At 41.2% G+C, this 72089-nt stretch overlaps 1 protein-coding gene across 1 annotated transcript; it reads right to left on the bottom strand.

The window, feature by feature from the left end:
* Window positions 1–30097: 30097 nt before the first annotated feature.
* KRT23 (keratin 23) lies at window positions 30098–46360 on the bottom strand. The gene is made up of 8 exons (XM_068979103.1): window positions 45965–46360; window positions 38279–38361; window positions 37490–37646; window positions 36088–36249; window positions 35878–36000; window positions 32652–32872; window positions 31788–31819; window positions 30098–30171 (listed from the first exon to the last, which is right to left on the bottom strand). The coding sequence occupies exons 1-8, from the start codon at window positions 46358–46360 to the stop codon at window positions 30098–30100; spliced, it is 1248 nt and encodes a 415-aa protein (XP_068835204.1).
* Between the last annotated feature and the right edge of the window lie 25729 nt (window positions 46361–72089).

Raw genomic sequence — 72089 nt, forward strand, 5'->3', positions numbered from 1 at the left:
TACAGAGGCCAGGTTCAGCTTCAAAATGAGGGGTGTGGAAGGGAGACAGAAAGCGGGGTTAGAGAGAGAGACGTTGAGAGAGAATAATCTTTTCCTAATGTCTATTTTTGGAAGGAGGGGTTATAAATAGGTTTGAGGGAAACTTGTCTATAAAGATCAACATGTTCTGAACGAAGTAGTTGGAAAAGCATGAAATGACCTTTTGAGAACTAGCTTCTGAAAGTGGAAAAATTAGTGTGTAAATGAGTCAGATCATTTATTCTTCAGCAATTATTTGCTGAATGCTTACTTGGTGATCAGACTCTGCTCTCAAGGAGCTTATGGTCTAGCAGAGGAAATACATGGATTTTAATAGTAATGTCAGTGGATAAGAAAGATGAGGAAATGTGCAATGTGACAGCGGAACACTTGGACCCAAGAGACCTTAAAGGTAAAGAACTGGATGAGTTTGGACAGTCTGCAGGCTCCAAAGTCCAGGTTTCAGATTAATTATAGACTTGGGTTGTCAGCGTGGAATAAGATAATAAATCCTCAGATAATCCTACTTGGTTATCAGTGAGTCAGGGGGAAGCAATCTCATTGTGAGGAACCCTGTTTAACTTGATATAGAGAAATGAAGGTAGCAAGCCACCATTATCACAACGAGATTCAGCAGTGACAATAACCAATGCAGATAGCATAGCTTTATTGCAGTTTTGCATTTTGTTCCTGTGATATGTTTCCTACCCTTCTAACCAGGGACTTTACACCTTTCTGGAGACTTACTAGATGTCAGTGGAGACTTGTTTCATCAATTTTTTTTTTTTCCAAGAATGATATGCTATTACTCAACTCTCCTGATGCAAGTAATATTTTTGACACCTTGTGTTCCACAATGGCCTCTTTGTTTGGTGTTTTCTACCTTTTTAAGCAATGAACAGGTAGAAAAAACCTGAAACAATTTCTTAATGTGTTTGACACATATGTTGAGTGATACTTAATAATTGCTACCCAGGGCAAAACGTAACAGAATTTTATGACCTAGTCTTCTGCTGATAGAGTGGACTGACTGGTAGCTACACACAGTTTCTCAAAATAAATGCATCTCTGTGAAATGAGCTGTCAAGAGGACTCCCGGTTTTGAAAGCCTAGAGTAATTAAGGAGCAATGCGTTACTTCTGAGGAACTGACATTTATGTTGACACATGATATTTCTGGGCAATTTGATCTGTACCAATAATTCACTTTGTTTCCTACTGCAGGACTCATTCTGTTCCTAAGTCATTTGAGGCTTTATTAAAAATTTACCCAGTAGCTTTTTAAAAGCATTTATTGTGGTGTGTGTTCAGTTATCATTTATGTTTGTTGAACATAATCAGTATGACATTTGACTAGAGTTCAGTCAGATCTCTAACCCAGATCTTTTTCCACTCCTAGATTACACTGACCTAATGCCTTAATACCGTCAAAATGGAAAACCGATATCCTAGAAGCAATGACCAACTAGTTGAAGAGTAAACATAAGAATCGATTATTCTGGCCTGCCACACACGTTAAAACCATGACCCGTAATCTGTTTTGTCACAATGATTATGATCACTTTGTCTCCATCATTTTGCATCTTGGTATTCCAGGAATTTTATCCAAAATTTTTATGTGGAAACTTGAATGAACTATTATTTTGGTAGAACTGTCAGAAAAATTTTAAAAGACTTTGTCCTTTTTATAGTTCTGTCAAAGTGGATTTAACAAGTAGTTCGTACATTATTTCAAAGCTTTGACGTTTTAAAATTTTACGGCAATATTTATAAACACGGGCCATAATCCTCAAAGTGAAACTGTCATCATTGAAATCTTCCTTTCTGGATAAACCAGCTTTTTTGATGAGGGAGGAATAAAGTCACTAGAAAAAAATGACTTCAAAACTGAAACTAACTCAAAAATATAAAGCCTGTTTTTCAAAAATCTTTCCAATACAAGTGACTTTGCCATAAAACAACTGATTGGTGATTGATTTTGAATTATTCTTCCATTTTTTCCTTATAAGCCTATTTGTCCAACATATCACCCTGATATCATTCATATTAATAACCGAAATGCAGTATATGTACATATACACATATTTCTATAATCCATATATATACACACATATATATGCATACACATGTTCACAACATTCTGGTGTAAAGGAAGTGTCAGATTTACATGTTTCTTGGAGAAAAAATGATTGATGACATTTCCCTATTTTCTTATTTACTGAGAAACGTGTACATTTAAAAAACAGACTCAGAAAAAGAATGAAAGTATCTTTGCTTCGGTATGGCTAAGAAAAAGCACCAGTCAAAACCATCCAAGATCACTTTTTCCTCTGCTGCACAGACCATCCTGAACATGCTGCCAGTATTATAGATACCAAGAATTGAAAGTACAGAATTTGGAGGTCTGGATTTGAATCCTGTCTCTGCTTCTTGTTTGCCATGTGAAGTGAGCAAGGTTCTTACCCTCTCTGAGCCTCACTTTCTTCACAGGAAGGTGGGGGGTGGGGATGGTACGCAGCACATATTGTCATGAGGCTTAAATGAGATGACCTTTCCCAAGTGCTCAGCCCAACACCTGACATGTGGGAGGCACTCAGTGAATTGTAGCTATCATAGAAGAAGTGCAAGAATTATAAGCTTGGTGATGGTGACACGGAAAGGGCCGCTAAGGCTTGCCAGTCAATAAATACTAGACTAATAGCATTGTGAAACTGATGTTGATTGATGTAGCTACTACTAGATAAGCTGAAGGACAGCCGTCTGGATGAAAATGTAATTGAGGAAGTATGGGCTATCTTTGAAATCTACACAGTAACCCAGAAGTACAAGGTCATAAGTAGGGAGAGCTGTGAATGATTTACTAATACATTGAGCACCAATACATCAGATATTCATAGGTGACTTAGATAATAGGTTCTGTGCTGTGCTCTCAGTATAGATAAGGTCCCGTCCTTACGTATTCTCCATTCCCGTGTATGTGTGTGTGTGTGTGTGTGTGTGTGTGCTGGTGTGGAGGGAACCAGAGAAGCAAGCTTCGTGTGGTGAGACCTTGAGAGATGAACTCAGCTATCAAGTTATTCCCTCCCTGTGGTTTCCAGGGCTGGCCTCATGTTCTCATCCCAAGTATAGTTTATAACCAAATGCAGAGGATGGATAAATGAAGTTCCAGCTAAGCTCCCAGAATGATGCTGTCCAATAGTGAGCCACATAAGTCTTAAAAATTTTCTAGGAGTCACATTTAAAAATGTGAAAAAAGGTGACTTCCCTGGTGGTCTAGTGGCTGAGACTCTGTGCTCCGTGTGGGACATGAATTTGATTCCTAGTAACATGCCGCATTGCAGCAACCAAAAAAAAAGTGTTAAAAAAAACCCAGGTGAAAGTCTTTTTATTATATATTATACTTAAGCCAATATATCTAAAACAGGCAATCAATATAAAAGTCTTAATGAGATATTGTACCTTTTTTGTGGGGGCTGTCTTTAAAATATGGTATCTACTTCACACAGTACATCTCTGTTTAGATGAGTCACAGGCCTGTGAGGTTAGTGGCTACCTTAGCGGATGGGACGATTCTAGAGCTCCCTTATTCAGAGTGTGGTCCTCAGTCTCATGCCATAGTGCCCCCCGATCCCTTGAAGAAAAGTGGAAGTGTTAGTTGCTCAGTCATGCCCGACTCTTTGTGACCCCATGGAAACTGCCACGCTCCTCTGTCCATGGGATTCTCCAGGCAAGAAAACTGGAGTGGGTTGCCATCCTGACCCAGGGACTGAACCCGAGTCTCTCACACTGCAGGCAGACTCTTTACTGTCTGAGCCACCAGGGAAGCCTCTGGGTCCCCTAACCACCTCCTTAATTCAGGATCTGCATTTTAACAAGGTCTTTGTGAACCAATGAAGTTTGAGATGTGCTGCCTAATGACTTGAAAAGTTTGTTGCTGGAGATCACACATTTCCTCTAATTACCCATCATAGATTAGGTAAATTAGCTTATCATAATCAACCAAAGGTAGGGTTCAGTGTAACTCTGAATCAGTGGCATCCAGTTAGGGCTTGCCCGGTGGCTCAGATGGTAAAGAATTTGCATGCAATGCGAGAGGCCTAGGTTCAATCCCTGGGTCGGGATGGTCCCCGGAGAAGGGAATGGCAACCCACTCGGGTATTCTTGCTTGGAGAATTCCAAGGACAGAGGAGCTTGGCAGTTTCCACAGGGTCATAAACAGTCAGACACAACTGAGAAACTTTCACTATGTTATATTTCAGCAAAGATGGAAGGAAAGGGAGGCCAAAGATGAGACAAGAATAATTTTTTATTCAATGATATAATGAGTGACAGCACTGTTCTCAGCAAACTTCTTCTTTTCTGGTACTTTTTGAGAGGGGGAAAGAAGGCAGGAGGGTGAGGGAGTCTTGAACTGAGTCTCTCGGTTCAAGAGTTTTTTGTTATGTCCCAGAGTCTCTTCATAGACAGATGGCCTTAGAAGGGCCCGGTGCTTGTTTTAACGCTCGGCTGTTCCAGTGTTGAAATTCTTAATAATTTTGAACCACTGCCCCACATTTTCATTTTGCACTGGGCCCTGAAAACTATGTAGCATGCAATACCTGGAGCAGTAAAAAGGGCAAGTGGATGAGGTAGGTTTTGGGAGGAGCTAATGTTCTCTTTCACTTTCCCATCACCCCAGTCTCTTTATAACCTAAGAAATAAAAAAGCGATATCCCAGGACTTAGCGGGATTTGGATTCAATAGTGCATTAGATAATGGTGTTCTGAAGTTGGATGTCAGTGAAGGACTAAGTGCTGTAAACATGTAACAAGACACCATTCACCATGGAACAAAGAGTAAATTTCTGAATCAACGTGTATAAGCAACCCCACCCTCCCAGCCATCCCCACCGGGGTTACTATCATCTACATTGTTTGCACAGAGCTTGGGTACACCTGGGGAGCGCCAGTGAGTCAGCTGGGCCTATTCATATGGGAAGTTTTATATGGATGAGGGTTAAATGTTAACTTGCTTTGGTTTTGTCAAAAATCTTCACAAAAGACAAAAGTGTATTGGTAACTCTAGTGCTCAGACCCAAAATCAAATGCTTTGAACCAACTCACAATTTTGGGATCTACATTATTTAGTTTTATACTCATCTGCTTGGTACAGTGTGTGGTGCCTTAACCTCAGTTTGCTTCCTGCTCTAACACATTGGTTTTTTCCTGGGCACTGGCTGGAAATGCAGCTTTGGGGCTATACCTCAGACCTACTGAATAATAACCTGCCTTTTCAAAAGAGCCTCAGGTAATTTGCCTGCATATGAAAGTCTGAGAGGGGCTGCAGTCATGTACTCGAAGCTGGCTAGCTTGGTTGGGATTGGGGGCAGGATATCTACACTTTCACAGGTACGTGAACTCAGTGCCTGAGTCTTCTTGGAGGGTGATGGGGAAGCAGTGTTCTCAAAGTGTGGTCCCCAGATGGGCAGCATCAGCATCACCTGGAAACCTGTTACAAATAGAGATTCTGAGACCCTACCTGATCCTCTGAGTTAGAGACCCTGGGGCCGGGGTCTTAATCCTCTAGGTGATTCTTTTAGGATGACTGCTAGAAAGTTATGGTAGTAGTGACATAGGAAGATGTTTCAGTTGGTTGTACATTTCAAATTTGAATGCTTTTATTTTGTTAAGCAGAGCCTAATGTTGAATCAGACATTTCATAAAAGCAAAAATTTTAACTTTGAAAGAAGCTGTGATGCTTTAATTCCATTAGTTAAATTTATTTTGTATTTTTGAGGGAGATTTGAACAAGATACAGAATAACGGTTGAAAAATAAATTGAATGAAATGACCTGGGATTAGTTAGTCCAGAGAAGTGAGTGGGTAGAGGAAGAGCAGTCAATCCCCGCTTTATTTCTGCAAATAGTGAGTGTCTTGTCCTAAGGGCTCCCCTGGAACAGGAAAAAGTCATTTGTCTCTTGCCTCAAAGCTGCGAGCAGGCTGTGTGTCCTTCGTTCAGAATCCCTTGAGACTCTTTTACAATAATAGGTCTGATGCTGTGATAGACAGTGGGGCTCAGAGATGACCAAGACACTCCACGATGCCGAGGAGGCTGCAGACTAGTTGGAAAGGCTAATTAATAAGTCAGTAATTGTAAATCAGTGTAAGTGTCAATGAAAAGTTTTGGGATATAGAAGAGAGATTCCCAAGTAAAACTGGCTGGAAAGGAATCACTGGATATTTCCTGGTGGTGGTCACACGCCAGTGCAGTGCCCAGCCAGCCAGGAAACTGGAGAGGACATGGGGAGGCCCAGTCCTGAAAATACAGTAATGAATGAGTCATGGGAAAATCACATGGTAGACATCTGAGAAAGAACTCATTTATTCAGCAGCCAAAATAGACACAAATTTCTGTTTATGGAGCTTCTTTCTAGCTAGAATTATATCTAGAGGGATTGTGTTGTAGCAATCAATTGTATTGATACATGCAATTATATCGTTATATCTAGATAAAAACATAAAAGTAAATTATAAGATAATGGTATATAATTCTGCTAGGAAGGTAGAGAAGTGGGCACTGTGGGTGTCTGGTGATATAAGAACACTGTGTCATCTTCCACTATAGGAATTTGAGTCTTTAATGTCTAAAGTTGCATAATCAAGAAATAGCAGTATAAGCATATTCCTTAGAAATACGCAGGTTAATACCAGAAATGGTTAAACAATTTTGGAGAGGAAGATTCAGGAATGGGGAGACCAAGGACTGCTATTGTTTAGCATAAGCCTTGTAGCATATTTGATGTTCCATTCATTCACTCGTTCATAAAATTTGTAAGTACTTTAAGTGTGTGTCAGGCTGTATTGTAGGTACTGAGAATACAGTAGTGAAAAAACATCAAAATTTCTGCTCTTATGGAATTTAAATTCAGAGGAGGGAGCCAGAGGTGAAGAGAGCATGTTAGAGGGTGATCCATGCTATGAAGACAAATGAAGGGGTCTGGGCTGGGGCTGTTGGTGGGGGGGATGCATTTGTAAACAGAGCAGTTAAGACTGGTTTCACTGGGAGTGATATCTGAATGCGGTGAGGGACCTTCAGGTGCAAAGGTCTGGAGGTATGAGTGGGTGTGGTAGTGGGTGGCCTGGCCCAGAGCTGGTGGTGAAGAATGGAAGGGAGGGTGGTAGGAAAGGAGGTCAGAAGTAAATGCCGATGTAGGGCGGATGGCTCTGTCTTGCAAAGACTCTGGCTTTTACTCTGTGTAATATGGGAAGTCATTGAACTATGTCTGTAGAGTGATTCCCTGTAATGTTAAAAAGAGATTTATAGACCATACATTATAAATACTGATTTTAAGTTAACAGAATAGACAACATACCACTTTTTCAAATGTGTATATATATTTTTATAATCATTATTTGAGTGGGAAAAGTAGTATCAGTGATAATATGCACACAGATACATGCAGCTTTGAATGTAACGAACTTAAAAGCTAAAGAATAAGCTAATAATGATTCAGAGTGAGACCCCTAACATCTCCCAAATGGGATAAGAATCTTAGGACTCTGGAAACCCAGGCAGAGTCTAATCAATGAGAGTTTCTTTTCATTCATGCATCCACCCAGTCCATCCATTCTTCCATCTCCCCCTCTGATCACTAGAAATTATGAGAGCTTAGTGTCATCCAGGTACAAATATGATTAAGCCTGTTCTCTCCTCGAGGATTCACAGTCCAAGCAGAGAGGCTGGCTTAGGGCTTGCAGGTGGATGTACAGAGAAGCACCTGGTGAAAGTGGAAAATAGGTGGGGACTGGAACAGATGACAGAATATTGCCCAACAGATGCCATCTGGCAGATGGTATTCTCATCACAGCAGAGTGTTGCTTAGTACTGAAGCAGCTTTCACATTCCTTAAAAAAAGTGCCATTCAAGCCTATTCATAGCCTTTGCTTTTATTCCATGACCACTAAACAATTTTCTGGTATATAATTTAGTTGGCACATTCATCATGAGACAAAGCTGCCGTGGATAATGGAAAAGCACCAATACCACTTCCACTGTAAGTGAATAGGAAACATGACTGAACCAAACTTGGATCTGTTTGCCCATAAAGCCAATCTATGGGCAGTGGGTTGTGGTGAAGGAAAGTGACCCTAATTCCCTGATGGTTTTCAGGAAAAGGTTTTCCAAAGACAGAGTGAGGGAGAGGGCTGTGGGGTACATGATCAACTTGTCATTTTTCTGACTGGTTGGTGGTGGTTTCTGACTGGGAATCAAAATCATCAATCTTCTGGTTCCAACCTGTCTGGGGTCTATTGTTTGTGGTCAATATGCTGTTAATTTCTTCCACTCAGTGGGGGTTTCATATCCACAAAATAGCGTAAATATCTGGCTCAGAATATGGCTCTATATTAGGAGAAACGAAAAGTCCTAGACTTTAGTGGTTAAATATTGTTTTGTCTCGCGTGATTGTTTTCCTTTGTTCCTGTGTTTTTTTCACTCTCTGTAACTCAGGAAAGGCTGAGGAGGCTAAAGTTTTTCTACAAACAAGAAACAGACAGACATAGGGGAGTCTGTCCCAGGTAGGCCCCATAGGGTCCTGCTGGGTTACAGGATCTCTTGGTAATGGGATTTATATGAGTTCATCCCCTTAGCACCTATCAACCTTGAGCAAACTGATAAAGTCAAATATCTGAACTGTGAAGTTTGAGGACTGGACCTTTGCCTACAAATGTGTGTTGAATGAGTAAGCCTATAAAGTGCAGTGACTTTGGAAAGCTCACTCGGAAATATTCTGTCCTTATCTGCTGTAAATAATACCTACAGCCACAAGCGTGTAACACTGACAGCCACATAAGGAAACACAGCACAGTAATAGCCTGTATTGTGTCCCACGAAATATATCTTAAGAAGGGGCTAAAACATCCCAAACTTCAGTATAGGGCTATGAAGGTGTATAGGGCTTAGGTGGTCTGGATACACTGTTAACACAGTAAGTATACAATTGATAGTTAATAAATGAATGAATGATTGAATGAGTATGAGGGAATCTAATTTATCTGGTATAAAGAGGAAGACGTTTCTCGGTATTTTTCTTCTTTTTAAAATCTTGGGTGCACTGGGTCTTCCCTGAAGCACTTGGGCTTCCCTTGTTGCGGTGCAAGGCTTCTTGTACAGGAGATTAGTTCTCTGATCACTGACTGAACCTGCATCCCCTGCATCGGCAGGCGGGTTTTTAACCGCTGGACTACCAGGGAAGTCCCTCTTTATAGTTTTCTTAGAAATCCTTCCTGTGTCTCTGTGTGTGTGTTTGGAGAAGGCAATGGCACCCCACTCCAGTACTCTTGCCTGGAAAATCCCATGGACAGAGGAGCCTGGGAGGCTGCAGTCCATGGGGTCGCTGAGGGTCGGACACGACGGAGCGACTTCACTTTCACTTTTCACTTTCATGCATTGGAGAAGGAAATGGCAACCCACTCCAGTGTTCTTGCCTGGAGAATCCCAGGGATGGGGGAGCCTGGTGGGCTGCCATCTGTGGGGTCGCACAGAGTCGGACACGACTGAAGTGACTTAGCAGCAGCAGCAGCAGCAGCAGCAGCTCTGTGTGTGTTGGTTGCTCAATTGTGTCTGACTCTTTGCGACCCCATAGACTGTAGCCCACCAGGCTTCTCTGTCCATGGGATTCTCCAGGCAAGAATACTGGAGTGGGTTGCTATTTCCTTCTCCAGGGGGTCTTCCCAACCCAGGGATTGAACCAGCATCTCATGTCTCTTGCATTAGCAGTTCTTTACTGCTAATACCACCTGGGAAGCCTGCTGCTGCAGCTGCTGCTGCTGCTGCTAAGTCGCTTCAGTCATGTCCGACTCTGTGCCACCCCATAGACGGCAGCCCATCAGGCTCCCCGTCCCTGGGATTCTCCAGGGAAGAACACTGGAGTGGGTTGCCATTTCCTTCTCCAATGCATGAAAGTGAAAAGTGAAAGTGAAGTCGCTCCGTCGTGTCTAACTCTTCATGTCTGCAGCCCACCAGGCTTCTCTGTCCATGGGATTTTCCAGGCAAGAGTACTGGAGTGGGATGCTATCACCTTCTCCAACCTGGGAAGCCTACTGAAAGGTTGTTGTTGACCCACGTCGGGATTCTTGGCCTCTGGAGGAGAAGAATTCAATCCAGGGCCAAAGATAAGGCTTGATCGCTCAGAGCTTTTGTGTAATCAAGTTTTATTAAAGTATAAAGAAGATAGAGAAAGCTTCAGACATAGGCATCAGAAGGGGGCAGAAAGAGTACCCCCCTGCTAGTCTTCAGCTGGATGTTATATAGTCATTCGCAGTCTGTTAATGAAAGAAAGTAGTGTCTTAAAACTCAGAATGGCACCAGGCCCCTCATCCATAAGATGTATTTTGGGATAATCTTGGCACCAGAGGATTCATCCCGGGCCATAAAACGATTGACTTGAATCTTGTAGAAGGGCAGATTACCATACAAATAGTTTCATTTACCTAGATTAGGGGAACAATGTCTGAGTATAACATACTGGTTATAGTAGGTTCTGAGCCTACTTGACAGACCAACTTGAAGACAGAGTTTGGGGTAAATGCATAGCACATTAACATAGCTTAAGACAAATATTTCCATAAGAAAAATGCATTGGTTAACTCGAGGTTTGAGAATAGTTAACTTCAGGTGAGACCAGGTATCATTATGGCAACACAGTATTTTAAGAGAAACCTTCTTATAAATTTGTAAAGAGAAGGAAAAAAATATCGCTAGTTTGTTTCCTCCTGCCTCTTAAGAGAGATAAAAATGTCTCACACTTGCAGCCTATTTCCTCCATTTGGAGACCCTTGGCCTTCCTGCCTGTTACCCTCTCACTACTATCTATTAAAATGTATTTTTCTATATTCTCTCTTCTACATAAGGAATTCGATTGCATGTTTCTGTAGGTAAATGAACATAGAAGAATCATTTCATGTCAGCTTTGTTCTGGGAGAGAATACAAGACCTGGAGTTAAGAGATGGAAGGTCTTATCTCTGTGTTACTGCGGCCAAGCTTCTTTACCTTCCAGGAAATAATATTGCTGAAGAGAATATGAATCAACTGGACTCTAAAGTCATAAGATTCCGGTTTAGGACTTTGAAAGAAGTACTGCGTTTATTTACCTCTTGCTCCCTCTGCTGGATAACTGGCTTTCTGTTGTGTTCTTATAACGAACAGTGTAACTTACTGTAGGATTTTCTTTTCTCTTTTTGTACTTGGAAATCTCCAAGCTTATATTGAATTATACCTAGACTCAAGAGAAATCCTTCGACCCCCATCCTTAAGCTGGACCTTGGAATCCCCTAGAGACTTGAGGCTGTAGGCCAAGGGTATCTTCCGGCTTTTACTATATTCAGTGTCGTGTCCTGGAGGCTGGCGTTGGCCACAGTTTCTTCAAACCTAACAACTCCGGGGACTTCCCTGGGGGTCCAGTGGTTAGGGGAACTTCCCTGGTGACTCAGTGGTAAAGAATCCACCTGCAATGCAGGAGACGCGGGTTCAATTCCTGGGTTGGGAAGATCCCCCGGAGAAGAAAATGGCAACCCACTCCAAAATTCTTGCCTTGGAAATCCTATGGACAGAAGAACAGTCTATGGAGTCACAAAGAGTCGGACACAACTTAGCGACTAAACAACCAGTGGTCAGGACTCCGAGTTTCCACTTCAGGGGCCCGGGTGTCCAATCCTTGGCTGCGGAACGAGGATCCTGCAAACTGTGCAGCAAGGCAACAAAACAAAACAAAACAAATCCAACAACGCAGAGGCCATGACTGTGTGTGTGTGTGTGTGTTTAACCTGGGGCCATTGCCCCGTGGACAGTACTGGTCCAGTTCAGGATATGGGCTCTCTACTTTCTCCAACTCGGTCCTTCAAATAAGTCTACCTGTATAACAGGGAAGGGTTAATTTTAAATTTACACTGGATCTGCTCCCAAGACTTTAACCCCATTTTGTGATTATAAACGTAGGCAACAGCCTGCCTCAGGGAGATAACCTGAGCCTCCCACCTGCGAAGGACTGTTAAGGAAATAAAGCTAACATATTTCCCGGCCTGAGGCTTGCCATTCCAGGGGTTATTTGTGAAGACTGAACAGTCTTTTTACTCTGTTTACTCACCTCCCCCCAATCTCTGATCCATAAAAGAACCTGGCAACCAGGCCCTGACAAGATGATTATTTTGAGGCGCTAGCCTGTCATCTTCTCGGTCACCTGGCTCCTGAATAAAGTCTCTTCCTTGCCTCAACCCCTCGCCTCTCAGATTTACTGGCCTGTCCTGTGGCAAGCATAGCAAGTTTGGATTTGGTAACACTTGGAATTTGCTTTCTAAGGTCCTGCTGAATTCTAAGACTGCTGTCTGACAGAGAATCAGGCAATGTGAGAACATGATGTTAAAATTTTTTTTTTCTCTGAAGCTCCTTTATTAGGATACTTGTATTAAAAAGAAAAAAAAAGCTAATTAAAAAAATGTTTATGTATCATGTGGAGCAGTTTTCTAAATTACCAAAACACTTTAAAATTCTAGCCTCTACTTTTCATTTTTTAGGGAAATTCAGAGAATGTGCTCAGGAAAATTGTGAGGCCAGAGGGTTTACATCCTGTACCCCCAGGCCCATCAAGAACGGAAGCCTGTCCCCACCTCCACACCTTCAGGCTTTCCTGTGTATCTTTGTCAGTGGTTGATGGGCTCATTGTGTTCAGGCTGTTTGTGCGTAAACACTGGAATACCTGCCATTTCGTAGGGTTTGACCTATTTTCAACAAAACCCTTGGTCAATATTTTATTTCAAGTAAGGAAATAAGTTCTTTTGCTCATTGTTAATGGAATTGGTGTTCAATGAGCTGTTGAAGAAGGCTGTAGTTTAGTTTTCATTTTTAGTGGGGAGACAGGCTTACAGGGACCTTAATTCCATTTTGGTAGTTGTCCTTTGCTACTGTACCTGTCATACAAATTACTGAGATCTCAAGGTGCTAGGAGTACGCCAAGGCTGTATATTGTCACCCTGCTTATCTGACTTATATGCAGAGTACGTCGTGAGAAACACTGGGCTGGAGGAAGCACAAGCTGGAATCAAGATTGCCGGGAGAAATATCAATAACTTCAGATATGCAGATGACACCACCCTTATGGCAGAAAGTGAAGAACTAAAAAGCCTCTTGATGAAAGTGAAAGTGGAGAGTGAAAAAGTTGGCTTAAAGCTCAACATTCAGAAAACGAAGATCATGGCATCCGGTCCCATCACTTCATGGGAAATAGATGGGGAAACAGTGGAAACAGTGGCTGACTTTAGTTTTCTGGGCTCCAAAATCACTGCAGATGGTGATTGCAGCCGTGAAATTAAAAGACACTTAATCCTTGGAAGGAAAGTTATGACTAACTTAGATAGCATATTCAAAAGCAGAGACATTACTTTGCTGACTAAGGTCCATCTGGTCAAGGCTATGGTTTTTCCTGTGGTCATGTATGGATGTGAGAGTCGGACTATAAAGAAAGCTGAAGTGAAGTCACTCAGTCGAGTCTGACTCTTTGCGACCCCACGGACTGTAGCCTACCACGCTCCTCTGTCCATGGGATTTTCCAGGCAAGAGTACTGGAGTAGGTTGCCATTTCCTTCTCCAGAGGATCTTCCCAACCCAGGGATTGAACCCGGGTCTCCTGCATTGTAGGTAGATGCTTTACCATCTGAGCCACGTGGAAGAATTGATGCTTTTGAACTGTGGTGTTGGAGAAGACTCTTGAGAGTCCCTTGGACTGCAAGGATATCCAACCAGTCCTTCCGAAAGGAGATCAATCCTTGGCGTTCATTGGAAGGACTGATGTTGAATCTGAAACTCCAATACTTTGGCCACCTGATGCAAAGAACTGACTCATTTGAAAAGACCCTGATGCTGGGAAAGACTGAGGGCAGGAGGAGAAGGGGAGGACAGAGGATAAGATGGTTGGATGACATCACCGACTCAATGGACATAGGTTTGGGAGAAGTCCGGGAGTTGGTGATGGACAGGAAGGCTTGGTGTGCTGCGGTTTATGGGGTCTCAAAGAGACGTGCATGACTGAGGGACTGAACTGAACTGAACAAGTTTCTATCCTGCCTTGGGCATGAATTGTGAAGGAATTTATTTACTTCCTCAAGAAGCTGTATGGATACAGATTTCAGCTCAACCTGAGAGCCCTGATCACGTAAAAGAATACGGAGTTCAGGCCTAAATTGGCTCTGTGGTCAGCAGGGGGCGCTCTTGCCCTTCATATCGCATCACTGCCGAAGCAACTCGATTTCCATCTAGGGAAACCTGTTTGTGAATCATCATTACTGCTCTTCCTATTCGGTTCAAATCGGCATTTTGCAAAGAGCAGCATTACTTCTCGGTGAGCAACAGTTGGCCAGTCGTCTCGAAAGGCATTTGGCAAATGTGACAATTTTAAAAGCAAAAAGCAAACTATATCCTTTATCTTGTTTTTAATTTTTTTTTGCCACAAGCATGAAAGACCTACAGGAAAAGCAAATCCGTTTCCATCTTTTATTTTTTAATTATTTATTGTTTTGGGTTTCGACGAGTCTTCGTCGCTGCGTGTGTGCTTTCTCTAGTTGCGGTGAGCGGGGTCTATTTTTTGTTGTGGTGTGTGGGCTTGTCGTTGGGATGGCTTCTCTTGTTTCGGAGCACAGGCTCTAGGTACACGGGCTTCAGCAGTCGCAGCATATAGGCTCAATAGTTGTGACTCATGGACCCTAGAAAGTGGGCTCAGTAGTTGTGGCCCGCGGGCTCGGCTGCTCTGCAGCAAGTGGAATCTTCCCAGACTAAGGATCTTGTCTCCTGCATTGGCAGGCGAGTTCTCATCCACTGCACCACCAGGGAAGTCCCTGTTTCCATCTTTTAAATTATTATGCTACACCAACTATCCGGTGTTCTTTAAATTGGCCGTGTTTGTGTGCAAAAGAGTCAAAGCCCCTCTCAGTTGTTTAATTGCTAAATTGTGTCCAACTCTTTGCCACCCCATGGACTGTATAGCCTGCCAGCCTCTTCTTTCCATGAGATTTCCCAGGCAAGAATACTGGAGTGGGTTGCTATTTCCTTTTCCAGGGGATCTTCCCAACCCAGGGATTGAACCTGGGTCTCCTGCGTTGCAGGCAGATTCTTTACCACTGAGTCATCAGGGAAGCCCCATAGTTAACAAGAAAATAGTCAGATCAGAATATCTATCTGGTTCCAGTCCTATTTGGAATTGAAATCTGGTTTCCCTTACACCATTCCTGCCAAACATAATTGCTCTCTGCTTTGTTTTCCCCGTCTCAAAGCAGTGACCCTGAAGAGCAGAGAGGATGGTAAAAGTCCGTGGAACTTTTTAAGTAGATAGCACAGCAGTTTAGAAACCAGTGCTGCTGGAATTGTGAACTTTTAATCTTTTCATTCATCACGTCATTTAATCCATATTTTAAAAGAAAGAAGCCACAGTATAAAATAACAGGCATTGACTGGCCTGAAATATCCCAGGAAAATCTGGTTTGAGATTTTTCTGGGAGTTGATCCAAGAACATGTTTCTTTTTGCCTTTTGATCTGTTGAAAGATAAACAAGATACTTGGATGCCTTGAAGACATAGATGCCAGTATGGAAATAATCCTTGACAAGTTGTCTTGCAAAGGGAGCCAGCACTTACAACAGGGGATAATTGCAAAGGCAGGAACTGGAAAAAAATATTTTTCTGCTGCTTAACTTCAAACCCATTTTTGTACTTGTTTTGTAAATGGATTTTGTCTCCTACAAGCCTGAGTGGGTTTGAGGGGAAGTGAGGTAGAACAGTTGCTGCCTGCAGCTCTAATTCCTCTTCCCCTCCTCCTAACTCCCCACCCCCTCCCAACTCCACTTCTGCTAGCTGAAGGTTACTTGCCCTGTCTGTGCCCTCAAAGAAACACTTAGCTGAGCATGCGTGTGCGAGCTAAGTCGCCTCATTCGTGGTCGACTCTTTCCGACCCTATGGACGGTAGCCCACCAGGCTTCGCTGTCCATGGGATTCTCCAGGCAGGGATACTGGAGTGGGTTGCCATGCCCTCCTGCAGGGGATCTTCCCAACCCAGAGACCAAACCTGCGTCTCTTGTGGCTCCTGCATTGTAGGCAAATTCTTTGCCACTGAGCTGACTGCAGAGGAGCGGAAATGAGAAGAGACCAAGAGAAGGAGAACCTGTGGAGGTGCTTTTTATATTGAGATGATTTTATATAAGTATATAAATGTCAGAGGTTACTTGCAGGCACCGAAACAAAGCTTGGGTGGGGGCAGGCAGGATGCAGATATCTGTGGGCCTCAAGTCTCCCCTGCTCTGGGACCCAGACAAGCACAGCGGTGCCTTCCAGACATCATTTGGATCCTTTCAGTGTAGCAGAGACCACCTAGAAGGGGTATTTCTAAAGGGGTATGGGAATAGGCCCTGAATTCTCCCCCATACATGTTCCTGGTGGGGGAGGGGAGGCAGATCTGATTCCAAGCACTACCAGGAAGATCCTGGAGAGTATTTGTGCATCAAAGCCCTGAACTTCCAGCCCTGAACTCCACTGTTCCCCCACTTCACGTGTTTCTGTTTCCCTCTCACCCAGCCTTTGAGTGTCTTGATACCTAAAGTGTCTCAAGCTGTGGTTTTAACCCTATGCCTGCTGTAAAAATGACCCTGATGCTGGGGAAAATTGAAGGCAAAAGGAGAAGAGGGCGGCAGAGGATGAGATGGTTGGATGGCGGCTCTGATCAATAGACATGAACGTGGGCAAACTCCAGGCGATGGTGAGGGACAGAGAGACATGGAGGGCAGCAGTCCATGGGGTCGCAAAGAGTGAGACACGACTTAGCAACTGGAAAACAACAACAAATGCTGTAAAAGTGGTTAGCAGGCCTGTGCTTGTCCCTGGGGGCTTATTTCTTCCTTCCGGTTCCTGTGACTGGGGGAGGGACATCTGCTATTAGAAGGTAGCCCCACTGTGGCCTCAGTCAGAACCTGATCCTGGTCACTCTACCCTCTGGTTGGCCCAGGGACAGTGTGGCTGGGGTGGAAGACAGCAGACTTGAGTGCTGTCACCTCCTCCCTTGGTTCATACTGGCCTCAGGTGCATCTACATGAGAGGTGGGGGCAGAGGAGGAAGATAGACGATAATTTGTCTTCTGTAGAGAGCTCTCTTCTAGAACCTTCTAACCACCTAACGTGGTAGAGGGAAGAAGAAAGGACAGAGTGAGAAATGAAATCACCCACATCCGCACAATAAGGTCTCTTGCCAGTGTTCCAGCCCTTTGTACATGTGGGAATGATTACAGATGCTACCTCCTTCCCCAGAGCTGCTCATCCAACCCTTAGCGCTGTAGCAAATGAAGTTCATAAGCTTTTAGCTGCCTATTGTCTTTGTGTGTATGTTAAATCTTTTCTTTGGAGAACAAAAAGGTCAATAAATTTAGATTTTCCATGGCTTCCCCAAATGCCTGGATGAATGTTTTCTTGGAATGCCCTTATTTGGTCTATCAGTTGATTATTGTTTTCAGAGGACATTAATGACAACTCAGGCGTGATGTCTACAAAGCCCCACATTAAGGCAGCTTGCATGGCAAACCTGCCATTCAGGTAATGACGGCTGTCCTCCGGAAAAATAGGCTGGGGCCTGGTGGGGGGAGGTCACATGGTAATACTGGATGCTTGGGAAGGATGTGAGGCCAATTGTAGGACTTGACTTGGTGGAACTGGGCAGAAGGGTCAGGGATGGCTTTATGAAGTTTTTGTTGAGTGTGGGAGAAAATTCCAAGAGGGTGGAAAAAGCTTTACTGAAGAGACTTGTTTTCTTTTTGTCTCTTAGCTTAAATCAAGTTCCTTATCATGAAACCAGCAAAGGTAGTAATTATAATGACTACCTACCATGATTACGGGTGCCAGGAATGGCAGTTGGGCAAAAGGACTGTTTTGTACATTTTAACTTCCTTCTCTGAAGTTCTGACTTTGCTACCTTCCTTGTTTTGTCTCCCTAATGGGGGTTGGCTCCGTAGTAGTCACATGTTAGGAACGTCATACATATTTCTTGATTGGTTCTTATTCCGATTCACGTGTGAGTTCTTGAAAACAGAGACAATAACATCAGTAACAATGAAAGCAACCAATCCAAGCTGGGTTAGTTTAGTGTGGAACAGGACATCATTTCACAGAGTTGTTGGTTTCCTTAAAACTTCAGACATCATTTAGTTCTCTGAATAAAAAAATGGTCCTTGCAGATTATTTAGGAAGAATGTTGTAAGTGGATATTCGTATGTAAATAGTGGCGTGCTTGTTATTGTCATATGTGCTATGCAATAGACAATACTGACAAGGCATTTTGCATCCTCATCAATGATTCTGGATAGTGGTGAGCCTTTTGGGTCTTGTGATAATACATTGACGCCAGAAATAGTTTGGGACAAGGTGATGGGTCTCCTTAAGCTTCCAGACTGTTCTGTTCTCTACCCTTGACTAGAACCAAGAGACATCTTCTTTCAAGCCCTCCCTTAGTGCTCCTGTAAGCTTCCCTCACTTTGAAAAGACGGTGCTAATGGGATTCTGATGGTGCTGCCTTTCCTGCATGACATCTATGGAGACAGCTTAGAGATAAGACTTTCAGTCTAGCGGATAGACTGACGTGGATTGAATGCATATCTATAATATTATGCCTCGAGGTGCGGTTGGTAAATCAGCAGCCTTAGCATCATCTGGGAGCTTGTAAAAATGCAGAATCTTAGGCCCTAACCTAGACCTACTAGAAACCCAGATCTGTATTTGTAATAAGAGTCCCATGTTATACATATGAATATTAAGATTTAAGAGGCACTGATATATATATATAATATATATCATTGTTTTATATATATATATATATATATATATATATATAAAACTTGGGATTAGATATTGACTCCCAAACTACTACTTCCTAGAGTGTTGGAAATCCTTACAGCATATTTTTGTGATGGGGGGACTCTGGATAAAATATTTCTAACAGATGACTCTTGAACATATTCTGACTATGGCCCAGCCGTCATGACCATCTTCTCTTTATCCTTCTCTTTTTTTCTCATTCTCTGAAAATATGGGGAGAGATATTTTTGGTAGAAAGTAGGAGTGAGTATAAGGTCAGACTAAGGGGTGAGGTTCTCTGGTTTTGGAACTTGCTAAGCTCCTCTCTGGTGTTGACTAGTAGGGTTTTAGGCAAGTTAAGAGAATACCTCTAGGGCACAGAGGAGAGAATGCTTCAAGATTTGGGTAATAGGAAGGGAGTTCTCAGGTCAAAGACTCTGTTCCTGCCTAGTCCTGGGTATTTCTAACTCCTGTGTATTATTTTAGTACCATGCCCATTCAGATTTCTTATCCCTGGAACTTCACCTTAGACAAAAACCATCAGCAAGAGTTCATCAAAGCATGTTGCCTCTGTCTAGATTTTCCATAGCTCTTTAACAGTAATTTTTGACTTTGTGCAACACAGTAGAAAGAATCTTGGGTACAAATGTTAGCTATGTGACCACAGGTCAATTAGTTCACTCCATTTGAGTCCCAGTTTCCTCAACTCTAAAATGAGGATAATAAAACCTTACCTGGTTGTGATAAGCGTTAAATGAGGCTATGGGTGCAAAACTCAGTCAAGAAGAGTTGTTACTGTTAAAATTTTTTAAAAATATATGTGTGTATGTATATGACATATATGAGTGTTGGGCATGCATCCTTTAAAGATTAGCATAAAGTGACTTGTAGTTTTTAATCTTGGTGGCTCAGTGGTGAAGAATCTGCCTGCCAGTGCAGGATTTCAATCCCTGGGTCAGAAAGATTCCCCTGGAGGAGGAAATGGCAACCCATTCCTGTATTTTTGCCTGGAAAATCCCATGGACAGAGGAACCTGGCAGGTACAGTCTATGGAGTCACAAAAGAGTTGGATACAACTTAGTGACTAAGTTTTTTAGATGGCTCCTAGTTTAAATTTCAAAGAGACCTTATGGTGAGCAGGATAGTCCATGTACTGGTGTGACTAACACATACACACATACGAACTTCTTTGGTTGAACCTGTGAGTATGGTTAGGTCATCAGATTGTGAAGTATGTCAGAGACAGTCTTCTTTTCCTTTTTTGCATGACCTCACTGCAAATATATTTTAGAAACCCTCTGATCCTCTTCAGGAAGACGGTGATGGGTAGATGTTGCAATAGAATAAATGAGATGCAGAGTGAGTCACACGCAGGAAAGATCCCAGGCATCTAGGAAGCTGGAAAACCAATGTTGTTATGATACACAAATAACCAACAAAACACTTCAGGGTACCTATCTATCTATCCAGCCAAAAATCTTAAAAGTATTTATTGATTAAAAGCCATCTACGAGTATAGTATTTAATGTTCAGCACTGTGAAAACAAAACATGCCTAGAATGAATGGACAATATTCTAGGGTCTTAATGACTTAAAAACTTAAACATTATAGCAACTTGATGATTGTGATCATCTTAATCTGTACAGGCCTTCATAGTTTCTTGGTGAAGGAGGACTTTGCTTACCTACACTGAAAACAGATCACCTTTCAGTGAAACTCTTGATCTATGTCATACCTACCAGGTATTTAGAGAGAAGTTGTTAATGTGCCTGGAATGAGGAACGTAAACACAGAGTTGAAAGGAACGGAAACTCAAAGATATGATGGAAAAGAATTTACTTGGGCATTCTCACATGCTCTTTTCCGGGTTGGACTTACACTGCTTGGTCCCCCATTTGTGAAGAGACACAGAGGGAAGCTGTGAAGATACTGGAGCATTGGCTTTACTCTGTCTCATCTTTGAAGAGTGAAGACTTTGGCTTTTTTGGAAAGCTCTGGTGCTTCACCTATGGCTATTGGACCAGGACTTCTGTAGAGATCCATCTCAATGTTAAAATGATTAAAAAGCTTGGTAGAAAGTTGGATGGGATGCTAATAGACTAGTTTCACTTATTTATTTGTATTAGACTTTTCGTTGTGTATTGAATTTCAGGTAGACAGAACAGGGACTCAGCTGTACGTGTACACGTATCCATTTTTCCCCAAACTCCCCTTCAATCCAGGCTGCCACATAACATTGCTAATGGACCAGCTTTAAGTCAGCTCTTGTCACTGAGCAAATAATAGACTCTTCTATTTTAAATACTTTGTTTTGTTTATCCCCTGCTGCATGAAAAACTACCCCAACATATACTGGCTTTAAACAACAGCTGTTCTATCTTTTCATAATTCCATGGGTCCCAACTTCAGATTTAGCATACTAAAATGGCTTGTCTTTGCTGTATGGTATCTGGGACCTCAGCTGGGTTGGCGTGAATGGCTGAGCACTAGCTGGAATGGCTTGATCTGAGTTATAGGTCTGGAGCTTCAGTTATGGCTGTTGATTCGTTTCTTCAGTTTTCCTTCGTGTGGCCTCTCCAGGAGGCTAGCTTAGACTTATTCAGTGTGATAGTTTTAGGGTAAATGAACTTTTTACACGGTAGGTGGCTTCCTAGAAAGAGCAGTCCAAGGGGTAAGGCTAATGTGCAAGCATTTATCAAACCTCTGCTTCATCATGCTTGCTGATGTTCCATTGGTCAAATCAAGTCATGGCCCAGGACAAAGTAAATATGGGAGAAATTACAGAAAGGCATGAGTCCCAGGACAGGGGGTGTGTGGGGTAGGGTGATGGTGGTGGTAGTATGGATTCCTTGGGGCCACCAATATCTACTGCATAATCAGAAATTAGTACCCATTTTCTAAAGTGAAAGGCTAGATAGGTGTATATGTAACCATAATCCTAAAAGATGATGCTGTGAAAGTGTTTCACTCTATATGCCAGCAAATTTGGAAAACTCAGCAGTGGCCACAGGACTGGAAAATGTCAATTTTCATTCCAATCCCAAAGAAAGGGCAATGCCAAAGAATGTTCAAACTACCACACAATTGCATTCATCTCACATGCTAGCAAAGTAATGCTTAAAATTCTCAAAGCTAGGGTTCAACAGTAGGTGATCTGAGAACTTCCAGATGTTCAAGCTAGTTTTAGAAAAGGCAGAGGAATCAGAGATCAAATTGTCAACATCCATTGGATCATAGAAAAAGCAAGAGAATTCCAGAAAAACATATACTTCTGTTTCATTGACTATGCTAAAGCCTTTGACTGTGTGGATCACAACAAAGTGTGGAAAATTCTTAAAGAGATGGGAATACCAGACCACCTTACCCACCTTCTGAGAAATCTGTATGCAGGTCCAGAAGCAACAGTTAGGACTGGACATGGAACAATGGACTGGTTCCAAATTGGTTAAAGAGTACGTCAAGGATGTATATTGTCATCCTGCTTATTTAACTTATATGCAGAGTACATCATGAGAAATGCCAGGCTGAATGAAACACAAGCTGGAATCAAGATTACTGGGAGAAATATCAATAACTTCAGATATGCAGATTATACCACCCTATGGCAGAAAGCAAAGAGGAACTAAAGAGCCTCTTGATGAAAGTAAAGGAGGAGGTTAAAAAGCTGGCTTAAAACTCAACATTCAAAAAATGAAGATCATAGCATCCAGTCCCATCAGTTCAGTTCAGTTCAGTCGCTCAGTCGTGTCCGACTCTTTGCGACCCCATGAATCGCAGCATGCCAGGCCTCCCTGCCCATCACCAACTCCTGGAGTTCACTCAGACTCACGTCCATCGAGTCCGTGATGCCATCCAGCCATCTCATCCTCGGTCGTCCCCTCTCCTCCTGCCCCCATCCCTCCCAGCATCAAAGTCTTTTCCAATGAGTCAACTCTTTGAATGAGGTGGCCAAAGTACTGGAGTTTCAGCTTTAGCATCATTCCTTCCAAAGAAATCCCAGGGCTGATCTCCTTCAGAATGGACTGTTTGGATCTCCCTGCAGTCCAAGGGACTCTCAAGAGTCTTCTCCAACACCACAGTTCAAAAGCATCAATTCTTCGGTGCTCAGCCTTCTTCACAGTCCAACTCTCACATCCATACATGACCACAGGAAAAACCATAGCCTTGACTAGACAGACCTTAGTCGGCAAAGTAATGTCTCTGCTTTTGAATATGCGGTCTAGGTTGGTCATAACTTTCCTTCCAAGGATTAAGCGTCTTTGAATTTCATGGCTGCAATCACCATCTGCAGTGATTTGGGAGCCCAGAAAAATAAAGTCTGACACTGGTTCCACTGTTTCCCCATCTATTTCCCATGAAGTGATGGGACCAGATGCCATGATCTTCGTTTTCTGAATGTTGAGCTTTAAGCCAACATTTTCACTCTCCTCTTTCACTTTCATCAAGAGGCTTTTTAGTTCCTCTTCACTTTCTGCCTTAAGGGTGGTGTCATCTGCATATCTGAAGTTATTGATATTTCTCCCGGCAATCTTGATTCCAGCTTGTGTTTCTTCCAGTCCAGCATTTCTCATGATGTACTCTGCATATAAGTTAAATAAGCAGGGTGACAATATCCAGCCTTGACGTACTCCTTTTCCTATTTGGAACCAGTCTGTTCCATCTTCAGTTCTAACTGTTGCTTCCTGACTTGCATACAGATTTCTCAAGAGGCAGGTCAGGTGGTCTGGTATTCCCATCCCTTTCAGAATTTTCCACAGTTTATTGTGATCCACACAGTCAAAGGCTTTGGCATAGTCAATAAAGCAGAAATAGATGTTTTTCTGGAACTCTCTTGCTTTTTTCATGATTCACCGAATGTTGGCAATTTGATCTCTGGTTCCTCTGCCTTTTCTAAAACCATCACTTCATGGCAAATAGATTGGGAAACAATGGAAACAGTGAGAGATTTTATTTTCTTGGGCTCCAAAATCACTGCAGGTGGTGACTACAGTGATTAATGAAATTAAAAGAAGCTTGCTTCTTGGAAGAAAATCTATGACCAACCTAGACAGCATATTAACAAGCAGAGATATTACTTTGCAAACAAAGGTCCATCTAGTCAGAGCTATGGTTTTTCCAGTAGTCATGTATGGATGTGAGTTGTGCCATAAAGAAAGCTGAGTGCTGAAGAACTGATGCTTTTGAACTGTGGTGTTGGAGAAGACTCTTGAGAGTCCCTTGGACTGCAAGGAGATCCAACCAGTCCATCCTAAAGGAAATCAGTCCTGAATATTCATTGAAAGGACTGATGCTGAAGTTGAAGCTCCAATACTTTGGCCACCTGATGCGAAGAACTGACTCATTTGAAAAGACCCTGATGCTGGGAAAGATTGAAGGCAGGAGGAGAAGGGGACAACAGAAGGTGAGATGGTTGGATGGCATCGCCGACTCGGTGGACATGAATTTGAGCAAGCTCTGGGAGTTGGTGATGGCCAGGGAAGTCTGGTGTGCTGCAGTCCATGGGGTCAACTGAGCAACTGAACTGAACTGAATAAGTAATTAATTCTCATGAGAGTATTAAAAAATTAGAAATATCGGAAACATACAAAGAAATACAAAAGCACTTGATGCTACTAAAGCAACAAGTTCTCAAACTTTGTTGTACATTGTACTTACCTGGAAATCTTTAAAATATATGGATATATTCTAACCTTCAAAAAACTTGATTTAACTGATCTATAAGTCATCTGGGCATTAGAATATTTTAATCTCCACAGTCGATCCTAAGGTGCAGCCAAGTTTGAGAACCTCTGTGCTAAAGTAACTTTCTCAGGTCCCTTTCTCTTACCTACCTTTTCCCACCATAATTTGTGATTCATCTTCTTGCTCTTGTCTCAGCTCTATGACCTTTCTACCAACAGAAAATTGCTACATTGCTTAATAATGAATTTTTATGAAGTTTAGTTTCCAATTTCACACATCATTAACAGAGTAGGTATATAAAAACATTAATGGAAAAATGAGCTTTTAGTCAAGGCATGCATTTGACTGGACTGAAAATATTAAATGGATCTATCCACTCAACCGTGTTATTATGGTACTACTGGAAAATACGTTGACATAAATATTCCAAAATAATACATGATACATCTGATACATCTCTAAATTAGCCAAGTATTTCTTTAATTGGATTTTGGGTAATGGAATAGCTGCTATTTACTTGAAGTGTTCCTGTAATGGAAACAATAGAATTTGTTACCAACTCTTTTATGTGGATTGGGTATGCGTGGGTCAAAACCAAATACAAATGAAAACTTCTCAGTTTGCAACTTGCCTGAACCTACAGACACTAATCAGTTTGTAATGGGTATTTTGCAATATTTTTGGACTTACTCAGACGTGTGAGAGAGGTTATTCTATGTTGCCTAGAGTCTAAACTTGTGCAACTGTCTCTTTACTCAGGAAAATGGTTTAGTTCCTCTCTACTTGCCTGAAAAATTTATATGTTGAAATCTTACCCCCCAAAGGTGGTGGTTTTAGAAGGTGAGGTCTTTGGGAGGCGTTTAGTTCATGAGGGTGGAGTCTCTGTGAATGGGATTAACACTGTGAGAAAAGAGACTCCACAGAGCTCCCAAGCCCCTTCCATCATGGGAGGATACAGGCTATGAACCAGGAAGTGAGCCTTGCACAGAATGCAACCCTGCTGGTGCCTTGGCCTTGGACATCCCAGCATCCAAAGCTGTGGGGAATAAATTCCTGTTGTTTTTATAAGCCACTCAATCTGTGGTATTCTGTTACAGCAGCCTGAATAGAGGAAGGCAAGAGCAATTCTTTATCAATAGGCTGACCAAGCACTCCAGTTTGCCTGGGACTAAGGGGTTTCCTGAACAAATCAGGATGAGTTGGTTCATCTTAATTGGTACAGAGAAAATGAATACTTTGGGAGTATTTTAGCTGCTTGATTGAAAATTATCCTTTTTTTTAAATTAAAAAACATTTATTTGTTTGGCTGTGTTGGGTCTTAGTTGCTGCAGGTGGAATCTGTTTGGCATCATGTGCGATCTTTCACTGGGGTGTGTGGACTCTAGTGGTGGCTTGCAGGGTCAGCAGTTGCAGAGCATGGACTCCAGAGCACGCGGGCTTTAGTAGCTGTGCCATTCAGCCGTAGTTGCTCAGCAGCATGTGGGGTCTTAGTTCTCTGACAGGGATCGAACCTGTGTCTCCTGCCTTGCAAGGAAGATTCTTAACCACTGGACCACCAGGGAAGTCCTGAAAAATTATTCTTATGTTCCAATTTATGACTACCAAATCTTATGTAAATGATAACAGTAAATGTAAGGTTAGTTGATTATTTTCTGGGGCTAGTGTTAAAACTTTACCTTCAGCTCGTCATGTTGCTTTTTAAATATTTCTTCAAAAGACTTTGTTAGCATTGCTAAATTTCACCTTGAGAAAATAAGTATATTTTATGTCTAATATCTAGATTAAAAAAAGAGATAATGTCTAAAATAGCAGAGTGAATTGAGGCTAAAGTAGAGAAAAAAATCAATTTTAAGATATGCCTTGAGACTATAGTACCTTATTAACATGAAGAAGTTCTCCTAGTAGAATGAAATAGAAAAAGAGGACTAATATAGTCTAATATGGATCTTTTCTTGCACCCCCCAAATCATCAAAATTTGCACAGAGAAGTATTGCACAAAATTCATTGAAGATATTATAAATTGGTTATTTTTGAAATTCTTGGAAGTAATCACACAGTAAAGATAAATTTATAGTTTTACCCCAGGGAATTAAGGTATTTCATTTAAACCAATGATACATTTTTGCAATCATGTGATTACCCTGGATTCCTTTTGCCTAATTTCAAATTGTTAAGGGTTGATTTTCTATTCTTTGGGTATTGAGAATCAGAAAATACCAATTACTGCCTTAAAGGGAAGACGAACTGGACATGGAACAACAGACTGGTTCCAAATAGGAAAAGGAGTATGTCAAGGCAGTATATTGTCACCCTGCTTATTTGACTTATATGCAGCGTACATCATGAGAAACGCTGGGCTGGAAGAAACACAAGCTGGAATCAAGATTGCCGGGAGAAATATCAATAACCTCAGATATGCAGATGACACCACCCTTATGGCAGAAAGTGAAGAGGAACTAAAAAGCCTCTTGATGGAAGTGAAAGAGGAGAGTGAAAATGTTGGCTTAAAGCTCAACATTCAGAAAACGAAGATCATGGCATCCGGTCCCATCACTTCATGGGAAATAGATGGGGAAACAGTGGAACCAGTGTCAGACTTTATTTTTCCGGGCTCCCAAATCACTGGAGATGGTGATTGCAGCCATGAAATTCAAAGAGGCTTACTCCTTGGAAGAAAAGTTATGACCAACCTAGACAGCATATTCAAAAGCAGAGACGTTACTTTGCCGACTAAGGTCTGTCTAGTCAAGGCTATGGTTTTTCCTGTGGTCATGTGTGGATGTGAGAGTTGGACCGTGAAGAAGGCTGAGTGACGAAGGATTGATGCTTTTGAACTGTGGTGTTGGATAAGACTCTTGAGAGTCACTTGGACTGCAAGGAGATCCAACCAGTCCATTCTGAAGGAGATCAGCCCTGGGATTTCTTTGGAAGGAATGATGCTAAAGCTGAAACTCCAGTACTTTGGCCACCGCATGCGAAGAGTTGACTCATTGGAAAAGACTCTGATGCTGGGAGGGATTGGGGGCAGGAGGAGAAGGGGACAACAGAGGATGAGATGGCTGGATGGCATCACGGACTTGATGGACGTGAGTCTGAGTGAACTCCAGGAGTTGGTGATGGGCAGGGAGGCCTGGCATGCTGCGATTCATGGGGTCGCAAAGAGTTGGACACGACTGAGAGACTGAACTGAGCTGAACTGAATCCAGTTTTAACACATGTCCAGGTCAGGAAAAATAAAAGGCAATCCTTTCCAAGGGAGTATTCAAACATAGAGACAAAAAGTATTCAGGGCATTGCCAATGTGTTAGATAAACATGGAACTAAATGTACTTTTAGGTTAATAACTAGATATGGAATCTAGAGGCTCAGATCTAGATCCAACTGCAATAGTTCAGTGAGTGTTTGGGTCCATGTCTTCATTGTCTGGGTCTCAGTTTATTTGTCTGTAAAGTGGGAGAGTTTGACTAGCCCAGGCCTGTATAGTGCTGTGCTTAGTCAGTCATGTCTGACTCTTTGTGATCCCATGGACTGTAGCCCATCAGGCTCTTCTGTCCATGGAGATTCTCCAGGCAAGAATACTGGAATAGGTTGCCATGCCCTCCTCCAGGAGATCTTCCCAACCCAGGGATCAAACCCAGGTTTCCTCCATTGCAGGCTGATTCTTTACCAGCTGAGTTTCCAGGGAAGGCTTCCCGGGTAGCTCAAATGGTAAAGCCCATGCCTATGGTCCAGAAAGTGAACAGGAACTAAAAAGCCTCTTGATGAACGTGAAAGAGGAGAGTGAAAACATTGGCTTAAAGCTCAACATTCAGAAAACTAAGATCATGGCATCTGGCCCCATCACTTCATGGGAAATAGATGGGGAAACAGTGGAAACAGTGTCAGACTTTATTTTTCTGGGCTCCCAAATCACTGCAGATGGTGACTGCAGCTATGAAATTAAAAGACGCTTACTCCTTGGAAGGAAAGTTATGACCAACCTGCTGCTGCTGCTGCTGCTAAGTTGCTTCAGTTGTGTCCGACTCTGTGCGACCCCATAGGTGGCAGCTAGATAGCATGTTAAAAAGCAGAGACATTACTTTGCTAGCAAAGGTCTGTCTAGTCAAGGCTATGGTTTTCCCAGTGGTCATGTATGGATGTGAGATTTGGACTGTGAAGAAAGCTGAGCGCCGAAGAATTGATGCTTTTGAACTGTGGTGTTGGAGAAGACTCTTGAGAGTCCCTTGGACTGCAAGGAGATCCTATCAGTCCATCCTAAAGGAGACCAGTCCTGGGTGTTCATTGGAAGGACTGATGCTGAGGCTGAAACTGCAATACTTTGGCCACCTGATGTGAAGAGCTGACTCATTGGAAAAGACTCTGATGCTGGGAGGGATTGGGGGCAGGAGGAGAAGGGGATGACAGAGGATGGGATGGCTGGATGGCATCACTGACTCGATGGACATGAGTTTGGGCAAACTCTGGGAGATGGTGATGGACAGGGAGGCCTGGCGTGCTGCGATTCATGGTGTTGCAAAGAGTCGGACACGACTGAGCGAATGAACTGAACTGAACTGATGGTCCATTGAATTGTTAATATCCTATTGTTTCATGTATGGCCTTCTGATGATATCTTAGTGAATATATAGGTTTCTGTCTTCCTTTTCTCCAGTGTTGTTCCTCTGTACCAGTCTTGGCCTAGCAGCTCACACAGCTAAAATCTGAGAAAAAGGCATCTTCTTCAGGGGCAGAGGTGCCTAGTCTGTCTTCTTTGGTCCTTACTACAGCTCAACATAATATCCTGGATCATAATGTTTGCAACTCAGATTTTGGATGAGTTGTTTCCCCTCTTAGGGTCTCAGTATCTATCTGTAATGACGATTTCTTTCCCCTGAATTTCCTTTTCTATTTTTAACTCTCTTTTAGGCATTGAAGTTGTTCATTCATTCATCTGTGAGATAGAATAATTTTTGGTCATCTCATTGAGGCCTTTCTGGGCATTCCTTTCTCTATCCCTGCCCCACTCCCACTTTCCTGCTGGAAAAGTCTAGAGATCTTGGAGAGCCTTGTGAACCACATCTTGTCCCTAGTTGCACGGCTGCAGGTAACAATTCTGGCCAGTGTTTGCTGCAAACACCTTCACAGCATTAAGGTCCCTGTCACTCTTTCATGGACAATGCTCTGAGGATCCATTTTCAGGATAAAGAGGTCTTGTCAAGACAAGACTGACCTTATCTTGAGGTTTTGTCTTGCCTTATGGTATTTTTTTAAAAAAGGACATGATGCAGCTGGTGTGGAGTTTTATTGGCTATAAAACATGTACAATGATGGGAATCTGACAACTGTAGTAGTAAAGGAGAGCTTTAAGCTCATGAACTCATACTTTAATTGAAAAAGTGCAGCAATATATGAAGATTGTTATGGTGAGATTGTTACAGAGAAAAAAATTTTCTGAGTTTGTTAACTCCAAGGAAACCTCTTAGAATTCACCTGGGCAAGGACTTTCCACTGAGGGGAAATAGTTTTTACAACAGGCAGAAATTTTTATTGGCTTCACTTGTACTTTCAGATCTCATTCACTTGAGAAAGAATTATTCTTCCATTGACGCTCTCCTGTGTGATGGCCTTGATCTTTGGAGCTGCAGATTTAAAAAAAAGCAAAAAGAGGTCACTGCCATGCTCTTCCCACTATCTGAACTGTACTCCTTTCCAGGCCCCTGTTCTCAGCACCCAAAGGCTTTCTAGAATGATTGCTAAGCAATATGGTGGACTCTAATGGAGTGAAAAAAGAGCTTACCGAGAAAGATTTTCCTCCCACCTTCTAGGAAATGAGGGTATCTGACCAGTGTCACTTTCTACAGGTCAAGACCTTCACCCCAAGTGTTCCTGATACAGAATCTAGTATTTGACCACAAGTGCTGGAGGGGTCCTTTCTGCTTATATGGGCTTTTGAGCACTTGCAGCATAGATTCTACGAACGTACAGAGCCTTATACGCCATTCTGGGGACCTCATTTTAATATCTAGAGAGTATGCCATATGAAAGATCATGAGAAGCCAGGAATGTTTATCATGGTCACTGTTTTCAAAGATAAGATTTATTTGAATAAGTGGTTTGTTGATGTATCAGTACACTGATTCTAGACCAGAGGGAAGAATTGAAACCAGTAATAGAGGTCCAGGGAGAACTTCGTTACAGTCAAGGTTCTCCAAAGTAGATTGTCCACCCTCTCCAGTAATGGGTTCCCTGTCCCTGGACGTGACTAAAGAGAGGCTGAAGGACCATGTGTTGGGATCTTGCAGAGGGATGGCAATGAAGCTACTATTCTGTGATGGTTACTTGGACTCTCAGTCCCCGAACCTTTAATGCCTTAGAGCATTTTATCATAAACTAATCAGAAAGTGCCACCTGTCCCAGACTGTGACTTCTGAAACTTTTCTGTGAGATGTTAATTGTAATCGGAGAAAATAGGGTTCCCCGGTCAAAGGAATTTGGGAACACTGTGCTAAACAAAATAAATTTTGTTGTGGTTTCTTTTTTTACTTTTTCTTCCCTGCAGCAGTATTTGTTCCATCTTCAATGCTGAAACATAGCCTGATTCTTCACCAAGAGGATAGTGGTACATAGTATTCCCAGCCATACTGGGCCACACAACACATCTTTTATAATACACAGTTAAAATCTCATGGGATGCTAGTGTTCAACAGAATGTAGTTTGGGAAATTATGGGACATCATTTTTTTCTTAATTTCCTAGGAATTTGGCCAGCAGACTCCATAAGTTCAGTCACTAAGTTGTGTCTGACTCTTTGCAATCCCGTGGTCTGCAGTGTGCCAGGCTCCCCTATCCTTCATTATCTCCTAAAGTTTGTTCAGATTCATGTCCATTGAGTCCATAATTTAATAGAGAGATAATAATATCACTGATTATTTTTATCTACTTTACTGCTGGCAAAGAGCTCATATATGTATATATATGTATATATATATATATATATATATATATATATATATATATATATATATATATATATATATATATATATATATATTGTTTAGGACAATATTGAGAGCTCACTTGGTTCAGCCATATCTAATTTAAGTTGATTCAATATTCCTGGCCATTTGGCAGTAAAGTAAAAACTGAACAAAGAACATTCAGTAGTACACGAGAGTATGATTACTGAAGGATGGATAAATGTGCTGATTCATTAAAAAAAAAAAGTAGATTCAGACAATGAAAGAGTATTTTTTACCTTTGATGTTTGACTTAGATTCTTCCATTGTCCTATAAAAGTGATAAAGGCTCATTTTAGTATTAGCAACAATCATAAGAACTTCTCAAGATGAACTAACTTCCTTTGCCTGCTGGTACATTCACGGTTCTTTAATGAGGATAATTGTTTGAGTTCTGTAGTTTCAAGGTCATGAGTTCATGGGAGAACCCTTCTGGACCCAAAAGGCAGTGAGTACTGCCTCCCACTAACCCTGGGGGCTGGAGAAATCTGCTGAGTCACCTCCATCCTTTCAGCCAGCTGCAGGCTTTGCCTCCCTCGGATCCTTTCCAGGGTCTGTGTCTGAAGTGTGAACCCCCTGGGCTTTTCAGACTGTTTTGGGTTTGGTCCAATAACATTTTATTTATGTACTAAAAAAATTCTAACCCTTTCTCTTGGGTTATAGAACATATGTGCCCTTTTGTGAACAGTTATACCAAAACTACTCAGAGATTCCAGATAAAATATCTGGACATCTCAATCTCTTATTCCTGAGTCTTTTCCTGCTGTTAGAGTCCTCAATCTTTTTTTCTTTTTTGAGTGAAAATTGGGTGCATTCCCACTGGGAAACACTGTAGCCAAACTTTCTTCATTGTTTGTTTCTAGAGATATAAAATATTAAGTGACGCTGTTGACTTCAAATTGTAGTGTCCTGGGAATAACAGTTGATGAATTCACACTTCCTACTTAACAGAATACAACCTGATCTAAGTACCTATAGAAGAAATTCAGCATAAGCCTTTCTTTCTCTACACAGATGATGGCTAACAGGACCATTAAAGTACATGAATGCACATAAGAGTGGATACACTTTTCATTGTCCTTCCCTGCCAGTCTTTGCCTTACCCTCCATTCTCTCCTTCCAAGAGCTGGCGGTAGGTGGCGATTTCCTTCTCTAGGTGGGTTTTGATGCCCAGGAGGACCTTGTATTCATTGTTCTGACGCTCCAGGTCATGGCGTAGCCGTGTCAGCTCCTCCTCATAGTGGGAGATGATCCGTTGCATGTCCTGCAGCTGGCAGGAGTACCGAGACTGGGTCTCTGATAACATGTTTTCTAAAGCAGATTTCTGAAAGAGGAATGAAATTTCTTTCATCTACTGACTGATGGCTTGATTTAATAGCCTGCTGAGTTGGGCTTCCCTGGTGGCACAGTGGTAAAGAATTCACCTCCCAGTGCAGGAGACTCAAAAGATGTGGGTTTGGTCTCTGGGTGGAGACTATCCCCTGGAAGAGGAAATGGCAACCCACTCCAGTATTCTTGCCTGAAAAATTCCATGGACAGAGGAGCCTGGCGGGCTACAGTCCATGGGCTCACAAAGAGCTGGACATAACTGAGCACGTGTGCTTGCTGAATAGTGAGAATATACCAACTCCTCTGCTGGGTGTCTTGGTGGAGTTGGGGATGAGTGAGGAGGAGCAGGCTGACTTTTAGGTTTGGAGCCAGGCAATGAGAAGTCAGGACTTTCTGAATCTCATTTTTCTAGGCATAAAGCCTTTGCATCAGGGAGTTCTATGCAACTTAGCTGCACTCCTGTCGTATTTATTGTTGATGTAGCTTGTTTGGGAGTGAATATACCCCACCTTGCCCTGATCTGTTCCTTACCTACTTCTGCTTATATTTTGTTTTAGGCCAGACTGAAAGCTCCTAGAAGGAAATAGTAGCCAGGACTGCTATCTTTTTGGATCTTCAGAGAAGGGTCTCAAGTAATGGTGCCAGATAAAACAGAGGGCACCTGATTAAGTATGAATTTCAGATGAGCAATCAGTAATTTTCTTTTAGTATAAATGTGTGCCAAATGTTCCCCCAAATATTGCACAAGAACTTATACTAAAAAAAAAAATACCAACACACTTGTTCATCTGAAATTCAAATCTCACTGCATGTCTTCCATTTTAATTTGGTGACTCTGGTAACACATTGTCATTTTTGAGGAAATTCTGAAAGCTGCAAAATGAAGGAAGCAGAGAACCAAGTTCAAGTCCCTGTTCTGTTTGGATTTACTACCTTCTTTTCTAGCGCACATAACTTTAATCTTAAAGAGACATTCATAGCTAATAAAGCATCCTGCACTTCAGGGCTGCTAACGTCCAGGGGGCCCTTCATGCTGCTTGGCTATTACCCCACATGTCTCTGGTCTCGTCACTTTCTTGTTCTCCCAAAGGGATATTTTGTTCCTTCTTCTCTGTCTGCAAACCCCTCTTCTCCCTGTCCTTTCTCTTAGCCCATGAACTTGCTTCCTCTGTTGCCGAGGATATGAAAGCCCTCAGGGGAGGGCTCCCATCAGCTCTGCCAGCTTCCACCCACAGACATGAGTCTGTATCGACACTCATTCCCCTCCTGTTATGAGGGGAATAACCGTCCCTGTCTGTGCCACGGTAATTTCAGCAATTACCCCCTGTCTTGCAACATGAATGCTTTCCTCTCTCCTAGATTATTCCCACCAGCTTTCAAACAGAATTTCTTCCACCTTAAAATTTGTTCTCTCGAGCCCATAACTACCTTCAGCAAGCAGCCAATTTCTCTCCTCGCCTTTGCTTACCGCAGAGCTCCTCAAAGAGTTCTCTATACCCTCTGTTTCAAATTCCCCTTGACTTCCCTCTAAGGGTCAAGGGGAATCTGGTGCCACTGTTAACCCTAGGGCCTCCTCTTCTCTCCTTTCTTCTTCCTTCTGTTGACTCACTGCGTCCGTGTTGGCTTCTCGGCTGTTCCTCCAACCTGTCTGGCACACCCGTGCCTCACAGCTTGTGCACTTGCTATTCCCTCCACCTGGAACTCCCTCCCCATAGCCATGTAATGCATCTTTGTATCACTCTGAGGGTGTTTCTCAACTCTCACCTTAACAGTAAAGCCTCTCCCAACCACCTGGCTTTAAAATGACAGCTCTTCTCCTGGAAAGCCTAACCTCTCCCTCATGTTTCATTTCTTTGCAGCATTTTCTGGTATGTTATTTATTTTGATGATTTGTGCCTTTATTGTCTATCATCTACAGTAGTATCCAAACTCCTTTATTATCAAATCCTCACTTAGAATAGTGACAGGTAGTAGAAGGCATGAAACTAGATATAAGTGTCGAGCTGACCTTGCAGGGTTGTTGTGAAATATCTAATGCTAAAATGTTCTGAAAGCTACAGAACTATTTAGATAATTTTAAAATATAGTAATTAATTTGTGTTTGAATAATATAAAATACTGTAATTATTTCTGTGTTCGTTATCATCACCTTGACAGTGTACATTTTAAATCTCTGTCCATCATCACTGATTCTTAAAATGTAACAGTAATTTACCAGGTGCACCTGCAACAAAATGAACTAATTATTTCTCCTCAAGACTGACAGCAGAGTAGCACTGGGGAATGGTAGTGATGAGTGATTAGAAGATTCAGATAGGCTAAGAAGGAAATTCAATGATAGATTTTATTTAATGAATTTTAAGTACTTATAACACTCCTAAAAGCATTTTTACTGAAAACCATGATGATCAAAGAAATGACTTAGACACAAGAACTTACTGTTCACTGGGCATAAGACTGTTCACTGTATAAGACGCACACACAATAACAGAGCAGCGCTTTGGAGCCAGCCAAGCCTGGATTTGCCACTTACTCACGTTGGCACCAGAATTTCTCTTTCTTGGAACTGGGAGGGGGCAGCATGGTTGTAAGGGGGAGAGCATTGATAGGGGTTTTGAGGGTATAGAACTGCCCACCCCACCCCACGCCCACCCCAAACCACCATGTGGCTTCACCACTGACCGCTTATTAACTGTGTAACCCTGGTCAATTCACTTAACTGTTTGGGGCTTTGGTTCCCTTATCTCCAAAATGGGGACACCAGGCCTATCTGGAAAGGTTAATGTGAGGATTGATGACATTGACTATAATGAATGTGGCACAACACGGACACCTCAATAAATGAGAGCTCTTATCATCCTCATTGTGGACAGTTTGGTTGGAAAGTGGGAGTTTGGATGGAGAAGTGCCCCAAGGGAGTTGGAGAGACAGGCCCCGGAGAGAAGAAGGTTTTGCGGAGGAGGTGGTAACTGACCTAAGATTTTTCCAGCTCAGACTCACCTTGCTGCACTGTGTCTGCAGGTCAATCTCCAGGGCCTGGAAAGTGCGCTTCAGTTCATGAAGGTCACTTTGGCTGCTCTGCACACCTGATGGACTGGCTGCTTCCTGGGCCACGGCTGCTGACTGTGAGACCAAGAAAAGAAGAGAGGCATTGGCATTGGGGCCACTTGTAAGTGGAAACTTTGGGAAGTTTGGGGATCTTTCTTTTACCTGCTCTTTATACCAAGTGTCCAAGTCTTGATGCTTCTTTTTAATTATAGACTCATATTCCTGCCTCATATCCTCCAGGACCTTAATCAGATCTTCTCCCGGGGTTGTATCCACCTTCACGTTGACCTTGAAGTCATTCGGCAAACGGTGTTCCTCCACTTCCTGTTTAACCACGGAGAGAGAAAATGAATCAGTTTTGACAATCAGAAGGCCAGAAGTATGTTGATGGGCAGCAGTACACAGATCTTTTAAAAATTCAGCTTATGTGTTTGCCACTCTTCCATTGGCTTGGTTTGGTTTCTCAGTTATTGTTTGTTGATGACAAAACATATGCTTTTTTTCCTCATATATATATATATATAATTTTTTTTTTTACCATACCATACTGCATGTGGGATCTTAATTCCCTGAACAGGGATTGAACCCAGGGCCCCTGCAGTGAAAGAAGTGAGGAGTTTTAGTCAATGGACTTGCAGGGAAGCCCCTCTCTTATAGTTTTATGAAGTAAAGGATGGCACTAGACAGGTAATCAAATGGCCCCTGTGATTACTGACTTAATCCCTGGTTGAAAACATTTTACACGGAATTTTGCTTACATAAAGTACTCGTCAACAAGTGTTCATGAGTAAAATGATGACACAATGAAACACTTGAACATTTCAGGTTATTGGCCAAAGCTTTGGGGAAGCAGTTCAGTAACTCAAAGCCAAATGGTGTAGAGACTTTCAAAATCTTGTCAGTGTATTATGACTCTGTAGGGATGATGCCCATGAGGTATCATGAAACCAAGAAACTACAGGAAAGGTTTAATTAACAACCATGTCTAACCAGGTGTACAGAAGGTGAGGTTCTTTGATAAGCAGTTCTGTTTGCCTAAAATGGGGATTGTTTTTCTATCTTTTCATCAGAGTCTCAGGGATTTTAGATGGATGCTAACTTTTAAAGTCAGTTAAATGCTCTTGGCAATTGAGACTCAATTTTTGCCAATAGTTGTATCAAATATATAGGAACTGTGAGTTACGATAGAATATAACTATATTGAATATAATCTGGATCCATGGGAGTCTATTCTGTTGTTCTCCAACTTGCTACACATTGGGTTAATGACAGAAGTTCGATCCTACACATTTATTTTTCTCGCATCATATTAATAAACAGGTCTAGATAAACATCGTATATTAACAAAATTGTTGACTGATGTCATAGTTAATTGGAATTGTGTTTTAGCTGTTGTATTTGACACCAGGGTAAATGACTGTGAACATGGAAAAATTAGATATGTATGTGGTTCCTTATGAATATTTAGGTTGAAGACAATAGAGCTGGCATTCAGGTGGTGATTTCACCTGAAATGTGTGGACTAAGAGCTGTACTGGTTACCTGGAGATCCTGGGAGTCCTACCTGCTCATGACGCTTCTTCATGAGGATGAGCTCTTTCCTCATCCCCTCAACCTCCTGTTCTAGGTCTGTGGTGACAATGGTCAGATCATCCAAGGTCTTTCGGAGACCTTCAACTTCAATTTCTAAGTCTTTCTTGAAGGAGTGTTCATGTTCATACCTTTGGTTAGAAGGAAGAGAACAGAACACTTATTATTGGAAGGATTCACCTTAGTTTTAGGCTGAATTTCTTACTTTTTACATTTCATGCAGGTTTTTCTATGATGGTGATCCAATATTATTTTTTCTTTAGAGAGAATGGCATAATAAACAGCCATATATCTGTCACTTAGATTTAGCAGCTGTTAACATTTTGTCATATTCATTTGGTCTATATTCTATCTTGTATTTTAAAGTAATTTATAGACATTATGTCCTTTCAACCCCTAAATACTTCAGAATGTATCTTTTAAGAAAAGAGAGTTTTCTAAATAAGCATAGTAACATTATCACCCCTAAAAATCAATAATAAGTTTTTAATATCATCTAAGTGTTTGTATTCAAATTTCCCCATACCAAAAAGTGTATTTTATATCTGGTTTGTGTATTAAATATCGTCTGGACCCTAGTGACTGAAGCAACTTAGCAGCAGCAGCAGCATGCCTTTTCATTATAGCTTAGTAAGATTTTACACGTGGGTGATGGTGAGGTACGTTTTCTTTCTGCAAAACAGAAACAAGAACAATTCCCAAAACCAAACCAATCCCCACCCCCTCGCCCCACCCACCGCAACACTGTGAAGAAGGAACTTACTTAAGGCTGAAGTCATCCATTGCCATCCTGGCGTTGTCAATGAGAAGGATGATCTGAGCATTGTTTACCTTGCCATCTGCTATCTGTAAAGCACACACCAAGAGTCACTTCAGTTGCATGCAAATCCACAGGACAGCTGCATTTCTGCCCAGTTCCTGATAATCTGACTTATCAGCAGATAAGGCTTTATTTTCTAGCAGTGGAATAATGAGCAGTCAAGTCAATTAATATTTATTGAGCACTTACTAAGTGCAAAGCACAAGAGTGGTTTTGTAGTAAGGGTATGGTCTGCAGTCACTTTCACTGTCTTTTTTTATATTGGGTTTTGATAGGATTGATGCAACTGCCCAAAGAATGATATAGGCGGGGGAAGGAGAGTAATTGTGGAAAATGCCTTTTAACTATCTTGTAAGATCCACACAAAGTGAAAGTGAAAGTCGCTCAGTTGTGCCTGACTGGGGATTTTCCGACTTGTTTTTGTTTTGTCCGACTTGTTTTTCGACAAGGCTATGGTTTTTCCAGTAGTCATGTATGGATGTGAGAGTTGGACTATAAAGATAAGCTGAGCACCAAAGAATTGATGCTTTTGAACTGTGGTGTTAGAGAAGACTCTTGAGAGTCCCTTGGACTGCAAGGAGATCCAACCAGTCCATTCTGAAGGAAATCAGTCCTAAATATTCATTGGAAGGACTGATGTCGAAGCTGAAACTCCAATACTTTGGCCACCTGATGCAAAGAGCTGGCTCATTTGAAATAAGACCCTGATGCAGGGAAAGATTGAAGGCAGGAGGAGAAGGGGACAACAGAGGGAGAGACGGTTGGATGGCATCACTGACTCAATGGACATGAGTTTGAGCAAGCTCTGGGAGTTGGTGATGGCCAGGGAAGCCTGGTGTGCTACAGTCCATGGGGTCGCAAAGAGTCAGACACAACTAAGTGAATGAACTGAACTAAGCATAATTAGTTTTTGCCCTAAATGACCATAGCCATACACATGACTTATAGGTATGTATATGTGTTTGTAAATTATTCAGTTGTAGCTATTAAAATATTAACTGAAAGGGGAGAAGGATGAGTTGGGAATTTGGGATTAACAGATACAGACTGCTATATATTAAATAAATAACAAAGAGCAACGTTTTGCATGGGCTTCCCTGGTGGGTTAGATGGTAAAGAATCTGCCTGCAATGCAGGAGACACAAGTTTGATTCCTGGGCCAGGAAGATCCTGTGGAGACAGGAGTGGCAACCCACTCCAGTGTTCTTGCCTAGAGAATTCTATGGACAGAGGAGTCTGGTGGGCTACAATCCATGTATCACAAAGGTCAGACATGATTGAGCAACTATGTCACACACACACACATGCACCCACACACACACACTGTATAGCATAGGGAACTATATTCAATTTCTTGTAATAACTTATAATGGAAAAAAATCTGAAAAAGGATGTATATATATATATATATATATAGATACATATATATATAAAACTGAATCATTGTGCTGTACACTTGAAACACTGTATATCAGCTATACTTAATTAAAAAAAACAAAAATTAAAACTATTAACTGAAATAATTCTCTACCATAAATTAAGTAGATTAATAAACTTCATGTTAAAACTTTAACTTTGTAACTGCCTCTAATTAAAGACTTTCACTGCTGCTGCTGCTGCTAAGTCGCTTCAGTCGTGTCCGACTCTGTGCGACCCACAGACGGCAGCCCACCAGGCTCCTCCATCCCTGGGATTCTCCAGGCAAGAACACTGGAGTGCGTTGCCATTTCCTTCTCCAATGCATGAAAGTGAAAAGTGAAAGTGAGGTTACTCAGTCGTGTCCGACTCTTCGCGACCCCATGGACTGTAGCCTACCAGGTTTTTCCATCCATGGGATTTTCCAGGCAAGAGTACTGGAGTGGGATGCCATTGCCTTCGCTAGATGTGTATATATTTTTTATTTAAAAAGAGAATTATTGTTGAAGTATCCACCTGAGAAATTGAGTATATATATGTTTGATTTGTGAATACTTCTAGGTAGTTGTAATCAGAGAAATACACATATCAGAGAAATAATATATGACACTCAATTTTAATGCATGTCATTGTCTTGGGGAAAATTGGATGGAATATATCTCAATGTCAAAAGTATACTACTTTTGTACCAAGCATTGCGCTGAACTGGGAACCAGCAGATTTTCCTGTTACTGAACATTGGTGTGAACTTGGGTCAGTTACCCAACTCTGCGGACTTCAGTTCCATCAACGCTCTTTACAAATAAGGAGCTTGTACTGAAAACACGTGACCTTAGGGGTCCTAGCTCCAAACTTCTGTAACTTACTTGGGGCCAAAGAATCTGTGACATTCCCATCGTATTTATGCAGATAGTTGCTTTAATTAGAGAGGATTTTCTTAGGACGAACTTATACTTCGACACAAAGACACCTTTCAAAAATCTGGCCCTGTTCAAAGTTCCACTGATTACTTGGAATTTTGTGTCATGAATACACAACAGCAGGATTCAGAGGTGTTCAGAACACTGGGTCTGGAACTCCCAGAGCAGGGCCTGGGGTCCTGCTCCAGCACCTACCTCCTGAGTGAGCTCTGCCAAGTCTTGGCTTCTTCATACATAAAATGGCAATAATAACAACCACAGAGTTATGAGAATTAGATTAGAAGAGATAAAATAAAATAATGCAAAATAGCATTTCTGGGCACAGTCTAGACACTCTGAAAACAATCGGTTGAAGCTAAATTAGTTCAGAAAAATGTAAAGAAATTTTAATTTTGTTTTAAAAAAGCTAGCACTTTTGTAATTAGAGCCAGTGTCTGCACTGGATAAATCCTAGGGTTTGAATGTTGAGATGCATTGTCTACTTTGCTGTTCATGATGGGAGATAACCAGACTGGCTGCCCATGCCCAACTCAGTTCCCTTAGTGGATTCCAAATGGTATCATGACGACTTCCATACGTCTGAGAAGGGATTCTGTAGATATTTCCTTGTCTTTCCTCTACAGTGCTGCATAGGGATTTCTTACCAGTGCTTTCCCCTCCAGGCTGTTTAGTCTTTGCATGATCTAAACTCATGGGAGATGAAAAGTAACTCCATCCAAAATGGCCTGGGGATCCCTGCAGTTAGCCTCAGCTGTTCCCTGAGGTTTTGCTTGACATTCAAAGAAACCATGCCCTGTACTCTCCATGAAATCAGAAAATAAAACATACCACCTGTGTTGGAAACACCACAGTTTTCCAATGAAGTACCTTATGTATAATGTACTTTTAATTGGAAGACCATGGAGTAATCATTAAGAATATCACTTTCATATGGAATGGATAAACAATATACTGTGCTATACAGAATGTATAGTGCGTGGAACTATATCCAATATTCTGTGATAAACCATAATGGAAAAGAATATTAAAAAAAAGAAGTCGCCTCAGTCATGTCCAACTCTTTGTGACCCCATGGACTGTAGCCCACCAGGCTCCCCTGTCTATGGGATTCTCCAAGCAAGAACACTGGAGTGGGTTGCCATACCCTCCTCCAGAGTATCTTCCCAACCCAGGGATCAAACCCACATCTCTAACGTCTCCTGCACTGGCAGTCGGGTTCTTTACCACTAGCACCACCTCGGATATCTATACATCTACATAAAGATATATACAAAACTGATCTACTTTGCTGCACAGGAGAAATTAACACAACATTGTAAATCAACTCTATTTCAATTAAAAAATAATGTCACTCTCTCTATACTGATACAGATATTAAGTTTGAGACAAAGGTGAATTTATTTCACAGAAGTGTACTGATGTTGCTTTGTTAGTTGTGACAAATGTGCCATGGTGATGGAAGATTTTAGTGATGAGGGGAGCTGGGTGACTTATGGAAAGTTTCTGTACCATGTAAATCTAAAAATACTCCACATGAAAAGTTTATTTAAAATAATAAGAAGGATGCAAAACAGTGTGTACTTAAAAAAATCATCTGTGAACTTATTTGGTTTTTCTGAATTAAATTGGTAATTTATCCATGGCAAAACCCACATCAAAAGTCTGATTTCCCCAGGTAGCATTCTTATAGTACATGAGTTGATATAGAAGAAATTCAAAAACCGAAACTATTTCTTCCTCGTTGGGTTACCTGATACAATATTATGATACAACCACTATTACTGAGCCATCCATCACAGTAGTGAATGAACAAGAATGGGTTGAGAAATAATATATGAGGCATAGGTATTGCATTGTGTTGTAATTAATCACTTGGATTCTCTCCAAGGACCTGAGTTCATTCTTTTAAAATAATCTGGTTTGTGTATTAGTGTAGCATCGTTGCTTCAGGGTGTGTAATCTACTAGGGAGAGGAGAACAGAACTTGTGACTGTAAACCAATGAGCCAAATACAGTACTATTGAGAGCCATTCTGCACCTTAATATTTGTGTGACAATGTCCAACTCTGTGTTTCAAAGATTTTAGTGATGAGGGGAGCTGGGTGATTTATGGAAAGTTTCTGTACCATGTAAATCTAAAAATGCTCCACATGAAAAGTTTATTTAAAATAATAAGCAGGATGCAAAACAAAAACCCGCATCAAAAGTCTGACTTCCCCAGGACTTATTTGGTTTTTCTGAATTAAATTGATAATTTATCCATGGCAAAACCCACAGCAAAAGTCTGATTTCCCCAGGTAGCATTCTTATAGTACATGAGTTGATATAGAAGAAATTTAAATAATTTTCTTTTCTTTCTTTCTTTTTCTTTTTGGCCATTAAGTTTGTGGGATCTTAGTTTCCTGACCTGGGATTGAACCCAGGCCCACAGCAGTGAAAGCATCAAGTTCTAACCACTAATACCAGAGAATTCCTGAAATATTTTCTTACAGACTTCTGGAGTAACATTTAACATCCTTAACGTGAAGGTGTTGTTCAATCACTAAGTCATGTCTGTGACCCCATGGACTGCAGCACGCCAGGCTCTCCTGTCCATTTTCTCCTGGAGTTTGCTCAGATTCATGTCCATTGAGTTGGTGATACTAAGTGGGGGTGGGAGAGAGCTGTATCTACTCAGAACACTTCATGAGTCTTGAAAGGCCCAGGAAGGGGTAAGTCCCGGGCATGGTGGGACTTCTTTGGGCCTCTGTTTTGTCACCTATAAACAGTGGAGGTCTGATAGACCATTTGAACTTCAAATAGCTGTTTTCTTCAAACACAGAGAAAAACAACTGAAGTAAGAAATACAGAAATGAATATAATTTGAAGCTGAAGGAGCTTCCCATTTAGTGTCAGAACCAAGAACCTGGGGCTTCCTGGAGGGTGGGCCAGCCACCCACTCCTTGTAATTGTCCCCACTCGCTTTTCTCAATTCTGTTCCAAAGAATTTAGGCACCCACTTGGCCTCAGTCTCCTCGTCCATAGATTGGGGATAAAAACACCTGCTTCACAGAATGAGATAATGGGTATGAAATACGTGTTGTATGATTAAGAGTGCAAATGGGATGCACTATCTTTATTAACAAATAGCATCATTTTTGATGAGGCAGACTGGCCAGCACCAGGCTATGTGGAAATTACAAGGCCATTAGAAGCAGACCTAGGTTAGAATCCCAGCTCTAGCTCTTCCTGGTGGCTTTGGATGGCTGCTTCACTTCTCTGAGCTTCAGTTTCTTTCCAGGGTTGTAGTGAGAAATAAATCAGATGATACAGAATGTTTCCATCATTGCAGAAAGCTCTTGGACCATGCTGATGAGTATATTCAGTACCTGACATGATGCCTGGCATATAATAATCGCTCAATAAATTTTTCCGTCCCCTTTCCTCCATCTTTCTGCTGTCAGCTGATGCATTATTTGACCAGGTCTAACCTCACGTTTCTTTTGGGAGTTATGTTCTTAGCTTCCCATTTGCAAAAAACTTCTGTTCTCTCCATTCTAAAACCAAAGCAACTTTATTAATAAAAACAGTATGGTAATGTTTGTTGAGTCACCTTATTTTTTTGGTAAAGACAACCATGTACTATATAGTTAAGACAATTACACAGTCAGCTATTAGGTTGATTATTCAATAATTAGGGTTCATTATAAGGAAAGATTTCTATTATCTTGATTCAAGCAGGGACGACTGAGTGTTGAGAAATAGTATCATAAAAATGTTGGAAACCCGTGATGCTCTTTCTAGGATAGGTTCAATCATGATCTTACAGGAAATTTTCTGGGATTACTTTACTTAAGAGAATTTCCATAGCTTTAAAATATAACCTAGATGACTGGATTCCCTGTACTTCTAGCCAATGTTATGAAACATCCCAGAAGGTATAATGGTGTGCAGCCCACTCCTGTATTCTTGCCTAGAAAATCCCATGGGCAGAGGAGCCTGGTGGACTACAGTCATAGGGTCAAAAAGAGTTGGATGCTACTGAGTGACTGAGCAGAAGGTATAAAGTTAGGCTTTTAAATGTTTGGTTGAAAAGCTATTCATATTTTGAAGACGTCTCCATAATCCATCCTAACTCTAAGATTCTAAAAATCAGACCCATTTTTATTATTTTTTTCCCTAGCAATAGGCCATTTTCAGAACTGTGAGTGGCTAGAATTCAGAACTTCTGGAAGTCCCCAAGAGGAAGCATCCAGGGAAATCACAAAGATGTATCTGCTAGTGGAGTGACAGCTTTTACATGTGATCTCCAGGACAGTACAACTCAGCCTTTCTTTGGTGGGTAATCACACTGTTGTCAGGACTTGGAGGTGGAGCAGAGCTGATGTAACGAGACGTAAATGCTCTCTTGTGCCTTGTGCACTGAGCATGAGGAATGAAGACCAGCCCTGATCATTACGATTATGTTATCAGATTGTAAGTGGTACCGGACAGCACCTGCCTTCCTTCCATGCTTTCTATATAATTCATGTACAGAAGATTAAATATACAAAACAGACTTTCCTGACTCCATATTTAAGGTATGATAAGAAAATGTCCTTGGGCTTCCCAGGTGACACTGGTGCTAAAGAACCCACCTGCCCATGCAAGAGACATAAGAGACGAGGCTTTGATCCCTGCTTGGGAAGATGCCCTGGAGAAGGAATGGCAAACCGTCCCAGTACTTTTGCCTAGAGAATCTCATGGACAGAGGAGTCCAGTGGGCTACAGTCCACAGGGTCACAAAGAGTTGGACATGACTGAAGCGACTCAACATGCACAAGAAAATATCCTTGGGTTTCCCTGGTGGCTTAGTGGTAAAGAATCTGCTTGCCAGTGCAGGAGACACGGGTTCGATCCCTGTTCCAGGAAGATCCCACATGCCATCTAAGCCTGTCACAACGGTTGAGCCTGTGTTCTGGAGCCTGGGAACTGCAACCACTGAAGCCTGCATGGCCTAGAGCTCATGCTCACCAACAAGAGGAGCGCCCGTGCCACAGCGAGAGAGAAGCCCCCACTCTCCACAGCTAGAGAGAAGCCCAGAACTTCATCAACAAAGACCCAGCACAGCAATAAATAGGTAAATGAAAAAACTCTTTACCATCTGAGCCACTAGGGAAAAGAAAGAAAATATCCTTGAATACTTTTGTTCATGATTTTTTTTAAGCTCTTTTTGTCATTTTCCAGGAAATTATCTTTTCTACTGATTTCTTCTCTCATGGGTCTCTTGGAAAGGCAGTCCCCTCTTGAGTTGCAGGGTTACCCAGGATCTTACCTGCTCCTGCAGGTGGCTGATGCTTTCCTCGTATTGGGAGTAGTCTTGCTTATTGCCTGAATCTCTTTGCTGATGCCACTTCAGGATGCAGCTTTCTAGTTTCACGTTGGCCTCCTCCAGGGCGTGCACCTTTTCCAGGTAGGTGGCCAGGCGGTCATTAAGGTTCTGCATCATCTCCTTCCCATTTCCGCCTAGGAGGGAGCTGCCTCTTCCAGACCTCCAAGACCCTTCAGGGAGGGGACAGCTCGGTGAGGAGGAGGAAAGTGAGACGCGGACACCCCCCGCACCACCATGGACACTCGGAGCCCGGGGAAAGCTCCCCGGCCGGCCCCAGCCGCCTCCTGTGGCATAGAGGGAACCTGAGCGGTTCTGGCTGAAGCTCTGGTTGGAATTCATGGTTCCATCTGTGTCTGGGGCAGGACTGGGCACTGGTCCACTCCCTGGCACCACAAAATTGAGCCGCCCCAGACTGCCCCAGATGGCTTTATGCCCTTTGCTGTGGGAGTTCCCTCTTCTGACAGCTGTACCGACAAGATCCTATCATTGTGCAACACGTGTTTCCTCTTGGTCAATCCCAAAGCGCCCCCGGGCCTTCACACACTGGCTGTTGTTTAGAGTCACATCGATATACCAGGTTGCTTTTCCCTTCCAGTGTTAACCTGGAGGTGTGGCCCATGGCCTTAGGTGGGTATTAGTCTCAGGTGTCTTTCTAGTCTTTTTTCCATTGTCCGTTTATCTGGAAAAGGTCTGATTAAAGTCCACAGAAAGGTGATTTGGGGTGGCATAGATTTCCTTTGAAAAAGTAGACATTAAACACACAAACACACACCTGCCCCTACCCAGCCCCCAGATAAACACATCCCAGCCCTAAAGCAAGGATGGGAGGGACTTGCGATGCAAGAGCCAGATCAGGACAGAATCTCAGGTCCTGGAATGAAAATACTTGTGCAGAGGAAATGGAGACAGTTCTGAATATCTGATCCTCGGTCGCAGCCGCTGTTGGATGGAAAGTAATTTCAAAGGAATCATTCTTAAGAACAAACCCACAATTATAATTAATTAATGAATGACCAAATCTTCCACTTCCAGGCTGCCTTTCATCCCAGCACACCTCAAAACCAAACAACCCCAGCCTGTGCCCAGGACTCTCATTGGCCCCTGGGAGGCAGATAGCCTTTGTTAAGTGGCCAGCAGCCCTGGTCCCGCTGAGCCCTGGAAAGGCTCAGTGCTGTGCATCTATGCTCTGTGGAGGGAACAGAGGGAAACAGGAAGTGTGCCATGGGCTGTTGAACACGCTTGATGAATCTTATGCTTTGGCTGCCAAGGTAAATGTTAGGAATGAATAAAGAAATAGTCTGGGGCGGAGAGCCACGTGCTGCTTACTGGCAACTAGCTTTAAAGGAGACTTGAGAATAAATGGCAGCATCTTGAAGGGACAGAAGTGTTCCTTAGTCCAAGCCACTGATTTTACAGATGAGGAAAACTGAGGCCCGTGGGGTGGGGTGGGCAGGATGGCAGAGGGACAGATTGTGGGTTAGTGACAAAGCCAGGGTGTGGCTCCTTCTGCCACATAGCGTGGTTATCATTGAGCTGAATCTTGATGGAGCCCTGGATCACACTTCTCTTTCATAATGGTGATAATGGGACTTCCCAGTTTACAAAGCCCTTTGATATTCTGTATTTAATCCACATAGCCAGGGATGTGGCCAGGGAAGAGTTATTGTTCCCGTTTTCCTCCTAGAGGTGAAAGATGGGGAGTTGATTTGCGTGTAATGGAAATCAACACAGGAATTTGTGGTTGTTTGGCCTTGGTCTCTGCTGTTTCCTCTGCCTGCAAAACCACTGCTTGTGCTGCCTAGGCCTGCTCGCCTGCCTTCCAGATGTAGTTCAAGGGTTACTGCTTTCATTGCAATTGTTGTCTGATTTTCTTGCATGAGTTGTGTGCTCCTTCTTTGAGGAAAATGCCTTTTCTAGATCCCAAGATCTTCCAGAGGAGCAGACAGCGTGGTATCCGCACCCCAGAGCAGAAGGATGGGACCTGGGAACCCCCCACCCTGAGCTGGGTCCAGCCACCACCCAGGCCTAAGTTCACCCCTATTCCTTCACTCACCACATTGTATTGCATTTGTTACACTCCTTGGGGACTACAGGTTTCTTGAAAACAAGGATTATGTCTTTCATCTTTAAAGCATCAAAGTCTGGCTTATAGGTGTTTCATAAACATTGCATGTTAACTCAATAGTGAAACTTTAAGAGTCAGGATTTTAACTCAGGTCCTCTGATGGTGTCACCTCCTGCCTCTTTTAGGAGTGTGAGTTGTAAAATCAGAGAGTAAGAAAAAGCCTCTGCTAGCCGTCAACCAGCTAGCTACAAAAGCAAAATCATTCCTAATTAAAATAAAATCAACTAAAGCACACTAGCTCAGCTTGTCTGCCCTGGCAACAAAACCTTGCAAAAAGTGCTCTGGACTTCCTCATCTCACTGTGTGCAAGATGGAAAAACTTCGTCAAGACTTACAGGGAGTGCCCTTTGCAAGAGTTCTGCAGTCACTTACATCTCTAAACATGAGAGAAAGACAGAAGGGAGAGATGATGAACATAGAGCGAATGAGGGAAAAATAGAGACTTGTTCAGACATGTGGTGGCAAGCTGTGTTCTGACGGATGTGGATGGTTCTGGATCATTTGTGGGGCTCAGGTTTGTGTTCTCATGGACCCAGGTTCACATCCAGCTGTAGGATGCACTAGGGCCAAGCTGCGCTCCGATTCCCTAAAGTCTGTCACAATTATCTACAATGGAATTGATCGTTACCTGCTCATTTCAGGTGTGTATCACTGGCAATGACTTCTTAGCCCCGTGAATCTAGCACATTTTACAGCAGTATATGGGGTTTGGATTTAAAAGAGTTAACCTCGAGCAAAGGATTTCTGGTGTTGGAGCAGGGCCAGAGGAGGGAAAATCTGATGGTGAGATTTGAGAGGACTTGGTCAAAGTCATTTCTTCTAGGAGCATCATATGATGATTTTCCTTGTAGCCCCTGATGTGTGGAGTTCCACTGGATTTTAGAAACATTTCAGATCCTCTCCATCTGTGCACATCGCTAGACATATGGACGGCTAGAATAATTTTAGAAAAATAACTTCATATGGTTTATTTTGATTTAGAAGAATTAGGTTAATTAAAAAAACAGCTGACAAGAAACTAAAGTGAATTCACTTTAGTTACAAGTTTTCTATAGGGTTTTAAAACTGTCATACTCTTCTTTTAATTGATGACTTTTAAGGAGAGTGAAATAATATGTGGTAAGTGCCAATGCATGTGGAATCACAGAGCTAAAAAAGGGCCAACAAGTAGTCATTTGGTGCAGATCTTTGCTTTTAGTAGGTCGACCTCAAATTTCTGAGCTTATTTTTAAACTATTTTTTAAAGAACTCAGGGGATAAAAGGCTCAGTTGCGCTCTCAATACATGTCCTACATTTACTCATCCTTTTGGCCACTAAGGACTTCCCTCGTGGCTCAGGCGGTAAAGTGTTTGCCTACAATGCAGGAGACCCGGGTTTGATCTCTGGGTTGGGAAGATCCTCTGGAGAAGGAAATGGCAACCCACTTCAGTACTCTTGCCTGGAAACTCCCATGGATGGAGTGTGGTAGGCTACAGTCCATGGGGTCACAAAGAGTCGGACACGACTGAGCGACTTCACTTGGTCACTTAGTCTTTCACCTGTAAAAGGGTTTCATGAATTTTTTGGGGGAGGGGTATTTCTATGGAGTTCAAATTGTTTAACATCTAAATTATTCTTCTTTGTATGACTTCCCAGGTAAAAGGCTTGTAATTTTCATATTAGGTTCATCTTTCTAATAACCTGAAATGTTGTCTTAAAAGGGAATGGATATTTTTCAGGAGAGGTTGGTGGTGAGTGGATGAATGGGATTGCCCGTGGGTGTATCAGGGATCAGAAGAGAGCCCTGTCAATAGTTAGCTGTCATTAACTGGGAGCAGTGTGTCCGTGCCTTTAAAAGATAGCCATTCATCACTGAAGCATTCCCTTGGCATGCTCTTCTTTATAGCGAGAGAAGAATGGTCAAAACAATCCCCAAACAGATCTTTACTATGCATCACATTTCAGAACAGATGAGTGGCAGATCTTCAGGCAAAATTGCTATGTCATTATCCTATGATTTAGAGGGTTACATAAAAAAGATAAAACACTTATAGAAATAAAACATAGCTTCCACAGTGATGCCAGAGCAGGGATTCTGTAAGTGCCTAAGTTTATCAAACTGTGGCCAAAAAATAAAATTTCTTGTATTTTGATTTTTCCTGGAAGAGGGGCTGACAACTATAAGGTTTAATTAAGAAGCATTCAATGTTGTTTTCAGATTAGGAGAGGAAATCAAACCAACTTTAAGTTGCTTCCAAATATACCTGTTTAGACTGACTGACAAACCAGGAAAAATAATAAACACACACAGGCAAAAAGAGTTTTAAGATCATAGCAGGAAATTTTCTCAAATGGAAGATAATGAGACAACTATGTTGGAAACCTTTCTTTCTAAAATTTTTATTTTCTGTTGGAGTATCATTGATTAACAACGTTGTGTTACTTCCAGGTGCATTGCAAAGTGATTCGGTTGCACATATGTTTAATACATATACCTATTCTTTTTCATTCTTTTCCCATTTAGGTCATTACAGAGTACGGAATAGAGTTTGCTGTACTCCACAGTAGGTTCTTGTTGCTTATCTATTTTAAATATGCCCTTCTTAATTTGATTTTTCAAAGCAGGAGAGAATTAGATAACGACGTAGAGGTGGATAGAGCCTTGTAAGTAACTACAAATGAATAGCATCAGGGACCTTAAGAGAAGAGTTAGGGGGACTTTCCTGGTGCTCCAGTGGTTAAGAATCCATCTTCTAATGCAGGGGTTGTGGGTTCAGTTCCTGGTTGGGGAGCTAAGATCCCACATGCCTTGGGGCAATTAAGCCTGAGTGCTCCAACTAAGACTCGACACAGACATAAATAAATAAATATTAGAAAAAAGAGAGAAGAATTAAAAAAAAAGGGAAGAGTTAGGAAATTTGAAGTAGATTAGATATTAGACTACAGAAATAGGAAGCAGACTTTAATTCAATAAGATCTGTATTGACAGAAATCGAAGTAATTATTTAAGTCCTAATATGTATTAGCATATTTCTGAACAATTGCAAACACATAAAAAGGTGAAAGACACGTTTGCTGCGTGTACTCTATGGTAAAGAATCTGCCTTCCGTGCAGGAGACATGGGTTTGATCCCTGGATTGGGAAGATCCCTTGGAGAATGGAATGACACCCCACTCCAGTGTTCTTGCCTGGAGAATTCCATGGACAGAGGAGCCTGGTGGGTTACAGTTCATGGAGTTGCAAAGAATTGGACATGATTAAGTGAGTAATACACGTACACACACTGTATGTCAAGCAACTGTCTAGTTATCCCAGCTCTAAATTTCTTAATACTTCCAGTTTATAGAGGGCTATGGCAGGCCCTCCATAAATGTTTCTCAACTTTGGTCTTGGGAAGAATAGAAAACAGTGGATTTTGTAGAATAGAGAGAGGGAGAAATGAGAGGAAAAGAAAAATGGCTGTGCAGGTGTAGTAAAAAAAATATGTAAGCTCTTCAACAGAATGAAGACTTAAGGGACTCTCATGTTTGGAAAGAAGCAGAAGGTCCCAGGTAATAGAGTCAGAAAGATTGAATGGAAGGGAAGATGAATCCTGCAGAATTTCCCAAAGGCTGGATTTTGCTGATTACATCCCTGTGTTTTTTTTTTTTTTTCCAAAGTTACTCTGCCCCCTGTTTTTCTTGTTAGGTGGTAATAAGATCTAATGACTTTCTTAGATTCAAGTTTGGCATTTTTGGCATGAATAATACTTCATAGGGAGTGTTGCGTATTTCTATCACTCCTAACGAAATATCTTATAGTGACCTTACTTGATCTTGGATGTTTAAGCTCTTGAAGCTTCTGTATCCATGGGGAAGATTTCCCAACTGAAAAACAAGACAATGCTTCAATTTAAGCTGAGATTTTTAATTCAGAATTCAGTGGGTAGACTAGAAAGTTAGTAAGATCTCTAAAGTGATGTGCAAGATTTTTCCCATGTGTTCTAATGCTTACTTTTTTAAGGGGAGATTATAACTTCCATGAACTTTTCCAAGGAGTATATAAATAGAAAAAGTTAGGATCCAATGATGTAAAACTTTAAAAGCTCCTTCTTTCCGTTGGCCTCTAGTTACCAAAAAAAATGTTTATCATTTTCATGTTTTATAGGAACATACTATTAGACTTTGAAGTCAGCCATGTTTATCATCTGCCTCATGCCCATTATTTTATAGACAGGAAACTAAAGAAGGGAAGTACCTCTGGCAAGAGCCCATGGCTAGTTAAAAGGAGCAAGGACTGGCAGCAGTATTCCGTTATATTCTTTTAGAGTTCCTTATTCTTTATGGCTTATTATTTACAAGTGGCTAGCTATGTTTAAGTGTTGCCATTCAGTTCAGTTCAGTCACTCTGTTGTGTCCGACTCTTTGCAACCCCATGGACTGCAGCACGCCAGGCTTCCCTGTCCATCACCAACTCCCAAAGCTTGTTCAAACTCATGTCCATCGAATTGGTGATGCCATCCAACCGTCTCATCTTCTATCATCCCCTTCTCTTCCTGCCTTCAATCTTTCCGTGCATCAGGGTCTTTTCCAATGAGTCAGTTCTTGGCAACAGGTGGCCAAAGTTTTGGAATTTCAGCTTAAGCATCAGTCCTTCCAATGAATATTCAGGATTGATTTCTTTTAGGATTGACTGGTTTGATCTCCTTGCAATCCGAGGGACTCTCAAGAGTCTTCCTCAACACCACAGTTTAAAAGCATCAATTCTTCGGTGCTCAGCTTTCTTTATAGTCAAACTCTCACATCCGTACATGACTACTGGAAAAACCGTAGCTTTGACGAGACAGACTTTTGTCGGCAAGGTAATGTCTCTGCCTTTTAATATGCTGTATATTCCTAAGCCTTTTAATTTAATTCACTTATTTACTTATTTAATTTTTTTAATTTATTTTTTCATTGTAATTGCTTTACAATGTTGTTTTGGTTTCTGTGGTACAGCAACATAAATCAGTCATAATTATATATATATACCCCTCCCTCTTGAGCCTCCCTCACTCCTCCCATCCTATCCCATCCCTCTAGGCTCATCACAGAGTGCCAGGCTGGGCTCCCTGTAATTCACTTAACTATTTTATTGAAATTTTACTTTTAAGCATTTATTTAAGCATCTTTTTATTATTTATTTGACTGTGTTGGGTCTTACTTGTAGCATGTGAGATATTTCATTTATTCGTTGCAGCACTCAGGCTCTCTAGTTGCAGCTTGCAGGCTCAGTAGTTTCAGTACTTGGACTCAGTTGCCCCACGGTATTCAGTACTTGTACTCAGTTGCCCCACGGTATTTGAGACATGGTCCCATCACTTCATGGCAAATAGATGAGGAAAGAATGGAAACAATGGCAGAGTTTATTTTCTTGGGCTCCAAAATCACTGTGGACAGTGACTGGAATCACAAAATTAAAAGACGCTTGCTCCTTGTAAGAAAAGCTATGACAAACCTAGAAAGCATACTAAAGTGCAGAGACATCACTTTGCCGACACGAGTCTGTACAGTCAATGCTGATTTTTCCAGTAGTCACGTACGGATGTGAGAGTTGCACCATAAAGAAGGCTGAGAGCTGAAGAATTGAAGTTTTTTGAACTGTGTCGCTGGAGAAGGAAATCCTGAAAGCTGACTTTAGAACTGCTCTGATTCTGAGACTAAGACACAGTCCCTGCCTTCAAGGATCCTTCAGCCTATGGATGTGGGTTTTTTTTTTCTTCACAAATTCAGTTCCTCTGCCAAATGACACAACCTGTTACATGAGGGTCTGTTCTGGGTGCTTAGGAACAGCTACTGATCTTTATCTATTTGTACCTTGGACTCAGAGTTTTAATTTTCAGGGAGAAAATTTAGCATTATCACTAACAGATAAAACCTCATTTTCCTGTTTGTCAGGATCTTTCCCCCTTCTATCAATGAAGTCATCATCATTGGAGTGACATGTTTGTGGTTAAGTACCTTAGTGTGAAGGCTGGGAAGAATCAGCTTCTCCCACGATGCTGGGAGTTGAATCTCATTTATCACCATCACCTTCAAAAAAGGAGGCACATCTCTGCCCCTTTATTAGTTTCCTTTTCCAGTTGGCATCAAACCTATCAGAGAAGGTAAATGATGTGTCAGCCAGATAACTTCTTTGAAGGGAGTGCTGGGACAATCTGGTTTAAACATGACCTTAGAAAGATCCTTCAGTCCTTTTTAATTCCCTTTGGTATGACACCAGGCCTGTTGGGTGATTTTGTGTGTTTAAGGCCACAGAAGAAAAACAGATCCTCACTGGTGGGTGGGGAGTGCTAGCCCAAGACTAAAATGACTCCACTCTTCTTGTTTTCTCCTATTATCATCTTAATCCAAAGAACATGATAGATAATCAGATAAATCCCTTGTACAATGGCTGTTGTCACTGATAATCCTTGAATTAACCCACACATTAGTTTTGGTGCCACTTAGGTGTGATTTTCTTTTGCCATTTAAGGAGGCATTTTGAGTAACTGTGGTGTTGGTTTGCTGAGACATCATCTCATGCAATTTGCTGAAACCTTATTTTTTTTTTAAATTGAGGTATAGCTGACTTATAATATGATATTAGTTTCAGGTGTACAACATAGTGATTTGATATTTTTTAGATTATGCACCACACGAAGTTATTACAACATTGACTATATTCTCTGTGATCTACATTATATCTCCATGACTTGTTTATGTCTGGTAGTTTGTGTCTCTTATTCCCCTTCAGATATTTTGCCCATTCTCTGACTCCCCACTGCTCTGGTAACCACCAGTTTGTTCTCTGTATCTAGGAGTTTGTTTCTGTTTTGTTGATTCCACATAGAAGTGAAAATATAGAGCATTTATCGTTCTCTGTCTAACTTCTCTCACTTTGCATAATATTCTCTGGGTCCACCCATGCTGTGGATTTGTAAAATAGCAATGTTTCATTTTTTATGACTGAGTAATATTCCATTGTATATTGGGTTGGCCAAAAAGTTTGTTTGAATTTTTCTGTACTATCTTTTGGAAAAACTCAAATGAACTTTTTGGCCAACCCAGTATATACTATATGGCACACCTTATCCACTCACCTGTGATGGGCACTTCAGTTTCTTCCATATCTTGGCTATTATAAATAATTCTACAATAAATATTGGGGTTCATGTATCTTTTCAAATTAGTGTTTTCATTTTCTTGGATAAATACCCAGGAGAATTGCTAGATCATATGGTGACTCAATTTTTAACTTTTTGGGGAAACTCCATACTCTTTTACTAGTGGCTGAACCAATTCACATTCCCACAAACAGCGCATGAGGATGTCCTTTTCTCTACATCCTCTCCAACACTTGTTATTTCTTGTCTTTTTGATAGCAGCCATCTGAAAGGTCTGAGGTGATATTTCATTGTGGTTTTGATTTGTATTTCTTTGATAATTAGTGATGTTGAACATCTTTCCATGTATCCATTGGTCATCTGTTTGTCTTCTTTGGAGAAATGTCTATTTCAGGTCCTCTGCTCATTTAATTGCATTGTTTGTTTTCTGATGTTGGGTTGTATGAGTTCTTTATATATTTTGGATATTAACCTCTTATCAGACATATCATTTGCAAATATCTTCTCCCATTCAGTAAGTTGACTTTTTGTTTTATTGATTGTTTCCTTCACTGTGCAAAAGCTTTTTAGTTTAACATAGTCTCTTTCTATATTTCTGCTTTTGTTGCTCTTACCCAAGGAGACAGATCCAAAAAAAAAATTTCTTAGACCAATGTTAAAGTGAGTACTGCATATGTTTTCTTCCAAGTTTTCAGGTCTTACATTTAAGTCTTTAGTCCATTTTGAGCTTATTTTTGTATGTGGTGTAAGAAAATGTTCTAGTTTCATTGCTTTACATGTAACTGTCCAGTTTTCCCAATACCAGTTATTGAAGAGATGTCCCCTCCCCTCATGTCATATTCTTGCCTCCTTTGATGTAGAATAACTAATCAGAGGTGCATGGGTTTATTTCTGGGTTCTCTATCCTGGATCTATGTGTCTGTTTTTGTGCCCAAACCATGCTGTTTCGATTATTGTAGTTTTGTAGCAATAGTTTGAAGTCAAGGAGCGTGATACCTTCTGCTTTGTTCTTTCTCAAGATTACTTTGGCTGTTTGGGGTCTTTTGTGTTTCCATACCCATTCTGGGATTATTTATTAGAATCTTGTTTGGATAGCTTTTACTTTTAGTTCAGTGTGGTTCATGTTGTAGCAGAACCGGTATATGGAAGACTATGGGAAAGTCCTTACACACCAGGATTCTTCCCCATTTGGCAGCTGTCAGTGCCTGAAATTCAACCATTTATTGTGTTTGGTTCACCAAACTATTGTTTCTTATTAAAAAATAACAATGTATTGTTTGCTTTTTTATTCATTCATCCATCCACTCATTGAACAAATATTTATTGAATCTAAATGACTGGAGCACAAAAAGCAAGGGAGAAAGTAGAACGAGATGAGCTGGCAGTACACACGGGTGCTAGGTTGTTCTGGGGTTTCTCAACTCTGCTAACTATTTTGATCTTCAGCACGAGAGTCATGGAAAACCACAGGCAAATTTTAATCAGGGGAGTGCCATGTAGTGATCATATTTGTGTTTTAAAAAGATAACCCCTTCTTCCTTGTAGAGAATGAATGAGAAAAAGAGTAAATTATGGGGATCAGCTGGTAGGCTAATACAATTGTGCAGAAGAGAGAAAATGGTAGGTTATTATTTATTTTTTGTGGAAGAATGACTTAGAGAAATGTACAGAGATATTAGAGCAGCGGCACCGCATTTATTAGTTTTCTGCCCCGAAGAGGACATTGTAGTAAAATTCAGCTTATTACAGACTCTTATGGCATCTGTTGTACGTGTAGGCTGCATTCATCTATTCCATAGGATTATATAATAAACAATGTTTGTTGTGCTACCTAAAACTCTCCATGCTCGATAATATTCTAATCAGTATGTTTTTAGATAGGAAGTAGTCATATATCCAAAGAGCTGGCTCATTGGAAAAGACCCTGATGCCGGAAAGGATTGAAGGCAAAAGGAGAAGCGAGTGACAGAGGATGAGATGGCTAGGTAGAATCACCGACTCAATGGACATGAACTTGAGCAAACTCTGGGAGATGGTGGAGGACGGGGAAGCCTGGCATGCTTCAGTCCACGGGGCTTCAAAGAGTTGGACATGACTTAGCGACGTAACAGCAACAATCACCGTCATATATTTTGGTGAAGTATTTTTTGTTCAAGGCTCTTGTTTCATTGCCAGATTACTATGACGGAGTAAATGAAAAAATTACAGCAGTGAAAGGAGAAAGACCTGCCTAAAGTTGTCCAGTGAGTCAGGGGCAGAGGTGCCGTGGAGCCCAACTCCCCAGATAACCACTGGCTTCATATTTCAGCTGTGTGTTTACAGTCACTTCTTGTGCGTTTATAGTATCTTTGAAGATTTACTTCTAGGCAGCTCCTTTCTATGGCATCACCGACTCAATGGACATGGGTTTGGGTGGACTCCGGGAGTTGGTGATGGACAGGGAGGCCTGGCGTGACGCGGTTCATGGGGTCGCAAAGAGTCGGACACGACTGAGCGGCTGAACTGAACTGAAGCTCCTGTCTACATTTGTGGATGGTGTTCTCCTTACCTATTTTCCTGCCTGTTAATAGGTTCCATGATTTGACTTTTGACGAAATTAAACTTATTCTTTCCTCTTTCTCTCCTTTATTTTGGGTACAGAGGGTTTCTTTTTCTATGCTTCTAGTTTCAAAGATCTCTCCATAGCCTTTGGAAAGTCTTGATGATACTGTACCTTTTCTATATCTTTGTTACAGTGTGGGTTAGTGGAAAAGGCTTTGGGCTGGGGGTAAGTCTCTGCTCTACTAGTAGGTTAAAAGTACTGGGTGATCGTAACTTCTCTACTCCCAGCTTTTTCTTGTCATTAAAATGGGACTCATAATTTCCCTTGTAATTAATAGGGCTGTTGTAAAGAGTGAATGTATATGAGGTCTGTGATGGATGTATACACATGAGTCTTGTAATCTGTAAACTGCAGTGTGCAGATGAGGGCAGAAGATGGTGATAATTGTAAAATCTTTTGTCTGGCTTGCAGCCATGACCCCACAGGTCTAGGGAGAGGGGTCAATAAAGTTGTCAGGCAGTCACAAGAGCTAGATAAAAACTCCAATATAAAAGGCATGGCTAATTCACTTTGCTGTATAGCAGAAACTAACACAACATTGTAAAGCAACTATATTCCAGTTTATAAAAGGCATACTTCTGTCTCCAGGTGAATTAAAAGTTAAACATTAGTTGCAAGAGTTTATATTTTATCAATAAAGTTCATGTAAAGGTCAGCCTAAGTTTATGCTGATGAATGTTCTGGTTAAGCAGCTTTAAGTTTAAATTCTGACTTTGCTATTTGCTACCCAACCCCTTCAGACCTCAATATCCTCAAATGTGAACTTAGATTAATACTCACCTCTGATTGATGAGGTTATTGTGTAAATTAAATTAGATAATCCGCTGCCTATAAAAATGCCTAGTGGTCTTGTTTTGCTATATTTGTTCATTTGTTTTATTTTTTGGATTCCATATATAAGTGGAAACATAGAGTACTTGTCCTTCTTCGACTTATCTCATGAAGTAGAATACCTTCCAGGTCTATCCATGTTGTGGCAAACGGCAAGATTTCATTCTTTTTTATGGCTAAGTAATATTCCATGATATACCACATCTTCTTTAGCCATTCATCAGTTGGCGGGCACTAAGAGATACAAATGACTAGTTATAAAATGAATAAATTGCGTGGATGTACAGCACAAAGAACATAATCAATACCTTTGTATAGAGTGTACTCTATAAAGTATTGAATTACTATGTTGTACACCTGAAACTAATACAATATTGTAAGTCAACTATTCTTCAATTTAAAAAAAAGAAAGAAAAGAAAAATATGGACAGAGAAAAAAAGGCTCAGTGGTTCTATTATTAAAACACATTTGTAATATTACACACACATGTGTGTGTAATAGCATACTCTATTTTGTACAACTCAACAACATAAAAGCAAACAACCTGATTAAAAAGAAAACGGAGGAACTGAATTGAAAGTTTTCCAAAGAAGACATACAGATGGCCAACAAACCCATGAAAAGAAGCTCAACTTTACTAACTATCAGGGAAATGTAAATCAAAACCACAGTGAGATTATCACCTCCCGCCTGTTAGAATGGCAATTATCAAAACGATAAGGAATGACAAGTGTTGAAGAGTATGTGGAGAAAAGGGAACCCTCATACATTGTGGGTTGGGGAGGTAAGTTGATGCAGCCACTATGGAAAATTGAATGGAGATTCCTCAAAAATCTAAGAATACAGCTGCCATGTGGTCAGTTGCTCAGCTGTGGCCAACTCTTTGGGACCCCATTGGTTGTAGTCCACCAGGCTCCTCTGTCAATTAAATTTTGCAGGCAAGAATACTGGAGTGGGTCACCATTTCCTTCTCCAGGGAACAGCTGGCATATGATCCAGCTATTCCACTTCTGGGTATTTCTCCAAAGAAAATGATAACACTAACTTGAAAAAGATATATAAACCCCAATATTCATTCATTGCAGTATTGTTTGCAGTAGTCAAGATGTGGAAACAACTTGTGTCTATCAGTGGATGAATCAATAAAGATGATATGATACACACATAAACACACACACAAACAGTAGAATACTGCTCAGCTGCATAAAAAAAAGAATTCTTGAAGCGTGCAACAACATGGATGGACCTTGAGGATATTATGCTAATTGAAATAAGTCAGGCGGAGAAAGGCAAATATGGTATGATTTCACTTATTTATGAAATCTAAAAAACAAAACAAATGAACGAACGATATGGGAACAAACTCATAGAGATTAGATTCATGGTTACTGGGGGGAGGCAAGTTGCAGGGAAGATGAAATGGGTGAAGGGGACCTATTGCATGATGATGAATGGTAAATAGACTCGCGGTGCTAATCACTTTGTAGTGTACACAAATATCCAAATTAATTATGATGTGGTACACATGACATTTATATAATATTATGTGTCAATTTTGCCTCCATAGAATATTAAACTACCAAGTACCAATTTTATCCAAATTTTAGATATGGTTTTGACAAACATGAATTTGAAGCATAAAAGTAATAATTTCACAACTTGATGGCAATTTGGAGACTATCGCAGATATTGCTCACTATCTATCTACCAAAATTCAATATTTCTTCAGCCATAGAAATGGAATTTTGGTCAAACACATGCCTGTCGAACCATGCTAGTTTTCTTAGCTTTGTTTAAATTTAGTCACGGCTGTATACTAAGTCCTTTCCAGGGAAGTACAGTCAGAAGGATGGGTGCCAACTCACAGGCTGTGGCTTTGTTCCTGAGGGTGTGCCTCCTCCATGGTTTCTCTTTCTTCTTCCCACCAGCTGAAATCCGAGAGAACATCTGTGATTTATGCAGGCTACATCAATGCCTAGGGCTGGAATTATGACACGGAAGGATGAACGTGGGTCCTTCAACTAACAATGTAGAGCAGATGTGTCTGCCAACCTGGAATACTCACCTTGGACTATTAAAAAGAGAACAATAAACTTCTGTGATTTTTGTCTCTTAAAAAGAGAGTACTCTATTTTGGTCAGGTAAAATGAGCCTAAATCACACTATGTTCTGGCTTTGGATCCAGTTTGCTGGGAAGTTATATATTTTAAAAATAGAATGCTCTAAATTCATGGACTTTATTTCAATATCCTGGGTGCCTTTTTTTTTTTTTTTGGCTGCACCTTGCACCATGCAGGATCTTAGTTCCTCAATCAGAGACCGAACTTGTGCTTCCTGCAGTGGAAACACAAAATCTTAACACTGGACCACCAGGGAAGTCCCAGCCTGAGTGCATTTTAAAGTCTTGCTTTTTTTTAAAAAAATAAATTTATTTATTTTAATTGGTGGTTAATTACTTTACAATATTGTATTGGTTTTGCCATACATCAACATGAAGCTGCCACAGGTATGCACGTGTTCCCCATCCTGAACCCCTCTCCCTCCTCCTTCCCCGTACCATCCCTCTGGGTCATCTCAGTGCACCAGCCCCAAGCATCCAGTATCATGCATCGAACCTGGACTGGCGATTCGTTTCATATATGATATTATACATGTTTCAATGCCATTCTCCCAAATCATCCCACCCTCTCCCTCTCCCACAGAGTCCAAAAGACTGTTCTATACATCTATGTCCCTTTTGCTGTCTCAAATACAGGGTTATCATTGCCATCTTTCTAAATTTCATATATATGCGTTAGTATACTGTATTGGTATTTTTCTTTCTGGCTTGCTTCACTCTGTATCAGTTCAGTTCAGTCTCTCAGTAGTGTCCGACTCTTTGTGACTCCATGACCTGCAGCACGCCAGGCTTCCCTGTCCATCACCAACTCCCGGAGTTCACTCAGACTCACGTCCATCAAGTCCGTGATGCCATCCAGCCATGTCATCCTCTGTCGTCCCCTTCTCCTCCTGCCCTCAATCCCTCCCAGCATCAGAGTCTTTTCCAATGAGTCAACTCTTTGAATGAGGTGGCCAGAGTACTGGAGTTTCAGCTTTAGCATCATTCCTTCCAAAGAACACCATGGCTGATCTCCTTCAGAATGGACTGGTTGGATCTCCTTGCACTCCAAGGGACTCTCAAGAGTCTTCTCCAATATCACAGTTCAAAAGCAGCAATTCTTCAGTGCTCAGCCTTCTTCACAATCCAAATCTCACATCCATACATGACCACAGGAAAACCCATATTCTTGACTAGACGGACCTTAGTCGGCAAAGTAATGTCTCTGCTTTTGAATATGCTGTCTATGTTGGTCATAACTTTTCTTCCAAGGAAATTCTTCTTTGAATTTCATGGCTGCAATCACCATCTGCAGTGATTTTGGAGCCCAAAAAGATAAAGTCTGACACTGTTTCCACTGTTTCTCCATCTATTTCCCATGGAGTGATGGGACTGGATGCCATGATCTTCATTTTCTGAATGTTGAGCTTTAAGCCAACTTTTTTGCTTTCCTCTTTCACTTTCATCAAGAGGCTTTTTAGTTTTTCTTCACTTTCTGCCATAAGGGTGGTGTCATCTGCATATCTGAAGTTATTGCTATTTCTCCCAGCAACCTTGATTCCAGCTTGTGTTTCTTCCAGTCCAGCATTTCTCATGATGTACTCTGCATATAAGTTAAATAAGCAGGGTGACAATATACAGACTTGACGTACTCCTTTTCTTATTTGGAACCAGTCTGTTGTTCCATGTCCAGTTCTAACTGTTGCTTCCTGACCTGCATACAGATTTCTCAAGAGGCAGGTCAGGTGGTCTGGTATTCCCATCCCTTTCAGAATTTTCCACAGTTTATTGTGATCCACACAGTCAAAGGCTTTGGCATAGTCAATGAAGCAGAAATAGATGTTTTTCTGGAACTCTCTTGCTTTTTCCATGATTCAGTGGATGTTGGCAATTTAATCTCTGGTTCCTCTGCCTTTTCTAAAACCATCTTGAATATCAGAAAGTTCACAGTTCATGTATTGCTGAAGCCTGGCTTGGAGAATTTTGAGCATTACTTTACTAGCGTGAAATGAGTGCAATTGTGTGGTAGTTTGAGCATTCTTTGGCATTGCCTTTCTTTGGGATTGGAATGAAAAGTGACCTTTTCCAGTCCTGTGGCCACTGCTGAGTTTTCCAAATTTGCTGGCATATTGAGTGCAGCACTTTCACAGCATCATCTTTCAGGATTTGAAATAGCTCTACTGGAATTCCATCACCTCCACTAGCTTTGTAGTGATGCTTTCTAAGGCCCACTTAACTTCACATTCCAGGATGTCTGGCTCTAGATGAGTGATCACACCATCGTGGTTATCTGGGTCGTGAAGATCCTTTTTGTACAGTTCTTCTGTGTATTCTTGCCATCTCTTCTTAATATCTTCTGCTTCTGTTAGGTCCATACCATTTCTGTCCTTTATCGAGCCCATCTTTGGACTGTGAAGAAGGCTGAGCGCTGAAGAATTGATGCTTTTGAACTGTGGTGTTGGAGAAGACTCTTGAGAGTCCCTTGGACTGCAAGGAGATCCAACCAGTCCATTCTGAAGATCAGCCCTGGGATTTCTTTGGAAGGAATGATGCTAAAGCTGAAACTCCAGTACTTTGGCCACCTCATGCGAAGAGTTGACTCATTGGAAAAGACTCTGATGCTGGCAAGGATTGGGGGCAGGAGGAAAAGGTGGCGACAGAGGATGAGATGGCTGGATGGCATCACTGACTCGATGGACGTGAGTCTGAGTGAACTCTGGGAGTTGGTGATGGACATGGTGGCCTGGCGTGCTGCGATTCATGGAGTCACAAAGAGTTGGACATGACTGAGCGACTGAACTGAACTGAACTGAACTGAACCCACTTCAGTACATGGGATCGCAAAGAGTCAGACATGACTGAGCAACTTTCACTTTCTTTTCACAACAAATCAATTAGGGAATAAATTTTTGCCAAGTGTATATTGCTTTAGAAAGGAAGAGGTGGTTTTGCATGATGGTTTAAAGTGCAGGATCTGGAATCATGCAGTCCTGGGTTTGAATCCCAGCTCTGATACTAGCTATGCATGTGACCCTGCTAAATTTTGAATGATTCATGCCCCAGGCTCCTGATTTGTAAAATGAGCAGTGTAGTAAAAGCACCTGGGGAACACTAAACACTTTGTCTCCAACATAGGAAGTACTCAGTAAATGTTACTTGTTATTATTGTTGCTATAAAAAGATGACCCATAGAGGGTTATGGAGCGTGTTTACATCTTCAAATTATTAGTTAAGGTAGAAATCTAAATATATACTATCATTACATCAATTGTGTTCCCTGAGGCTCAAGTACAACAGGGAAACATGATTTCATGTTGAAATGATTTAAACACTCATGACTTTATATGCACCGATCTCCAGTTTTGGCTTTGGTGTTCTATGGAGATAATACATGAGACTCCTCTCTCCAGGTTTACCTTTGATTCAATTGTTAGATCAGTATGGCAGACAGTAATGCCCCTCTAAAGATGTTCATTAATACCTAGAAGCTGTGCACATGCATGCTCCATGGTAAAGTGGAATTAAGGACGCAGACGGAATTAAGGATACAGACAAGATGGTCTTAAAATAGGGAGGTTTTCTAGAATTATTCATCTGGACTTGATGTAGTCTCATGCGTCTGTAAAAGTGGAAGAGGGAGGTAGAAGAGTGAGTCAGAGAAGGGTTCAGGGTGATGAGATAGGTGACTTTGAAGAAGGAAGGGACGCACAAGTCGAGGAATGAGGGAAACTGGAAAAGGCAAGGGAACAGATTCTCCTCTGGGACCTCCAGGAAGGAAAACGGTCCAGCCAACACCTTTTTTTTTTAAGCCCAGTGAAATCCATGTCAGACATCAGACTTCTGAAATGGAGAACTGTGAGACAACAAGTTTATGTTGTTTTGAGCCATAAAGTTTGTGCTAATTTGTTACAGAGGCCATAGAAAATTAATACAGTATGTATATATGTGGGTATAACATTGCAAATAGGAATTCTTTTGTGTGTGTGTGTTTACTTTGTTTTACTTTACAATACTGTATTGGTTTTGCCATACATTGACATGAATCCACCACGGGTGTATACAAGCTCCCAATCCTGAATCCCCCTCCCACCTCCCACCCCATATCATCTCTCTGGATCATCCCCATGCACCAGCCCCAAGCATCCTGTATCCTGTATCGAACATAGACTGGCAGCAAATAGGAATTCTAACAATTGATTTTGGCTGAAGATTAAATTAAGACTGATAGATTATTTTTCCATGTCACTTACAAAACATATATTTTCAATACACATATATAATATGGAGTTTTACATTATTACCGTGGCAGCAAAGATGATTGCAGTGACTACTTCATAAACTCTACATTATTCAAATTATAGGCAAATTTTTTAATTTACAAATTAATTTGTGTAATATACCTCACAGAATTAGAATTTAAATCATGTTAACTTGAACATTTCACAAGTGAGTTTATTGAAAAGTATAAAATTAATAAAAATCAAGGTTTTTCTTGAAGATGTAAGGTATACATGGGTACCATGATTAGGGTGGATGCAAATATGTTTTTCTTCACACCCAAGTCCATCTCCCACCTGATCTCATTCTCTGTCCACAGCTTTTTAACTCCCCTGTGGACTTTGCTCTCAGACAAACCTGAACTGTGGGTTTCTCTGTGACTAATTACTGTTTACTGCATAAGCTTCATATCATTATTATGAAGAGATGGTGCACTAACTGGGACAGGGGACATAATACCTGCATTCTACTCCCATTGAATATTCAGTTCTATTTGGGTGAGCTCCAAATCATCTCTTGGATTATCTCACTCTGTGGCCACCAGACCATACGTTTTTCTTCCTTATTTTTTTCTGTTTCTTCCAATTTCTCCCCTGAAGTCACAAACATAGCGTCTTCTACTTTTACTATCTAAGCCTAATATTACATTTGATTTCTTTTCTGATAACTAATGCCCCCAAATTTGCAGCCTTCATTAAACGTGATTCTGGGGATGGATTTTCAATATTCTATCCTATCCCCCCTTTCCCTGTTAATCTCAGGATGTATCAGAACCAGAAACCCCCTAGAGCTTTAGTGGCCCCTGATTGCTGATGAAGCCACAAGTCATCTGTTGGAAACATGAGTATCTTGTAGTCATTATTTCAACCCTGTATTTATCATGAATATGAAAAGGATTAGAATGAGATTTAGTTTTGATATGCACTTCTCTAATAATTAGTGATGTTGAGCATCTTTTCATGTGCCTCTTGGCCATCTGTCTGTCTACTTTGGAGAAATGTCTATTTAGATCTTCAGCTTATTTTTTGATTGAGTTGTTAGGTTTCTCGTGATATTGGGTTGTGTGAGCAGTTTGTATGTTTTGAGATTAATCCCTCATCTGTTGCAAATTTTGAGGATTGTCTTTTCATCTTGTTTATGGTTGTCTTTGCTGTGCAAAAGCTTTTAAGTTTAATTAGGTCCCATTTGTTTATTTTTGTTTTTATTTTCATTACTCTAGCAGGTGGGTCAAAAAAGATCTTGCAGCTTGGTACTCTGTGTTGACCTACATGAGTGGGATGGAGGAGGGCAGAGGGGGGTCCAAGAGGGAGGAGATATATGTGTAATACAAACAGCTGATTCACTTTGTTGTACAGCTGAAACCAGCACAACACTGCAAAGCAACTCTACCCCAATTAAAAAAAAAAAAAAGAAATGAGATTTTCCTGATATTTCTCCAATCAAGACGTCTTGGTTTATGTCTGGTGGAGTTGAACCACTACATGCCAATCTTCAAACAATAAACTTTAGACGAACCCAGCAAACATAGCTGCTGTGGTTAGAATGAGATGAGGTGGAGGTGCTCTTTAGAAAGGCTCTGTCTGATTACCAAGGCAAAGCGTTTCCAGGGAGACACTCCTCTGAGCAGTCACAGTGGTCCATCTCTCTTCTCAAGCTGGTGGGTCCAGAAGCATCAGTGTACCAGAACCAGAGGGATGTCCAAGAGCTGATTCGTAGTAACCTAACTATTAAGTGACAGTTGAATGAGCTAGAATGCAAATGTAATTAATTTAACATTGAGAGATGATCCATTCTGCAGCCAGAAAATTCCTGTGTACACCTTCTTTATTGTATCTGAGTAGTGGAGAAACCAGATTGTGTTGTGGAGGTTGTTCAGCAACATGGACCCAGATGAGAGATGTTGGGTTTTCATAATGAAGCCTCGGGAACCACCCCGACTCTCCGTGTGCTGTGATTGTGTTCAGTGTTGGTCTTTCACGGATTGGGCTGGTTATGAACACCATTGATTTGCTTTTAGGGGTCCCCTTCTTCAGACCTCTATGACACACACATTATTTCTTTAAACATTTATGCCTTTGATTGGGCCACAGATACTGTGTTGTCAAACTTTAGTGATTAAGCTCAGGTCTTCTGGTGTATATTAATGGAAGACTTGAATTTATTCCAATTTTAACTTGAGTGATTAATAACTGTATGACACTGAGCGAGTTGACTTCCATGAGCCTTGGTTCACTTACCAGTAAGGTGAGAATGTTAATAATAATAATAGTATTACAGGTTAGTTTTGAGATTGAGAGACAAAATTCATGCAAAGCTCTTAGCACAGTCATGCCAGGAGAATGGCCACCAGTCCTATCTGAACTGCTCTGTTACATCCGTATTCCACAAGAGTAATCCTATTTATAGGGCTGGCTTCAAACTATTTTCCATCCTCCTCCTGGGCCATCTTCTTCCTATTGACTGCCAAAGACTGTGAAGGTTGACATATTAAGGAGAGATCTTTTCCATCTGAGTTCCATAACATTCTGCAAAATAGAAGAGTTAGACCTCTATGTGGCAATCATTCACTATGTGTATGTAATACATCAAAACAACAAAATAAATGAAAAAAAAAAACGAAAAAAACCCAACTTGAATGTATTTAATGTTTATTAAAAAATAAAACAAAGATTTCATCTTAAATTTAGAGCTTTCATTAGTTACGAGGATGGCTTTCCATGTCTGTACCATTGTCAGATCAACGGAAATACTTCATTAGTTCAAGTGTGGGTATTTTGTACATTGAATGTGCACTTCTCAAAGCAACACAGTGAAGTCATACTCACAGTGTTACCAGGTACTAGGCATGCTTTTAGAGAACCGCCTATCCTTAACTTGCGTACGTGCTTTGCATACATTAATTAGTTTCATCATCTCAACCCTATGACGTCGAAGCTATTAATAGGCAGTGGAGATAGAGAAATTAGGTAAGTTGCCTAAGATCTCATGGTAGGTGGCAGGGCAGGGCTGGGAATCAGACCTAGCTAGTCTAACTTCAAGTATCTGTTCTTAATCAGCATGTGACTCTGCTTCTTAGCTAGAGATGGCCAGTGTTCTCTTCTGGCTTTTTCTGATGCTTTGGTAGGAGTCACGGGTTCTGAATTTTTATTCTAGTCTCTTTTTCTTGATCAAGTTACAGGGTCTTCCTGAATGCTGTAATTTTTATTTGCCTTCTACTGTGAGACTTTTCTCTGCACCCACAAAGCTATGCTGAGGGATGGGGAGGAGTGCTCTCTTGGACTGTGGTAGTTAAGGAGGAAGGCACAGTTAGTTTTTTCAGATGGGTCAGTAGAAAAGGAGTTGACAAACACTTATTCTCCACTGAGATGCAGAGAGAAGACCTTTCTATTGTTACATACAAGTTAGGGATAGGCGGTTCTCTATAACCAAATACATGACTTTGGAGAAATTCAGTCCCAAGTGGGTCTTCTGGGCCTGTAGAGTTAAGTTGCTTCTCCAAGGGTGACACGTATCAAGTTAGTAGGTACAATCCTCTCCAGTGTAACTCACAGGCACCTGCCAGGACCACTGGGCCATCACAAGGAGGTGTAATACCAGAGATCTTTGCCCCTGGCTTAGAATAAAGGCCCTCTTATTTTTTTCAGGGTACCAGTAGTATGTCCAAGTTGATTGTTAACCTTGTTCTAGGTAGAGAGGGAAGAGGGAGAGAGAAAAAGAGAAAGAAAGGGAAAGGAGAGAAGGAGGAGAAGACAGATGGAGAGGAAGAGAAGGGGCAAGAGAAGAAGGAAGAGGTGGAGGAACAGGTGGAGGAGGAGAATATGAAGAGAACAGTGGGAGGGCCAAGAAAACAGGTTCAGAAACTTGGCTATTGGTGACATCACCTTAATTAGAATATTTAGAAACATTGGCATATTACGTATTTTCTTATGTGCGTGTGAGTGGTGGTCTACATCTTAAATATTTCACCTAAGAAAGAACTGCATATATAATGTTCAACCCAAATGATAATTCAATTAAATAAACCTTTTCAATGTTGCCAGATAAGGTTGTTCCCATTTGAACTGGGTGCGTGGGTTGTTCCCATGAAACTTGTGAATCATGCATGAACACACTGGCCAGATATTTCTAGCCAGCCAAATAGCCAAAGGATTCATTTCCTATAAAGTCATTTGATCACAGTGTCGAAACAATGTATCCCAGACTTGCTTGACTGATACTAACCCATGGCACTGTCTCATGGACGCTGGTTGCCTTGGCCTAGGAACTCTTCCTAGCATGGATGGCATACCTCCTTTCTCTTTTGGGACACTTACCTTCTCTCCTGAATTTTAATCTCTTTCTCCCTTCCTCTCATTTGGAAAGGGCATTTGCTTTTAAAATACCATTTATTATCAAAACTTGAATTTAATTTTTTCTTTATTTTATTATTTTTTAAATCTCTTTATTTTGTATTCAGTTATAGCCAATTAACAATGTTGTGATTGTTTTACGGGAACAACGAAAGGACTTGGCCGTACATATACATGTATGCATTCTCCCCCAAACTCCCCTTCCATCCAGGCTGCCACATAACATTGAGCAGAGTTTCATGTGCCAAACAGTAGGTCCTTGTTGATTATCCATTTTAAATATAGCAGTGTGTACATGTCCATCCCAAATTCTCTAACTACCCCTTCCCCTTATTGTTCCCCTGGGCAACCATAAGTTTGTTCTTTGAAAACTTTAATTTTAAATCAAAACAGACAGAATTAGGATAAACCTACTCAAGCAATGAGTAAGATATTTTTCTCCACTGTTTGAGAGATGGAATTAAGGAAATTAATAATAATAACAACATACAGTTATTAGCTTATAAAGAACTTAAAGAGCTTATTGATAGCATCAAATTGGTTTTGAAAGAAATCAGAGAGAGGAGGTGGAGGACATTTTGTCAAGTGTCATTTCCTATGTACGTATGCAGAGGACTGGACACAATGAGTGACATCAGGAATTCTAAGGGAAACTAAAGATGTTAGATCAAGAAGATTCCTGGTGAGGATCCAGAGCATAGGGAAGTCAAATGATGCTCCTAATGATTAGACCTGAATGGCACTGTCTTGTGGCCCAGGGCGGTTTCCATCAGACCCAGTTTCACCTCTATCTACTACAGATGCGACAAAGAGTGAGAAGCAGAGAGAGAGTACTGGATTCTCTTACTGACTGCGTAGTGATTGATGATGGGCCAGTCACCTTTCTCTGTGAGTTGCAGTTTCTCCATCTCTGATATGGAAAAAAAAAAAAAACTATTAGATGCCACAAAAATACTTTCCTAACTTTCAAAGAGATATGAGCACTCTCATGTTCATTGTGGCAGTATTCTCAATAGCCAAGAGAAAGAAACAACCATCTCTGTTCCTTGATGGATGAATGTGGATGAATGTAAAAAACAAAATGTCACACACACACACAAACACTCACACACTGAGCCTTAAAAAAGGAAATCCTTCAGTATGTGGCAACATGTCTGAACATAACACTAAATGAAATGCACAGAAGGACTGAAAATGCATAATTCCATTTATGTGAATGATTTTAAATAAAGTCATCGAAACAAAGGATAGAAGTTGCCAGGGGCTTGGATGAGGGGAAAGGGAGAAGTTACTAATCAACAAGTATACAATTTCAACTATACAAAATAAATACGTTCTAGAAATCTACTGTATAGTAATGTGTCTAACTAAACTATTGTTCACTTAAAAAATCTGTTAAGAGGGTCGATCTCATGTTAAATGTTCTTACCATAGTAAAGTAAAATTTAAAATAAACGCACTTAATCTACGCATTTTTGGACAAAGAGAACTATCAGTGCTAATGACATGAAGACTCCTGGGATGGTTTCTCACTAGAAGCAATGACAAGCAAGCTGGAGAAAGGTGCTTTGAATGGTTGAAAAATAATCTGTTGCTGCTGTGAATTGTTTCTATTCTTGGACACTGATTACATAAAGTATCAGGTGCTATTTTGACTTTAGGGAATACCAGACCACCTGACCTGCCTCTTGAGAAATCTGTATGCAGGTCAGGAAGCAGCAGTTAGAACTGGACATGGAACAACAGACTGGTTCCAAATGGGAAAAAGAGTATATCAAGGCTGTATATTGTCACCCTGCTTATTTAACTTATACGCAGAGTACATCATGAGAAACGTTGGACTGGAAGAAACACAAGCTGGAATCAAGATTGCCAGGAGAAATAGCAATAACCTCAGATATGCAGATGATACCACCCTTATGGCAGAAAGTGAAGAGATACTAAAAAGCCTCTTGATGAAAGTGAAAGAGGAGAGTGAAAAAGTTGGCCTAAAGCTCAACATTCAGAAAACTAAGATCATGGCATCCGGTCCCATCACTTCATGGGAAATAGATGGGGAAACAGTGGAAACAGTGTCAGACTTTATCTTTTTGGGCTCCAAAATCACTGCAGATGATGATTGCAGCCATGAAATTAAAAGACACTTACTCCTTGGAAGAAAAGTTATGACCAACATAGACAGCATATTCAAAAGCAGAGACATTACTTTGCTGACTAAGGTCCGTCTAGTCAAGGCTATGGTTTTTCCTGTGGTCATGTATGGATGTGAGATTTGGACTGTGAAGAAGGCTGAGCGCTGAAGAATTGATGCTTTTGAACTGTGGTGTTGGAGAAGACTCTTGAGAGTCCCTTGGACTGCAAGGAGATCCAACCAGTCCATTCTGAAGGAGATCAGCCATGGTGTTCTTTGGAAGGAATGATGCTAAAACTGAAACTCCAGTACTTTGGCCACATCATGCGAAGAGTTGACTCATTGGAAAAGACTCTGATGCTAGGAAGGATTGGGGGCAGGAGGAGAAGGGGACGACAGAGGATGACATGGCTGGATGGCATCACGGACTCGATGGACGTGAGTCTGAGCGAACTCCGGGAGATGGTGATCAACAGGGAAGCCTGGCATGCTGCGATTCATGGGGTCGCAAAGAGTCGGACACGACTGAGCGACTGAACTGAACTGAAC

Source organism: Capricornis sumatraensis, chromosome 8 (assembly GCF_032405125.1).
Source record: "Capricornis sumatraensis isolate serow.1 chromosome 8, serow.2, whole genome shotgun sequence".
In the NCBI taxonomy this organism is placed as follows: Eukaryota; Metazoa; Chordata; class Mammalia; order Artiodactyla; family Bovidae; genus Capricornis; species Capricornis sumatraensis.

What these genes read in the sequence shown, in the direction of transcription:
- KRT23 (XM_068979103.1), bottom strand. Translation starts at nt 46,360, where the DNA reads ATGAATTCCAACCAGAGCTTCAGCCAGAACCGCTCAGGTTCCCTCTAT. An exon ending in TGAAGAAGCGTCATGAGCAG is followed by an intron (nt 36,250 to 37,489) that starts GTAGGACTCCCA and finishes GTGGTTAAACAG; the next exon opens with GAAGTGGAGGAACACCGTTT. An exon ending in TGCAGACACAGTGCAGCAAG is followed by an intron (nt 32,873 to 35,877) that starts GTGAGTCTGAGC and finishes TTCCTCTTTCAG; the next exon opens with AAATCTGCTTTAGAAAACAT.